At 36.1% G+C, this 72,089-nt stretch overlaps 1 long non-coding RNA gene and 1 pseudogene across 1 annotated transcript; both read left to right on the forward strand.

The window, feature by feature from the left end:
* The first annotated feature begins 34,899 nt into the window (after positions 1-34,899).
* On the forward strand, positions 34,900-43,664 carry LOC123845334 (uncharacterized). The gene is made up of 4 exons (XR_010412082.1): positions 34,900-34,969; positions 35,946-36,005; positions 41,199-41,251; positions 43,565-43,664. It is a non-coding gene; the product is annotated as an uncharacterized LOC123845334 (long non-coding RNA).
* A 14,572-nt stretch (positions 43,665-58,236) lies between these two features.
* Positions 58,237-58,379, forward strand: LOC123847291 (U2 spliceosomal RNA; annotated as a pseudogene).
* The last annotated feature ends 13,710 nt before the right edge of the window (positions 58,380-72,089 follow it).

Genomic DNA, 72,089 nt, shown 5'->3' on the forward strand with positions numbered 1-72,089 from the left:
CTGAGAAAAGTGTAGCAATTATCCTCTTGAGATCCTAATATGCATTTCTCTAATGGCTAATGATACTGAACACCTTTTTGTTTGTTTGCCATCTATATATCCTCTTTGGTGAAATGTGTTTTTTGCCTATTTTCTATCTGGGTTGTTTTGTTTCTTTTTAAATGCTGAGTCTTGATAGTTCTTTGTATGTTCTAGGCACAAGTCCATTATTGAAATGTGGTTTGCAAATATTTTCTGTTTGTAATTTGTCTTTTCATCCTCTTTACAGGTGGAAGCAAAAAGCACCGAATTTTGATGAAGTGCATTTTTTTTTTTAGGAATTGTGCTTTGGTGTCAAGTCTGAATACTATGTGCCTATTGTAAGTCCCAAAGATTTTTTCCTATGTTTTTTTTCTCCTTGAACTTTTATTGTTTTGTGTTTTATATTTAGCTCTATGATCCATTTTGAGTTGTTTTGTGTGAAGTGTGAGATTTACATTGAGGTGCATGTTTTAAGTTGTGGATGCCCAAATGCTCCAGCAGCATTTACTGAAAAGGCGAGTCCTCCTCAATTGGATGGCTTTTGTTCCTTTGTTAAAATGTAATTAAACATATTTGTTTGGGTGTACTTCTGGAATTTTTATTCAGTCCCATTGAGCTACGTGTCTCTCTCTCCTCAAGGACCACACGGTCTTCTTGATTACTATGGTTACAGAGTAAGCCTTAACATTGAGAACACGGATTCCTCCCACATTATTTTTCCTCCCCCAAAATTGTTTTGGCTATTCTAGAGACTTTTCCTTTTCATATAAATTTTGGGATCAACTTGCCTAATGTCTAAAAAAAAAAAAAAAAACCTGGCTGAAATAATGATAGGAACTATATTAGCCCAATAGATAAATATCAGGCAATTGATATCTTTACTATGTTGAGTCTTCTGATCTGTGATTGTGAAAACTGTTTCTTGAACCCCGCTATTTCCAAATTCACTTTTTCACAGAACACTAATACCTCCGTGAGACACTAAGGGGAAGGTGTCATGTTTGAGTATTATAGAATTAGGACAGTCAACAGTGGCCCTTGGTGATTTCTATTTACTCCAACTTAACTTATTTTTTTAAAGACTTATTTATTTTAGAGAGAAAGAAAGAGAGAGAGAGAGCACATGCAAGTGGGGGGAGAGGGAGAGAGAGAATCTTAAGCAGACTCCCCACTGACTGCAGAGCCCAACACAAGAGCTCAATCTCATGACCTCAGGATATTTAACTGACTGAGCCACCAGGTGCCCCCTCCAATTTAATGCTTGACAAGCTTATTCCAGTCTGGATAACTTCTTCTGTGTGCAAATTTTATCACATTTATTATAACCCATTATAGTTGCTGAAATACATATTCGTCCCACTTGAGAAGGCTAGGGACTGTAACTTTCATTGCTGTATCCAAAGTCCTTACTTGAGTGCATTCTACACAGTGAAAATTCAACAAATGTTCACTGAATAAGTGAAATCATTGTTTAATCCATGAAGGATTAAACCAATTATTGACCATGTTACTAAGTTTCTCTTTTAAATTTAGAATTTTTTGAACTAACATGATTTGACTGGGTAATTTTAGGTTTCACCAATGGTATCTACATTAGGTGTTTTTTTTTTCTTTCACTCAACATCTCTCTTCTGAGATGATGCACATAATAATATACTACAGTTTTATGGTGAATGAGTCATAAGTAAAATGTCCACATGTCCTTTGCAGCAGAGCTGTGAGTGCTCTAACCTCTAGCCAAGAAACATTTCAGCCATTATACAGATTAGGAAAAGTCTAGCAGTTGAGCTGACTTTAATTTGGACATTTATGGCACAAACCTACAGATAACTTGACTATAAGCTTACATCCTATAGCCTACATAACTACCACAGATAAAACATTACCATTTAATGTGCTTATTGTTTTTAATATTTCCCAGATGTCTATATTTATAATGTAAGATGCACTGTCCCAACTATCTTGTTAGCTCATGTTGGGGCAGGTATGATAACCAACACTTGGTGAATATTTGTGAAGTGCCAGCCAGTGTTTTAGGTTCTTTATATACATATCATCAAAGAATCCTAACATCAGCAATGCAAAATAGATATGGTTACACTCATTTCACAATGGGAGGAACTGAAGCTCCCAAGATTAATTAACTCAAGGCTAATAGATATAAAAAGCAGTATAAACACAGATATATCTGGTTCAAGAGCTAGTGCTCTTGGCTTTATTACCATTTTATAAAGAGAAAACTGAGATTCAGAGTATTAAACTAATTATCCAAAGAGACACACACAAGCAGAGATATCACAGGAATTTGAGTGGTTTTTCTATTTCAATCTACTGTCTCCTGAAGGACTTATATTATTTAGAAAAACATTCCAAGCAAAACTCATTAGGAGCACCAGCTAGTAGCATACTTCAGAGTAAAACAGACATTGTCATATAAACGATTATGTGAAAAGTTTACACATAATTCTTAGTGTACAATTCTGAAAACATCTATAAGGTCTCATAGGCAAAGTATGAATAAACACGTATATTCAAAAATTATAAGGTAAATGAAAAATACTGTTAATATGCCATTCAACTTCCTGTGTTATTTTTTTCATATCGATACAGGCTTGCCCTTTAAAATAAAAAAATACCTTTGGCTACATCTAAATATACATGTATATATTATGCAGTTAATTAAAGCTTTTTAAGTCACTAAGCATTGTTGGTTATGAGTTCATTTTTAGACTGCTAAATGTGAATTCACAGAGCAACCAACCCAATCAGTGATATTTCCCTTTTCCTTCTTGCCTATATTTTTTTAAGTGGTAAAGTCAGCGAAGTTAATTAAACTCATCCTTACCATCAAAGCATTTTCTTGGAAAAGTGATCAACTTTTTTTCTTTGCACAAACAATTTCTAAGTAGATATCCATGTAAGGACTTCTGGTGACATACTGAGTAGGAAAAAAAAATACCTCTTGGAGAAATTTTGATATTTTTTCCTCAATTATGCCAACAGCTTACTCTTAAGTGTACCAACTGCTTGAAAAAATATGGACTTCTTATAAGAATGTACAATAAGAATCCACTAAAAATCAACATCTACTCCGTCGCTTCTACTTCTGGCCAAAATGGGTTAACAGGCACCAGATTTACCTTCCCCCCGAAATAGTCAAAAAACTGACGACATATACACACACAAAATTTCAAGGCCACAAAAATCAGGCAACAAAGGACCATACTCCCTGAAAGGTGAGAAACAAATGAGGTGAGCCCCACAGTTGCCTCAGTTTACTCTGCTTTAAGGCCATTTGGCACAGGGAGGGAAAAATCCAAATAGAGCCTGGAAGACTCTAAATTGAGAAGACAGAGCCAAGAGTACGGAAAAACCAAAGCAGTTGGAAATCACAAGATAGAGGACCAGAGAAGCAAGAACTACCCATAGAAAAAGCCCCAGAGATCAGTGGATATGCCCCTCAAGTACTCAGCTGACTACTGATTAACACACACGCATGTAAGGAAACAAAGTCTGGGGGGGAAACCCGGCAGAAACAGTGCCCAGCACAAACACAGAGCCAGGAATGCTGCCTATAATACCAACTAGCCTGGAAAACCTCAGGATTCCCAGGGCTGGAGTCCTCAGAAGGGTCTTGCCTCAGCAGTGGGCATAATAAACCCTAACCCACACACAGCTCTTCCACAACTGCCTGACAAATCTTAAAAGCGAGACCCAAAAAGGTCAAACAGTTTCCAAATAAGAAGATTCCAAAACACATTTAGAATATTTATAGAAATACAAGATATCTGCCCCCAAAGGTATAATTCATAATGTCTGGAATCCAATAAAAAAAATCCCTGGGAATACAAAAAAAGCCAAAAAATATATATGATCCATTGAGGTTTTAAGTTCTTTATTTTCTTCTCAAGTATGCTATTTTAAAATCCGTGGGTATTTTTCTCATTAGGAAAAAAGGACAATAAGCATGAGAAATGCAAACTGCACTGTTTTTAGCATGTTGTAGGATTTTACTTAATGCTTATTTACTGTCCACTGTCCTAGGTCACTGATATAGTACAGTGCTCAAAACACAGTAATTGATATTAGAAAAAGTTTTCATTTGTAATCAAAATTTGGAAAAAATAGTCATTACATATACCATAGTTAAGAGAAAAACCAATCCTTCGAAACTGATCCAGAATTGATACAGATGTTAGATAACAAAGGACAACAAGAAGCCCCTGGAAAGACTATGGGGGGAACCTTGGGAGGAGGGGAAGGGCTAGCAAGAGAACAGAAAGGGTACAAGGTCTGTTAGTACCAATATCCCCTTCTCTACCACACACGATTGGACAAATATCACTCCCTGACCCCCAGAACACAGAAGGATGAGTAGTTGCAGACAGGATGGACAAGGAAGAAAAGAAAGGAGGATGGGAGACAGCATTGTCCAAAAACTGGGGCTTATACTAAAGTCTACATATTGCAAATTAATGTATAAAGGACTCTTTTTTCACTAAGCTTCTAGAAAACTCAAATCTGGAGAAACTGACCCAAGAGACAAGAATTACAAACACTGGCATCTGGGACAGCAGGATGGGGAGTAGCAATGACAAAGAAACGATCAGCCCCTCTGTGTACCAACCACAGTAAAGTTCACAGGCAAGAAATCCCCTTGATTCATAGAGCCTCTGGGTACTTTTTGTAATTCACTACTAAATTAATGGGGGGGGGGGGGGAGAGAAGACCTACACCAAAGTACATCATCATGAAATACCAGAAGAGTGGAGATAAAAGTTTTCATTAACTAGGAGCAAATCTTACTGAAATGTTCATGAACTTCTCAAAAGCAACACAGGAAGGTAACAGACAATAGAGAAATTCCACCCAAATTGTGAGAGGAAATAATTTTCCAAATAAAATTGTATATTTAATCACATGGAAAGGTAAAATAAAAACATTTTTAAAATGCATAAGCTCAAATTTTTCCCTCCTAAAAACTCTTTCTCAGGAAGTTTCTGGAAAATGTGCTCCACCAATATGAAGGAAGAAACAAATTTAGGAAAAGGAGACCTAAATAAAAGAAAGTGAAAAGCATTCCCATGATGATGGAATAATAATGAATAGAAGTCCCAGCTCAACAGAGAAAAAGAAATGAACAAGTCTAGAGAGTTCGAAGTCCAGAATGAAGGTTAATTCAGAGGGAGGAGAAGGAGTTTCCTGAGTAACTCCACAGAGAACCACCAAAGATTTGAGGTTGTTTCTGACCATCGGATAACCTGAACCATCCTAACTGATGCACTACCTGATGGGTTTGGCTACACTGAGAAAGACTGTTTAGTTCTGCTTGAGCGTTCGGGGAAGCACTATCAATAGGAAATTAGAAAACCGAGCAAACAAAAAAATCAAAAAGATCAAATTCTTAAGAAACAGAATTTGAATAAGAAAACTATAATCATAGTATACTGCATTACTAAGCTTTGAACAATATTTAAATAGTCATACAACATACATACTAGGTATTCCTTAAGCAAAAATCAGGAGTATATATGGTGGATAGGGCATGGAGGGATGTGTGGTAGTGATGTGGTGAGACTGTAACTCTTCCATAGAAGGAAGTCAATGGATATTGCCTAAGATGGAAAAACTAAGAAACATACTATAGGGAGTTAAAAACTGGAAAAATCAGTTAAAAGACTTAAAAGTACTTCTGTCTGAAAGCCAGATCATGGAAAAGCTGGTAAGATGGAGGCAGGGGCCAGATGGTTTTGTTGTTTTGTTGTTTTCCTGTTGTAAGCTTTCTGACTTCTTGAACTATGTACACATATTATTCTGATAGAAACCTTTTTTTTTTTTTTTCAAGTTGGGTCATTCACTCTCAAGGAATTATAGCTACTACAGCTATTTATAAAACATACAAATGTTTAGAACAGATTAAACATGTAAACATTACTATATATGCAATTAGTCATTCTTTTGGCATTTTTAGCTTTTTATATCACATAAGCTTAGAATAAGATCACATAAATGCCAATCTGTGCCAAGAAAATGTTGATTTAGGCTGCAGTGCTTCACCTTTTTTATTGGAATAGAAATACTGTTTTACATGATATTTAGGGAATGGGAAGCAGAAAATATTTCTCCTAAGTATTTCATTTTTGTAAGTTCCCAAATCTATATGCTTACAAATATCTAGATTTGGACCAGTTTAGTAAAAGTTTTAGTTTTATCTATATCTTAAAAAAAAACATTAAATTTAATAATGTGAATGTTTTTGAGTCTTGATTGCTTCCCTGAAAATGAAATACTGACTCATTTTTTTTCCCTCAACCCTTTCTCCCTAAGGCTACTCCAGAATTTGAGTCTAGTGAAGTTAATGTAATCCAGAATTTCTTGGCAGCCTGACTCATTCCACAGGCACTCCATAAGTACCCTAAGAAGAAGAAGGGGTGCACGGGGGGAAGTATTACTGAAGAAGAGATTAGCTTTTATTCATTTATAACAATTTTCTGAATAGAGAAAGAAGTCCTACTCAAATACAAATTATCTTCAACTGATCTAAAAAGTATTTGCTAAAAGTAATGTCTTATAAAAACACCCAATTTATCTTTCCTCCATTATATCTTATTATGTTTTGAAAAAAAGTCTTCCATTTTATTGGTCTCTTATTTAAATTATACTAAATGTGTACATGAACAGACCTATGATAGTTGAATTATGGGCATTACGAATGTCTAAATTTTCACACCTTAGAAAAATTGAGTCTCTCTCATAAGAAAATTCTGTGGGAGAACCGCTACTGCCAGTCCTTCAGGAAAGCTTCCCTTAAAAAGATGTATTATAGGGATGCCTGGGTGGCTCAGTCAGTTAAGTGTCTGACTTCGGCTCAGGTCCTGATCTCGGGGTCCTGGGATCAAGTCCCACATCGGGCTCTGCACTCAGCAGGGAGTCTGCTTCTCCCTCTCCCTCTGCCCCTCCCTACCCCTGCTCATGCTCAATCTCTTTATAATAAATAAAATTTTTTTAAAATAATGTATTATATATTTCAAAATCAACATGGATTTATTTAACATCTATTCATTATTTAACAACAATAGATTTTAGAAAAATAAACCAAAGACACCCCCCCATTCCCATCTCCCCTCCTCATCTTCCTAACTTCTTCAGGCACAACCTAATGGTCAAGAAGAATAAGGTTTGAGTTCCTGGCTCTGCCACTTTCTAGCTTTATAACCATCACTCAGTCGCTTAATCTCTCTACATCTAAGTTTCTTCATCTATAAAATAGAGATAATATTATACTTCCTCATGAGGCATGTAAAGCACTTAGAGAAGAATGCCTGGTAAAGAGTAATGTTGTATAAATGGTGTATTAAAGAGCTAAAGTCCATGAATAGATTCCAACCCATACTACTTAGAGCAGGAGGAAATACCCTAGAGGTAGCTGTACAAATCTAAAAACGTCCAGCTTCCTTGATTCTAGGCTCTGCATCCTTTTATCTATTTATTACCTTAAATTTCTATGTTATCTTAAACTTAAAAAAAGGTAGAGGGAAGAAAATATGGTGGGAAAAAAACAAAGGAAAAGCACATCACTCTATTTGACATGTTGTGCTCTCTGTTTAGATTCCATATGGTAAGAAATAAATTGTAACCTCTGGTAGTATGTAACTTAGGACATGGGTCAAAAATGCAATGTCTGGGGCACCTGGGTGACTCAATTGTTAAGCATCTGCCTTCGGCCCATCCCAGGGTCCTGGGATTGAGCCCGGCTTCGGCCTCCCTGCTCAGTGGGAGGCCTGCTTCTCCCTCTCCCACTCCCCCTGCTTATGTTCCGTCTCTCGCGGTCTCTCTCTTCAAATAAGTAAATAAATCTTTCAAAAAAATGGAATGTCTAATGTGAGGACCTTTGGTATTCAACAAAAAGAGTTACTTTCTTTCTTATGCAATAGAGAAAATGAATTTGCAAAGCGGAGCTAAGGTTTAGTGAGGTTTGGGGGGTTAGGTAGGACGATGGAGGGCAAGTTATATAAGCTGCCTTACCAAGGAAGGTCAAGTTGCCATTTCTTCAGTCCTGGCCACTATACCTTAGTGCCTCCAGGAAACACTCAAGATAGGACAGCTTGGACGGGGCTTGGTTCAAAGACTCACCACCTTGTGTTTTCTCACCACCACACCATTTACACAGCAATAGATGCATCAGGCCAGGGTACAGATGAACCATGTCAGCTGCGTTAGCTTATACAAACTAGATAGTATGATGGTTTGGAAAGAGTAAAATATAGAAGATTATGAGAATAGAGATCTACAGGAAAGAAAATCTTCCTAAAAATGCTGAGATAAAAGATAAGTGATAGCTAGTCAAAAACATGGGTGACTATGGAGTGGCAGGACTGGGGTGACATGGGATGTCTCTAAAGGTAATTACTCCTTCCAAATGAAGGCATTCTCAGGCAGCAGCCTGAGATGGAAAACCTGAGGCAGAAAAATTAAGACACTTCTCAATAGTCCAGATGAGCATGACAACCACATAAATTATAAGAGGAAGAACTAATATAGAAACATAAAGACATTTATATGAGCCTTCTATGAGTTGAATCAATGAAACTTGTAGTAAACAAAGCTTTAGGTAGAATTTAATGCTCCCAGTTTGGGTGGTTGGTTGTGTGTTGCTACCACTCCCCAAAATAGAAAATACAAGAGAAAAGGTAGTTTTAAGATGATAAAATTGATGGGGCACCTGGGTGGCTCAGCAGGTTAATCATCTGCCTTCAGTCAGGTCATGATCCTCAGCAGGGAGCCTGCTTCTCCCTCTCCTGTGCCACTTTCTCTCTCAAATAAATTTTTAAAAAGATGATAAAATTGATTTTGGACATTCTGGGTTGAGCAGTCTGTTGGTGCAAGACTGTGCAAAAGACATTCAGTGGAAAAAAGTATGTATAATTTTAGAGCTCTGAATAGAGGAGTAAGATAAATATAAAGATCTGGAAATCATCAATATATTGTTAAAGCTACTGAAGTTTAAACAAAGCAAACTAGAAAGAGATAAGAAGTGAAAAGAACAAACCACCAAGGGATAATTCTTCGTAAAATCCAATCTTAAGATTAGGTAAAAGAAGGGAAATCTATAAAGGAAAACTAAGAAAGAAAGGGCAGGATGTAAACCAAAGGAGAATGACATCATAGAAATCAAGAGAAGAAAGTTTCAAGAACGAGCAAGAGTAGAATCAGAAAATTTTTCATTGGATTTGGCATCAGGAACTTTAAGAAGTGTGTCAGTGGGGCAGTAAAACAAAAGAAAGTACAGAAGGTAGAAGAGTAAATAAGAGGCAGAAAAGAAAAACAGATGCTAAAAATGAATGGGAGAGAAGCACGGAAGCTGAATGTACAAGGGACTGAAGGTCTTCATGACATGTAAAATTCAATCAGGTTAATGTTCATAAGGAAGTGTGTGGGCCAGAAGGACAATCAGTGAGACAGTGAGATGTTGCAGTGTAAGTTACCAGAAGTGAAGTAATTCTGGTCATGCTAGGCTCCAGCCTGACAAGAGGATGCTGAAGAAAACTAGACATGCAAGTCATCAAACTAAAAAACTATAAAGCCAGGGTCTTGAACTAGTTGTTCACTAAGGTAAAGAACATAACAATATAGCAGAATCTATAGCAGTATCTGGGAGAAGAAGTAAAGGCAGAATCTGGGAGAAGAAGAAAGAATGGAAGTCTGCCCCCACACCCTCCATGACCACAGAGGAATCACCAAAAGGTTGACAGAACACAGTAACAAGGAAAAAACAAAGGTCATAATATAAATGCATACATCTCAAAGATAAGGAGATGCAATGGTCTATAATTTGTAAGAACAGAAACTCAGTCCCAGACACAGGGGAACAGAAGGAAAAGATTCTAATGTTACAGTTTAGTTCCTATTAAAATAAGCAATGGAGTGAACTCTCTTTGAAAAATACTTATAGTGTAGAGAAATTTATTTATGACTGTGTGGGAATTCCAGAAGGCTCAAAAGAAAAAAGCATTAGCAAAGGACAGTGCCTGGACAGTTAATTCAGCAGAGTATGAGGATGAGACAGAGTAGGGATGGACGAACATATTCTCAGAAAATTAGATAGCTAAACATTTTAGTGATAGAAATACTGTTGTCAAAAAAATCCTCTCAATTTTTTCTAATCAAATTTTATTTTAATGATAAATTGATAGGCTTTGCTAGACCAGGAACCTTGGGACTCAAAGTAAAATTAATTGGCTTCAAGATTCAAGATGGAACTCTGGGTACGTTTTATTCTAGTATAAGTAAAATGTGTGATTTATCACCCAATCTAGTATTCAGGAAACTTTGTTTAGGGTCCAACCAAAACAAACACTATGTTTTTTAAGGGGGGAGGAGAGAAGGGTGTTTTGCAAAAATGAACTCTGGCTAAAGAAGATGCTTCCATTAGACCTGGCCCCATGGAGAAGACTCACCACACCTGTGTTCTGTTCACTCTAAAGATCATTCCCAGGTAGAAGAGGCTGACCTCTCAGTATTTGCTGACTTTTTTATTCCCAAGTATGAGTAGAGTAAGATGTAAAATGAACTTGGGGTCAATTGGGGGAAATAGGGAGATATAAAAAAAAATGACAACTCAAGGGAGTCATTATGAAAATGAAGTAAATCCAAAGAAAGGAAGAAGAGGAATAAAGTTCAAGGGGAATGGGAAAAATCAGAAAGGTAAGAGAATTAGCAGCTCTGTGTCAAATACTTTACACAAATTATTTCTTCCAAAAATAGGTGGGACTAGCACACTAAGTAACAAGTAGTGAGTAAATAAACTGTGAAGAGAGGGAGGTCTTTACAGATTTCCTACACATAAATGTGATCTATATTTTGATTATTAAGACTAGGCACATTTACTTGAACAATGAATACCAATGAATTCCCTTTGTCGTTCTGCCTACCCCAATAAGCAAATTGTCCAAACGAATGGAACTGATTGGCCAATTTAGTGGAAATGACTGAACTATTTATTATGGCCAAGAGGAAGCTAACTAATTCAAAGTAATGCTCATTAAAAAGATCACAAATGAATTTGATAACTTATGAATAACAGAGCAACAAAGGAAATGAAATTATTTTAGAATAATTATTTTATTTTTTAATGAAAAAACGTCTTTCACTCATCCATCTATTAGATTTATCAATTCAACTCCTTGAATATAGTCTTAGGAATTCATAGGATGAGAATGGAATAGCTCATCTAACAGCTCAAGACTGAAAATTTTAGATACACTTCATACTTGCAGCTACTTTAGTGTGTATATCCTATGAACAATATTTTTATAAAAATAAGAAACACTGATGACACTCAATTTTTTTAGTTCTAGGTAATGGAACATTTTTTGCAGTATTTTAAATACATACATGCATTTTCACATATTTAGTATATTCAGAATGACATCATCTTTTGGAAAATATTTAAATGCACATAAATCCAAAGATAAACATTTATTTTAAATGCACATAAATCTCAACTCTATTAAGTTCTTAATAATATAATGAGTGTACTAATCAATCCCTTCACTTCTCTTCTTGCTACTAGACTTCCCATTTTGTAGGTTTGTTTAAAAACTTATGGGATTTGGGGGCATCTGGGTGGCTCAGTTGGTTAACCGTCTGCCTTTGGCTCAGGTCATGATCTCAGGGTTCTGGGATCGAACCCCAGTTCGGGCTCCCTGCTCAGCATGGAGCCTGCTTCTCTCTCTTCCTCTGCTACTCCCCCTGCTTGTGCTCTCTCTCTCTCTCTGTGTCAAATAAATAAATAAATAAAACCTTAAAAAAAACTTATGGGATTTTTAAACTGTCGATTTAAAGTTTTAAAACTATTAGCGATATTATTAAGAATCTATCATTTGGGGGCTTAAATTGCTTTGATAATAGTTGATTGATTTCTTTTGTTGCCAGAAGAATAACATTTCTTATATATATTAGTATTCTTTTCTATTACCATTAATGACAGTAACTGATTTGATACTGAGACACCTTCTTATCCCACTATTAGGAGAACCAATAGCCAGTCACTTTTTCTCTTATGAAACAAGTTTTCAGGAAGACAAGGGGAAATACGTAGCCAAGAGGAAAACAGCTTAGACAGCTGCTAAAATTAAAATTGAGAAAACAGTTTTTTAAAACCATAAATGGTACAATTTACAATTTCTTCCACTATATACTATCATTACAAACTATTTTTCATGGGTTCTTTGCTTGATCTTTTAAGTGTATTTAGTAAGTGCTCATATGAGAACAAAAGTCTTGTTATATAAGTAATGAAAGAATTCTTTATCTTGGAGCTTGACTCCCCAAAGCACAATTACCATAATAGTGTTAAAACATACTCAGAGCTTATGAAACATGAAACAGCAATAAACTTTTGCCATCAAGAATCAAGATTCTACTTTTCTCACAGCTCTGTAATGAAATGTAGGATATATTCTACATGCAGAAAAATGCAAATAAAGCTTTAACAGAACCAACACTTCATATATTTAAAAATTTTTTTCACAAATAAGTGTTTTCAAAAGCAATTTTTCTAAATCATAACAAAAAATCAAGTGACAACATATTGATGACTTCTAAAGCCTGACTAGGTATCCTAAAAATTCTAACATATTGCTAATAAATTAACAACAACAACAAAACAACAACAACAACAACAGCATTTATTTAGCAGTAATTATCACCTGTACTGAGCTAAGGACTTTTCCTGGATTATCTCACCTCCCAAAGACAATAAAATTATAATCCTCATCTTGTAGATGAAGACACTGATAACAGAGATTAAATAATTGCCCAAAGCTACACAGTCACTAAATGCTAGAGGACAGACCCAAGCCCAGCAGTAAGAGTTGGTTAAGAAATTATGCTCTCAACAGCTATACTATAGTGACATTAAAAGTACATGACCTTTCCCTTTTAATTATTTAGTTGCATACCATAATACCACAATTCATGAAGTATTATCATTTATTAACATTCTCTATCATTGTTCATATTGCTAAGTATCATGTTTTCATTTCAGAGTCCTAATCTAGGTTGATGCTTACAACATTCATCTCTGCAGGCTTTAACTGTAATAATTTATAGACACATTTATATAAGTATTCAATACAGAAAAATTATTTAAATTTTCATTTAAATTCTAAACTACTATTTTAATGAAAAGAAGTGCCACAAATAACCCATAGCACATGTAATACCAACTCTCTGATACTTGCTTTTAGAATTAAATGGACTATCCAGTGGTCTAGGTAAATGTAACATGATAAAAAACAAAATAAAATAAAGGTCCACTACAAAGCTAGGACAGCTCAAATTACCCTGTTTTGACATACTGACATGCTCCACTGCTCCTGACTATTTAATTCATTCCAGAAAAAAATGAATTCATCTTTTCAAAAGCAGTAGAGCTCTCTGGCTCAATGCCTGGCTGACTCTTGCCTTGATAAGATAGTGTGGAAAAATTACAATCATCATAATCATCATCATGATAATCAATACTTTAAACAGCTTTTCCTGTCAGCTGAGTCAGGGTGGGGGCAAATTCCCTTCTTATTATTAAACTAAACTGCCATTTTAAGTGAGAGTAGCTTTGAATATCAGCTTTTGCAGCTCAAATTCTGCAGGGATAGTATTTGAACATGGGTTAAATAGGCAGAAAAAAAACCCCAGAAAACAAATAAAACATTTAAAGTAAAATCTATTGCCCTATTGTCTCAGGCACAGTATGCTACAAATGTGATGATTTACTTGAAATAATAAAACCTGAATATTATTCATGTACATCATCAGCTTTTCCTAGAGGGTAAAGTCTAGGTGTGATTTGTTCTTTTTCCTTTTTTTTCTTATCAGCACACAGCAAAAATAGAGATTTTATTAGCAAACAAAAACATTGTAAGCATTTTGACATTTTTAAAAAGCAGTAACTTTTATTGCTGTTCCTAATACATGCACTGATATGTCAATTTTCTTGTTTTATTTTTCATTTAGCCAATGATACAAATATATAATAAAACAAGGAAAATACACAAATAAAGTAAATATATAATGAGACAAGGATGATCCATAAGAAAAGGGAAAAGGACTAATATAGAGCTCTCTAGTCAACCATGTTGCAATGATCTAGAATCTGTATAGTTATGGGTACCATTAATTTTTATCAAATAATAATACATGAAATAATTATTGGACATAGAAACTGAAATATATTTCTGTAGTGCAATATAGAAATATTCATTAAAAGCCATAAAATGTTCCTACTCGTTGACAAGGTAAGCTCACATCTAAAAATTTATTTTAAGAAAATCATCAGTAGCTCCTTAGAGATGCCTATAAGCATTTAAAGGAAAGACTGTATCAGCATGAAAGCAATCTAAATGCCTAACAACAATAACATCTACTTAAATAAATATAATACATTCATATTATGGTATACTATACAATCATAAGTAATCTTGTTTCAGAATCTACTTAAAGATACATTTCATTTAACAGATTTAAGTAGATGTACTTAACAATATGTTCAGTGAAACCAACAATTAATAAAACTATATCTTCTCTAGTATAACTTCATTCATGTAAACATAACCCTTAAGGTCAATATATAAAAAATAAATGTGTATATGTATATGAGTAAACAAAGATTTTATGTGTTCCTTAAAATGTCCCAACTGTATTAGAAGTGTTCTCAAAATAACTATTTAGCATAGTATTTGTACTCTAGAAGTAGTAAAGATCAAAGCTTGATTTTTAAAATAAAGGAATAAAATTATTTCAAAAATTTATTAGCAACTGAATTTTCAAATAAGTTTAAACATAACATGTTGCCTTATTTTTCTGTTATAAAATTAATACTTGCTATCCTTGGGGTGTCTACCCAACCAAGCACCAAACCTTCTAAGATCACCCCATCATCCTTAATCTTAGAAGTTGCCCCTTCCCTATAAAAGTATGCACTATATGTGTTTGTGACATTTATTATATTCATTAATACTTATTATATTTGACTACTCATGCATATCTTTGATATTCTTGGATGTCTAAAGGTGTTCTGAATAGATCTAATGGTCCTTTTCATTCACTGTGTTGGTCATTGAACTTACAATGTACTGTACTCATCCCATTTCATTAAAAGAGATTTTTACTTTAGGCATATAAATACTTAAATCAGTTTTTACTAAGCATTACCAAGATATGCTCCTATAAACCTTCTAAAAGCTATTTTTTAAATAAAATAACCCTGACTTTCCTTCTGCCTTCCTCATTTCAATCCCAGATAACACATTTTTATAGTCATTGTTGTTTTAAAAACAGTATGGCCCTCTAGACTTAGGGAAATCACCAAAATGTTAAAGTAGAAATTAAAAGGAATAAAGCTAAGTATATGTTACTTGTCCAGGTTTACCTCTCCCCACACTTGATTAGTTATGGCCTTTCACATAATCAATTTTAAATATGCCAAATCAGCAAAAACATAAAAGGACATCAAGAGGGGGGGGGGTTATATGAAAATTCTACAGTCTGCCATAAGTCATCAACAAATGCCAGATAATTTATTTATTAATGAGCAGGACAAATTAGAATTGTCAGATGACTGATTACAAGAAAGAGATATAGTGCCATAGTCATTGAGATGCAGGCTAGGGGGTTTTTTTTTATTTTTTATTGTTATGTTAATCACCATACATTACATCATTAGTTTTTGATGTAGTGTTCCATGATTCATTGTTTGTGCATAACACCCAGTGCTCCATGCAGAACGTGCCCTCTTTAATACCCATCCTCAGGCTAACCCATCCTCCCAACCCCCTCCCCTCTAGAACCCTCAGTTTGTTTCTCAGAGTCCATAGTCTCTCATGGTTTGTCTCCCCCTCCGATTTCCCCCCCTTCATTCTTCCCCTCCTGCTATCTTCTTCTTCTTTTTCTTTTTTTTTTTAACATATAATGTATTATTTGTTTCAGAGGTACAGATCTGTGATTCAACAGTCTTGCACAATTCAAAGCACTCACCATAGCACATACCCTCCCCAATGTCTATCACCCAGCCATCCCATCCCTCCCACCCCTCCCCACTCCAGCAATCCTCAGTTTGTTTCCGAGATTAAGAATTCCTCATATCAGTGAGATCATATGATACATGTCTTTCTCTGATTGACTTATTTCGCTCAGCATAACACCCTCCAGTTCCATCCACGTCGTTGCAAATGGCAAGATCTCATTCCTTTTGATGGCTGCATAATATTCCATTGTGTATATATACCACCTCTTCTTTATCCATTCATCTGTCGATGGACATCTTGGCTCTTTCCACAGTTTGGCTATTGTGGACATTGCTGCTATAAACATCGGGGTGCACGTACCCCTTCGGATCCCTACATTTGTATCTTTGGGGTAAATACCCAGTAGTGCAATTGCTGGATCATAGGGTAGCTCTATTTTCAACTTTTTGAGGAACCTCCATACTGGAGATGCAGGCTAGGTTTTAGAAGATGGCCCAAGCCCACCCTCCACCTCCTCTTGTGCAGCCTGGCCCTCCTGCTATTCCCTTAACCTGGCAGGACCTTCAGTATCTTCTTCCATGATCTTCTGATAATGTGGGATATGCTCTTCCAGGTAAAGAATGACTTTTCAGTTAGGGGGCTGGTGTGGGCAAGTGTTCCATTACTCATAACCCTTATGGTTGGTCTACTTGAAAATTTTAGGTAAAACAAAATTGCTGCTTCTAAATTAATATTTTAAGGTTACTTGCCAGTAAGGAAGATTTCACCTCAGCTACAGCTTATATATATATATATATATTCCCTTCCTATCATCTACTACCCAGCACTGAAAATACCAGAACTTCCTCAACACATATATAATTAAATGCTGATTTTGTTAAAAGATTTGCATTCTCGAGACTCATTAATCAACATGCCACAGGGGCAATTTAGAGTGACATACAATTTTCCAAAGGACCCAGTTACAAGCTGATGTAGTGTTTATTAACATTATGATTTCCATACGGGAATTTAAGAACACTCACATGTTGAGCCATTCTGCTTATCAAGGGACTTAGGATACCTGCCGAAATTATAATTTCCTTTGAGAGCTGCTCAGAAGTGAAGGAAAACAATCAAATGGTTTAAAAAGTACAGTTTAAGTTAAAATTATACTTGGAATTGGAACTATGAGTTCCCTATCTCATGATAGCCATCACCTTTTGCCCAATCTGCATCCCTCCTCACCTACCCACCAACATCCACATACACACACACACATGCACGCACGCACACACAGACTTCTTCCAAAAACAAATCTGATCTTGTTCATATATCTCAAAGTGGCAAAGTTATTTCAAGGAGGCTGAGTTCGTCTCCAGTCCCAGAGGTTGAATGAAACTGTTGTAAGCTACCCACTGTGGTCTTGTTACCCTTATCATGGTTTCATTTGAGCATGGCACAAAACCAATTCTATTCAATAGCACATGAGAGTAAATCTGTTGGGATGCCTCTGGCAAGAATTTTTTCACTTTAAATGAGGGCATAAGACAAGGACAGGATAACGCTTTTCTCCACTTCTGGACTTTGTCATTGTATGCCAAACCTGGAACTAGAATAGCCATTCAGGGACCAAGGGAGACCAGTGTCAGAGATAGATAAATAATACCTGTGAAGGGATGCCAAGGGGAAAATGGAAATATCCTGGGCTCTAAAGTAAACCCTGCAACTACTCTGGTTCCAGAATTCCTGTTTTGTTGAGTGTATTAATTATTGAGGTTATCTTAGAGTGCTTTTCTATAATTTGCAACTAAAAGAATCAATAGAGAATTTCTGCTATTTGTGAAAGGCATTTAAGTTCTTTGTAGTTGAGTTTCCACCTATAAAGTGCACATGGGATTGCTTTACCTTTCCACTCATGTTATGAAGAATACAAAAACAATAAATTTTAAAAGGTCAAAATATAATATAGTAGTTTTTATGTGTACATATTATGGTAAACAATACCATCACATAATTGTTTTCCTCTGTGGTAGTTTCATAATTTGTTCATACTTATATCATTTTTATATAGTATGCTATATAATAACTACTTGTTTAATTGTCCTTCTTCCCTTTCTGAGATAAGTGAAAGGCTGGGAATATCTGATTCTTTCTTTTCAGAGATATTAGCACATAACACATCTCATGGTCAGGCCTCAACTATTGTTTGTTGGATTGAATTACATTTGATCAATGGAAGTGAGCATACTAAATTGCACATTTCTTGGACATTTTGTAAGGCATAATTAGATACTACATACAAGAAGTATTGCCTCCTAGAATTTATAATCCAAATAAAGAATATCAAGCTGCATTGAATGAACATAGCAAGCAATTTTTTCATATTTCCTCATTTCAAAACATGGATATCCTTCATACTAATCCATTCTCAAGTTTGTTGATGATACTTCCAAAGTTTTCTATTGTATTTTCTTTGCCATCTTCATCTCCCTGTCTTTTAGCCTACTAAAGTAGCTTACTCTCCCCCACTTTTTTTCTTCCAAACCCTTCCACATAGTTCCAAAAGAATAATTCCACTGAAGCTACAATTTTGACCATGCCAGTTCCTTATTCAAAACCTTTCAACAATTCCCCAGTCTACAAAAAAAAAAAAAAACTCTTTCACTTGCCAATATAAGACTCCTACAGTCTTCCCCTAAAACTATTAATATCCATTATTAATCCTCATTGTCCTATATTGTTTCCAATTTAGTCTGCTTATTGGGCGTTTTCCTAGAATATGCCCTATGGAAGATCCATTAGCCATTACTACTTTATTTCCAATAAACGAATCTTAATATATAAAATTTACTTTCTCCCTAGAACTCTCCAAGAAGCTTTTCCAATACTCCCATAGTACCGTCCCTTGTACCATGTTCTAACTTATATAGTAGTTACCTTGTATGGCTTATCTCTCCAACACAACACAAGCTCAAGGATAGTTTGAGTGTGGGATCACATCATTCAAGCGCTTCTCATACATCATCACACCTCAATGGTAGCAGAGTAAGTTCAATTAGAACACAATTTGGGATGCACAGAGGAGCTTCCCCTTACTTCATCATGTGAGTTTACTAAAAGGAGACATTACTTGGAACATGTTGCAGGGGGAATAGAATCAGCAAGTCAGAACAATTTTATAATGAACATTTTAATTAGTCTTTTTTTAAGCAAACATTTAATTGTATAATTCCGTAAGTGATTAGAATTTGTCTCTCTCCTACCTTCCATGTGGTAGTAAAGCTTCAAGTATAAAGAGATACATGACAAGCTGCTTTCTAGTACTGAAGTGGAGTACTGAAATGGAATGAAGTTGAATCAAAAGTGGTCATTCCACTATTACAAACAGGTAATGATCTGACTTAGGAAACAGAATAATAATAGGAATATATATGTTTTAGAATAATGTGAGAATAATAATAGGAATATACATATTTTAGAATAATGTGCCTTCTACTCAAAGACTCGGAACATGTTTAGATAACTATGACTGATACATTTCACATAGGTTTTTATCCCTCAAGAAAATCATTCTAGTCATATTAACATTGCAAAATTAAACACGCAGTAAACTATTCTCAGCACTCTTCTTCAATAAGAAAAAATATTTTACAAGATTTAAGACAAAAAAACAACCCTCCTCTGTTCACTCCAGTTATGGAAGTATGGCTACCACTACCTTAGTGAGCATGAGATGAAGTTGATCTTTCACACCTGCATGAGCCCCTTGGACGATGACACCACTGGCCGTCAAGCAGATTGATGGCTTTCACTGAGCTGCTCCCAGTGCAAATTTCAGAATTCACTTTAACAGTCATTTGAACTGTCACCGTATGAATTATGGACTGAAGCACATTCTGCTTCACCATTTCCAAAGGAAAGCTCCTCGTAAATATCAAACTAGATGTGGGAAAGGCATTTCAAGTCAAATGATTTAAATTACCATACCTGGTTTTAGAATGAGCTTTAAAAAAAGCTGTTTTCCATGAGGAAAAATAATCTCAAATTTAAATGACCTCTATTTTTACTATAATAAGGTATATATGTATATAAATAGTGCACATATATATTCACAGCTGTAACCTTTTTTTCCTTTAAAAGTGGTGGTGCAGGGTGGGAGATGGGGCGGCTGGGTGATAGACATTGGGGACGGTATGTGCTATGGTGAGCGCTGTGAATTGTGTAAGACTGTTGAATCACAGATCTGTACCTCTGAAACAAATAATACATTATATGTTAAAAAAAAAAGAAGAAGAAGAAGAAGAAGATAGCAGGAGGGGAAGAATGAAGGGGGGGAAATCGGAGGGGGAGACAAACCATGAGAGACTATGGACTCTGAGAAACAAACTGAGGGTTCTAGAGGGGAGGGGGTTGGGAGGATGGGTTAGCCTGAGGATGGGTATTAAAGAGGGCACGTTCTGCATGGAGCACTGGGTGTTATGCACAAACAAGGAATCATGGAACACTACATCAAAAACTACTGATGTAATGTATGGTGATTAACATAACATAATAATTTTAAAAAATAGATTAAAAAAAGGACCTTCCTTATATTACAGAACTGAAACTCTGGAAGTCTTTGTGTAAACCGCTTCTGTTAAATAAATAAGAGGATCCAAAATGAATTGAAGACATGGCTTTTTCCCTAGAAGGTTACATGTTATACATAAAATAACATGAGAGTAATTGCAAAACAACATAAAAATAAGTAAACTATATTAAATAGCCTGATTTGGAAAATGTCTTTAGTAACTCTGGCTCTGTGTCTAGCTAGGGGTCCACTCATGAAAAAAGGGGATGACATGGACAGGAAGAGATGCAAGACAACCTAAATTCATGGGATGATAAAAGCAAAGAGCAGTACCTATCAGCATGTGAGGTGAGGGGTGATTTCTGTGAATAACTACAGTGATTAAATTTCAAAAAACTGTTTAGGAAGAATTAATCAAGGAATCAATTAATGAAGATCATTGAATACTGAACTCGGTGGCTTAAATTCCATATAAGTATTAGCAACATAGCGTAGGTTTTAAAACATGAATATATGTTAAAATCAAGTTCAAGAAGATTATGATGAAGTTGCAAGAATTAAATGAAGATTGAGTTGGCGATGGGAGATTATTAGAGGTGGGGTGCATAGAACAGACTTGGAACCATGAAGCATGCTGTTAAGTGTTCTATTCATTTAAATAAAAGGAGTGAAATCCTATCAAAAAAGAATACATGGAGATCAAGAACTTAGGAAGCAAGCTAAAAAATAGGACAAAACCACTGCAAAGTTTTGAAATGGAGAAATCAGGGAGACTACAGTGACATTAGTGGTGAGAGATATGTTGAAAAATATTGTAGTTTGGGGTTACTTTTATCAATTACTCAGCAACCAGAAGTCTGCTATATAATTATGTCTTTAACATAAATCTCTATGTATGTATATAGAAATATATAGAGCTACATAAATAAATTCAGGATACTTACAAAGTCTTAGTGGAATGTTAAATTCTATGATATTTACTTCAGCCATTTGTGCAAAAAGAAAATAAATGAATTAATCCAATGTGAGGAGGTGAGAATGACCACAATTCAGTCTTGTGTTTTGGTTAGAATATTTGTACACTCCCCATAAGCAACGCCCACTCTAGCCTCTACTGACAATGTTTATACCTCAGGTGTGCAATGAAGAATATAACTCTTTGCTTTTCTTAATTATTAATCAAAGCCATTTATATATTTTAAGTTTTGGGAGTTTTTTTAGTTAACTAAATTTAGTTTTGTAAATGCATTCATGTTTTTAAAACTATCATGAATAGGCCAAGTTTGGTTTTGATGCTCTCCCCATTTCCTTTATGTGAATCTTTTAAATGAAATTTAGTTGATGTACAATGTCATATTAGTTTCAGGTGTACAACACAGTGATTCATCAATTTTATATGTTATGCAATGCTCATGGTAAGTGTAGTTACCATCTATCACCATACAACATTATTATTTTTGACTATATTCCGTATGCTCTACTTTTCATCCCTGTGATATAATTTTATAACTGGAAGTTTATACCTCCTCATCCCCTTCACCTATTTCACCTGCCCACCCAACCCCCTGAAGCAAAAACCAGGTTGCCCTCTGTTATTATGAGTCTGTTTCTGTTTTTGTTTTTTCATTCGTTTTGTTTTTTAGATGCCACATATAACTGAAATCATATGGTATTTGTCTTTGTCTGACTTATTTCACTTAGCATAATACCCTCTAGGTCCATTCATGTTGTCACAAATGGCAAGATTTCATTCTTTTTTATGACTAAGTAATATTACAGTTTGTGAGTCTTTGTGAGTGTGTGTGTGTGTATGGGTGTGTGTGGGTGGGTGGGTGGGTGTGGTGTGTATGTAAATCTTTATCCATTTATCTACTGATGGACACTTAGGTTGCTTCTATATCTTGGCTACTGTAAATGATGCTGCAATAAACATAGGGGTGCATATATCTTTTCCAATTAGTGTTTCATTTTTCTTTGGGCAAATATCCAGTAGTGGAATTACTGGATTATAAAGTATTTCTAATTTTTTGAGGAACCTCCATACTGTTTAATACAGTGGCTACCCCAAATTACATTCCCACCAACAGTGCTCGAGGGTTCCCCTTTCTCCACATCCTCGCCAACATTTATTTCTTGTCATTTTGATACTATTCATTCTGACTGATGTGAGGTGATATCTCATTGTGGTTTTGATTTGCATTTCCCTGATGATGAGTGATGTTGACTATCTTTTCATGTGTCTGTTGGCCATCTGCATGTTTTCTTTGGGAAAAAAATGTCTATTCAGGTCCTCTGCCCATTTTTAATTGGATTATTTCAGTTTCTTTGCTATTGACTTATATGAGTTCTTTATATATTTTGGATATCAACTCCTTATTGGATATACCACTTGCAAATATCTTCTCTCGTTCAGTAGGCTGCCTACTTCATCTTGTTGATGGTTTCCTTCGCTGTGCAAAAGCTTTTCAGTTTGATGTAGTCTATTTTTGCTTTTTATTTTTCCCTTGCCTTAGGAGACATATTCAGAAAAATGTTGCTAAGGCCAATGTCTAAGTGATTACTGCCTTATTTTTTAGGGGTTTTATGGTTTCAGGTCTTACATTTAGGTCTTCCATCCATTTTTAGTTTATTATTGTGTATGGTGTAAGACAGTGGCCCACTTTCATTCTTTTGCATGTAGCTGTCTGGTTTTCCCAACATTTACTGAAGAGACTGTCTTTTCCCTGTTGTGTATCTTTGCCTCCTCCATAGTAGATTAACTGACCACATACATGTGGGTTTATTTCTGGGCCTTCTATCCTATTCCATTGATCTATGTGTCTATTTTTGTGACAGTATCATACTGTTTTGATTACTATAGCTTTGTAGTATGTCTTGAAATCTGGGATTGTGATACCTCCAGCTTTGGTTATGCAAGGTCTTTTGTGGTTTCATTTAAATTTTAGGATTATTGGTTCTATTTCTGTGAAAAACACTATTAGTATTTTGATAGGGAGTGCACTGAATCTATAGATTGCTTTGAGTAGAACAGACTATTAAAAAAAGTTTTTAAAGAAGATACATGAAAGGCTCATAATCCATCAGTAATCTCAAGTGTTCCCTTTTTTGTCCTACAAAATATAACTGAAATATATTTATAAGTATCCTGAAAATCTCCTTCAAGTGAATAATTCTTTCTAGTTATATCAGTACCTGGCAGGGAGGATGTTACAAAAGTCTTATGAAACTTGCTATTCTTTTATGATAGGAGAGTGAATGAGGATACTATACAGTAACCGAGGATCCACGGGAGCGATATCTTTTCAATCTGAACACCAAGGAAAGCTGTATTTCTCCTGAATTACTAGTTTATTTCTCATCTTATGCAACTGATCATGTCTTCTGTGCTCTGGCTAATTTTGTGGCCCGTCTCCAGGAACTATATAGGAACTCACAGAATTCACATTGTGTTCCAACTCTACACCTGATTTGGATTTTTCCCCTTATTATCTTTTCTCTCTGCTGTATTTTCTATTTATTTTAAGCTATTGCATGTATTTATATGAACCACTGCAAATTTTCTTTGGAATAGTTGAAACTAATAGGTAGGGCTAAGTGTTAAGCTCACAGTCAATAATTTCACATTACCCCATTTAAACCTCATAGCATCTTTACAAGAGAGTTTTCATTATCACCAGTAGAGTGGTTGAGAAAAATTAATTTCACCCAGATACAAATACCTTACAGAGTAGAAGTGTAAGTAGGAAACTCCAAAGTTCTACCAAAGAACATAAACAAACAAACAAAACACCTAGCCATATCTAAAGAAAGATAATTATAGATTAACTAAAGTAGCAAAGACTATGGGAAATGGATGACCATAGACAAAGCTTCCTAAGCGAATACTTTAAGAGTATTGGTAAGTTAATTATATGATCTTATATGATGCCTTTTTGATTCATTTACATTCTGGTTTTGTTTAAACAAACAAATAAAATCTGTTTTAGTTGTTTTACTAATTTCCTATTTTAATCCACTCTCTCCAGACTGTCAAAAGAACAATGCTTTATATTTAAAGAAAAAAAACCTTTTTTCTTACAGAAAATATTACCAACTTTGAAAATTCCATAGCTTTTCTTTTGAATTAATTATTGTAATATGGGCCCAGAGAGATATAGATGCTACATGATTTTTTTCTACCTTTAAAAGCATTTACATTTGTTTACATTTTGTCCTGTTATGTAGTAGCATTAAATCACATTTGTTTACATTATAAACATAGTTGATGGGCTTTATAATTAGATTCGGGTTCCATCTCTTGTGATTATGTAACTTGGAACAAGCTACGCATTTCTGTAGCTCAGATAATTCATTATAAAAAGGGGAAGATAACAATTCCTCAGAGCTGGTGTGAAAATTAAATGAAATAATACATGTAACACGCTTAGAACAATGCATGGCATACATTCAGATCTTGATAAATGTTCCCTGCCTTGTGGAGAGATACGCAAGAAAAAGAAACAAAATCCTGAAAGCTTCCATTTATAATTTGCCAAAATCATCACCACATATTATGGCGGTGACTAGAGTCATACTCCTCACTGGTACTTGGGAAGCTTACTGATCACCCTATCTGATTCCTAGGGGATCGAGTGGTATTTCAGTTTTTGACAGGCCCGAGACAGCAGGCTGTCCATTATTAAACACACATCTGGTCCTTGTTGTTAATAACTGGTTGTTTGCAATATGTGGACAATCTACAAGTTTTCCCACAGGGAGTCAAATGAGGTTGAAATGTGTTAATCCTCTTTTATCCCTATTCACACAGTGATTTACAAGATGGGCTAAGTATGCCCCTGTAATAACAATTCATCTTTATGATTCTGTACAAAGTCCAGTGCAAGTAAGCCAAGAACAAGCAGTCCTTTATTTCTTAGATTCACTGTTTTTTGGCTCTGTATGCAAAATCCATTTCTTACATATTTACATACTGTGAAAATTGGAAGTAATACAGCTCTGAGTTCAAGGAATGCATACACAGAAGGCATGATGTTCACTCTTTAAAGCCATGCCATAATTGCAGGAGTGCAGAGTACCAAAGCACAGTTCCAAAGAGAAGCCCAGTGAAAACTGGAAACAGGAAAGGGTCAAAGAGTGAGGGACTTGCTGCCAGCCACAGTCCCCTACAGACCAGCCAGGCTTGACAGTCAGGCTTTCTGTTTCTGTTTACCTTTACTGCTTCTATTTGTCAGAGAAAGATAAAGATAAATATGATCGATCCAAGAGAAAATTGTGGAAAGCAATCTCACTGTCCTCAGTCCCCCTCTTTTGAGGATCCTCTTTTCCCCCATACCCAGGAGCATTACCCCCCTATTCCTTTCAGGCAACTAGGGCTTTTACAGCCTCTGATTCATCCCCAGCTCCAAACCCATCTCTACTTCCCAGGCAAAGGAGACAAATAAATCTAATATCACTGGTGCACTGAATTAGTTTACATAAATGATTTATTTTTTTTCCCTTGAAATTACACTACATCTTAGATTCTCTTTAAGAGTCTGCTTGTTATAGTTATATCTAGTTACTGAGGAATCAAGGTCAGAAATTTCTAATCTACTCTTAGGCTTCCAGATGATCAGATGCAAAGAACCCAATGCCATTTTCACAGCACTTTCTTTGCCTTCACGGAGCCAGGGTTTTTATTTACCTGCTGCAAGCAAGCACATGGTCACTCTGCTGTAAGAGATATATGTAAATCAGATATTTCTGGCCCTGCTTATCCATATCTACTCTACCTGAGCAGTACATTCACTTACATCTCACTTTCTACAGCTCCACACAACCACTTCTGAATTTGTACTGAGGATGAGATGTTATCAGTGCTCTAGATGCACCTTGTCTTCTCACTCTCTGCTCCAAGTGACTTTCTCTTATATTGCAACTTTATTGCTATCTGATGATCCAGATCTTCTGAAAGGAATTATGTTTTTCATGATCCATTAAAGAAATAAAATAGGGGCACCTGGGTGGCTCAGTCGGTTAAGCATCTGCCTTCAGCTCAGGTCATGATCCCAGGGTCCTGGGATCGAGTCCCTCAATGGGCTCCCTGCTCAGCGGGGAGCCTGCTTCTCCCTCTCCCTCTGCCTGCCACTTCCCCTGCTTGTGCACTCTTTCTCTCTCTCTCTCTCAAAATAACTAAATAAAATATTTTTAAAAATAAGAATAAAAACCCGTATTGAGTCAAGGACTGTCAAAAACTAAAAGTAATGGTCTTTCTGGATCATTACTACTTTGATTAATTTTAATTAACAATTTAAAACTCATAAAAGCAATAGTTTAAAACATCTTGATCGAATGTATTAAATATTGCTCACATGGGGTGCCTGGATGGGTCAGTGGGAAGAGCATGCAACTCTTGATCTGGGGGTCATGAGTTTGAGCCCCATGTCAGGTATAGAGATTACTTAAATAAATAAATAAACTTTAAAAAATAAATAAATATTGCTCACAAGAGGTCAAACTAACTTAATTTCAAACTATAAATAGTATAAATATATAAAGCAACTGGTTAGATTTCACTGATAAAGTATTTCTTTTTGCTTCATTTTCTTTTTTTTTTTTTAATTTTATTTATTTATCTGACAGAGAGAGAGAGAGTGAGAGCAGGAACACAAACAGGGGTGGGGGAGAGGAAGAAGCAGGCTTCCCACAGAGCAGGGAGCTGGATGTGGGGCTCGATCCCAGGACCCTGGGATCATGACCTGAGCCGAAGGCAGACGCTTAACAACTGAGCCACCCAGGCGCCCCTTTTTGCTTCATTTTCTAAAAGTAACTTAGATAAGGATGGTGCATAAGACAACATTGGCAGTACATAAATATGCAGATAAAAACAGATGATCCACTAATGACAAAGCGATTTATGAACTGTAAAACATCTTAATAAACAAGAACATGATTTGGAAAAGCCAATAAAAATACCACATCCACTATTAATAATAAGAAAATAAAAGCATGGGGCGCCTGGGTGGCTCAGATGGTTAGGCGTCTGCCTTCGGCTCAGGTCATGATCCCAGGGTCCTGGGATCGAGTCCCGCATCGGGCTCTCTGCTCCTTGGGAGCCTGCTTCTCCCTCTGCCTCTCTCTCTCTAGAGTCTCTCATGAATAAATAAATAAAATCTTTAAAAAAAAAAAGAAAGAAAATAAAAGCATGGCCTAAGCTACAGGTACACATTATGACTAAATATATTGTTAGTTTAATTTTTATTTTGTACTAATAATGAAGATGAAAGCTCTAAGTATTTAGCCTTCATTTGTATTATTTCCTATACTACCTTTCAAATGTATTTTTGCAGAAGTTGAGTTACGTTACTAACAGAGAAAGGGGAAAGTGTGTTAATAATTTTGATAAAACAAGTTAGCCGAAATCATTTTCTTCGTCATCCATAAATAAGTACGTTTTTGCACCATATCCAAGACTAACTTGAAGCTGCCACATGGAGAAACTATTCAGTAGAAAGTTTAATCTCCTTGGGGCACCTGGGTGGGTCAGTCAGTTAAGCATCTGACTCTTGATTTCAGCTCAGGTCATGATCTCAGGGTCTTAAGATTGAGCCCCACATGAGGCTCCATGCCTGCGTAAGATTCTCCCTCTCCCTTTCCCTCTGTCCCAGTAACCCTCCCTCTCTTCAAAAAAAAAAAAAAAAGTTTAATCTCCTTAAAATGTATCACAACTTATGCAGAAAATGAAATTTCTACATTCCAACCTTCCTTATTCAAGACTGACTATATGTAAGGGGGCGCCTGGGTGGCTCAGTCAGTTGAGCGGCTGCCTTCAGCTCAGGTCGTGATCCCGGAGTCCTCAGATAGAGCCCCACGTTGGGCTCCCTGCTCAGCGGAGAGCCTGCTTCTCCCTCTCCCTCTGCCTGCCTCTCTGCCTACTTGTGCTCTCTCTCTCTCTCTCTGTCAAATAAATAAATAAAACCTTTAAAAAAAAAAAAAACTGACTATATGTAAAAGTAGTCCGAAAAGTTACAAATGTACTACTCACAGAAGAGGTATTACTAACACATAAGCATATACAGAAAGTGGATAAGGAAGTAAATAATAAATAAATAAATAAATTCTATGTAATCTGAAAAGCCACATTTCAATTCTAAGATCAGGTCAAAAGGAAGAAATCAACCACATTTTTACATAGAAATATTAATGTCTGAATTCTTATAACTATTGATAAAAAAAAATTATTAAAAATGTATATTTATCTGCATTTTATGTATTACACTGTATGTATCTAAAGTCATTTTTTTCACCATTACCTACTTCAGTACTAGGTAATTTTTTTATTTCCTTATTCATGGAGCTTTCCCTTAATATAATAAACAGTGCTAAGAAATACAGCATTATCTAGATTCTCTTAACAATAAATGCTTAGATCATTTTTATAGATATTGCATATGCAAAGTTGATTCCACTATATAATTAAACAGTAAAAATAATATTTGATTCTTTTTACTAACACAAAATATTTTAAACATATATTTAACAACCTGAACTTACAAGTTTAGAATAAGTACTTGACATCAAATGGCTACTTTTCAAAATAATATATAATTTTATTAAGGGAGATAAAATCGGTAGATTATATAAATATGCCATTTCAAACCCATTCTTCCAATTTAACTTTATTATATAAATTAATATATTTGCATTGTATGATATCTAAAATTACACATATTCCAAAAGCTATCCAAACATTTTCACCATTTTATAAATACCTCTTAAACTATTAATTCATTGAATTGTACTCTTTCTTCAAATCCTTTTATGTTTTTAATTACTACAGTGCATTACTTGACTTGCTTACATTACTTTTATTTTTTTTATTTTTTTTCTTTTACTTTTAAATGCCACCTATAAAATATGAAAGATAACACTTAAAATTACTGCAGTTGAAACAACTGACCGGATATTTGAAAACTGAATGGTGTTAACTAAATAACAGCCCTATTCCTGTATGACTGCAATTGAGAATTGTCCACTAACAGGAAGTTATCAACAGTCATGACAATTTATCCACATCAAGTGCATTGTGTTCCAAACTTTAAAACTACTAAGTCATGATGAGGATGAGAAAGGCTTGTTCTAACTGTTTTAAGGTATTTAAAACTTGAAATTTACCAACACTTAACTGCAAGAGAACATCCTAAATCTTTATTGTTTTATGAGTCATAGAAATATTAAAACAAAATAATAGATGTGAATGCTGCAACAATTCTACATATTACGGAACGGCTTCCATATAAACCAGTTAAAGTTAGTCTCTAGTCATATTAGTTTTAATCATGAAGTAACTTTGAAGATACTAAGTATCCTAAATATTAGATTCAAAATATATAGAATACTTTGAGCCATCCCTAATATAGAGAGTTCAGCTACTTTATTTTCAAGTAATACTGACTATCCTATCTGCAAAGGGTGTATGATCTTCTTGACAGTCTTAAAATTGAAATTCTGCAAAAACATCATCAACAATACTGTCAATATTCAGGAAGGGAGCTTATCTCTAATCTTATCTGTGAACACCTCCTGACCAAGCACTGCTTCACATTCCTCCTTATATTCTTCTTAAAACCTAACTTAATAAGGCCCTGAGATGCAGCATGTAGTCAAATATTAGCTGAATGGATAAATGACCATTAAGAAATATTTCATGAGCCACTTGAATTAGATTTTTGTGTTTTACTCAGGATGCCAAAGAAATAAATGTGAGTCATATGTGCAACAGACATCTCTAGGCATTAGCAGTGTTCTCATTTAGCAACTCTCAGTTATTTCATGGCCTCAGAGAACTAATGTTATTCATGTGCTAAATGTGCAGTTCTCTGCAATGCTATGTCTAACTCTGTTCCTTTATGTGCTACTCAGAAAAGGTTATCAGAATGCAAATCAGGGAGAGGGAATTATGTAAAGATGACATGGACACATACACATACACACAAAGTCTATACATACATGTGTCACATGTACATTACATATGCACTTAAGCACGTGTGTTTCCCTACTAAAAGGTGATACAGTATAAATTTAAGTGAACTATCCAAGGTTAGTTCACAGAAAATCTATGGTGTAGAGACCAAAATTCTCTCTTTCACCACACTCCTTCACACATCTATCATATGCTTTACTCATTTTCACATGCCAGTCAATTATGCCCTATTAAGATTTAATTTAAAATTATTTTTTATTTTATTTTATTTTATTAAAGATTCTATTTATTTGTCAGTGAAAGAGAGAGAGAGAGAGAGAGAGAGAGCACGAGTGGGGGAGGGGAAGAGGGAGAAGCAGGCTCTCCACTGAGCAAAGAGCCCAATGTGGGACTTGATCCCAGGATATTGGGATCATGACCTGAGCCGAAGGCAGATGCTTAACCAACTGAGCCACTGAGGCGTCCCTGAATTTAAAATTCTTAACATGAAGAGCAAGGTAGAAAGTGTCTACTTTCCCATCAGCTGATTCCTCCATCATTTCTAGGATGTGACTCTAAATGGAGAAGATACCCAATCTTGGTTCAGATTCCCCCAGAAGCATACCTTGAGATAAGGATTGGAGCATAAGTAGTTTATTTGGGAACTGATCCCAGAAAATACCAGTAGGGGGAGGGTGGGAGAAAGCCAATAAAGCTTGTAAAATCAAACCAATTACAACTGTGGGCAACATGTTTCAGAATTATCCCAACCAAGGAGTTAGAAAGCTAAGGTATTTATCTAACAATTCCTTATCTACTCATTTACTCGGTGGCACTTTTGGCTTGCTCTCCAAGACCTGGGGATCCCCTGAGACTGGGGCGGTGGGAAGGGGGGGGAGGTGACAAAACAAAAAACAAAAACTTCAGGCAGAGAATATTTATAGAAAATAGCCTAGAGAATACAGACAAAGCACTAAATGTATCTGTCGGTATAAACCATCTACCTATTCTTCTATGAAAGAATGCTTTCTCTTCAGCTCCATAGGAATTGAATCCATGATAACTGAATCGAATAAGAAGGCTACTCAGGCTCAGTTGCAAAGAGGAATTTGTGAGCACAATAAAGACAAAAGAGATGACTTTATTTACTGCATATTAATTTAGAATTCTGAAGAAAAAATTAAAAAAGAACTGAAAACTGCTAATCAGAAATGAAGAAGGGAACTATCATTTAAATGAGCACCTAAAGTGTGCTAGATGCTGCAAAATTATTCTTACAAATTCAAACAAATTAAATGGAAAGAACTTAGGAGCTTCTTGAGGAATCTGAGTCACAAAGAACAGAACCCAAGTGTCATCTGTGCACTTATAAGATATATTATCAGGATAAGCATTTAATTTCCCAGAAACTTAGTTCCCTAGTTCCTAAAATACACACACATACACACATAAACCCTTACACACACACACACACATACACACCATTAACGTAGTTAACATATTAGATTAGCCAGTGCTTAGTGCCAACTAAGTGTTAGTTTTGTACCTTACAGAAATAAGATTATTGAATTTCATAATGGTCAAATGACTTGCCCAAAAAGACTCAGCTAGTGAGAAAATAAGCAAAGGACTGAAGGCTGAATCACTATTAACCCAAGGATCTTGTCTTCAAAGAAGGACAACAAATGGAACTAAAACTAAATATTAAGTTCTCATGAAGCCACAAAATTGGTCAATGGATGAACAATTTTTTTAATGTTTAATACCTCATTTTAATAGTAAATATGGCCTAGATTTTAAGTTAGACTTGGGCTAGCATAAACTTTTATTATAATAGATATCTTAACTAAATGTGTAAAACTTTTTTTAATATAGCAGTGACTTACTTGGGTAGTATTCAACTAACCAAAATTCCTAATTACTGAAATATACTGCAGCATCCTTAGAAAAATGAAGGGAACCTCAAGAACAATTAACATCTTGGATACAATATTAAAAAACAAACAATATTATCACCACCAAGTCCAAAATATATCCTCTGTGAATTCAGTCCATCTCACATTTTCTAGAGTGAGGATTCCTATTCTACATAATGATCCTAAGGTGCTGAAGTAATAAATATAGATTCCATCCCTATAATCATGATGGTGCATTTGATAAGCCATTTAACCAGGCTAATACAGTTTATCTAAATGTCAACTAGCTTTGCAATTGTTTAAATATTCATTTCTTTATCTTCAGTCACCCAGAACACCTTCTTTTCCAAGCATACTGGTAAACTGGCATTTGTTCTTTTAATTCTTAACAAATATATGTGTTCTGCCTTAAAAAAGAGTTTGCATTGAAACATTATCCTCTGAGAAACAACCATACCCCTTTACATTACTAATACGAGACCAAAGAAGAAGTCCAAAATTGATGCCCAAGATAAAATACTCTGTGTGTAGACACAGGAGTTGGTATTGGAGCTGAAATGGTGAGGAAGAGAAGGAGAGTATGAGAGAAGGAAAGATGAGATTTTTGAATAGGACCAATATGGATCTTTTATGTAATTAAAATAGAACATTAATACCAAACTGAACTTAAAGGAAATATTTCAATTGAGTTAAGAGCCTAGTTAGTATACATAGATCATTTAAAAACAAAAATATATGGCATGTGATACATGAAAGGACTATTCCAGAAAATACTAAATTCAATGAAACATATAATGTGTCTTTTAGATAATCAGATAGCCGGAGGAATTTCAGAAGTTCGACTAGGCAAAGCAGTGATGCTATAGATAAAACACATGAGCAATATTTTGCTAGTGATAAGCATTCTAGTTTTGAAACTTAGTTTTAATCTTGTGACATATATACTAGTTAGGTTAAAAATATATTAACTGCAAAAAGGTTGGATCATGCTATACAAACACCATTACTAATCACAGTCACAGTTACCGGTTCAAAGTGAGTATTTTCAGTTGACAAGGTCATTTTCCCTAACTACCTGTTACACATTTAAACCAATTGTCTATCTATAACTCCAAATGTTTAAAGAGCATAATAAAATTCCCAGTAGCAGGTGAACACCTTAACAAGACAACAGTAACAAGAAGTAAATAGGTGCAAGAGATTTTAAGTTTCTTATGTGCTTTTTCAATCAACTTGGACACATTTTCAAATTTGAGGAACACCTAAAGGGAAAAAATGAAAATTATATGCCACCAACACTGCGTGCTATTTGGATGTATTGCACCTCTCGTAGCAGCCTTATACACACCCTAGGAAAGCGCAGATAGACAAAAGAGTTAAGTACCCAGTAAATGCAATAAATGCCTTGCAAGGATAAGAAAATGAAAAGGAAGAGCTCCTTGTCTATGGCAATTGCACTATACAGTCAAAATGGAGAGACATGTCAAAGAATCCCTCTCACTCCCTCCCCCAGTCTCGGGCTCCCTTTTTCTTCTCCCCTTTTCCCCCTTCAGCCTCCCCATCTCTGTCTCATTTTCAGCTGTGCTGCCAGAGCGAGACTGCACCGCACCACTCACCTGTCGTCGTTCTGCCATCCTTGGTCCCCTAGCAGCAAATCCCGAAACCTGTACCTGGGAGGCAGAGGGGGCACTTCGCTCTCCAAATCAACCATCCTTCCTCAAAGAGTGGAAAACATAAAACGACGAATGGAGGAGAGAAGGGAGAGAGAAAGAAAATTCTGCGGAGTGGAGGGAGAGGACTAACAAGATGCGGGGGGCCACAGAGGGACGGGGAAGGGAAGGGGCCTGGGAGGGGGAGGGGTCGGCTCCGTGCCGGAAGCTGAGGCTGAAAGGGGGCTGGCTCCTCTCTCCAGAGGGTGTGATGGGGATGATGCAAACCGAGCCCAGGAGCAAAAGTCTGGCTCTGACAAGAATCTACGCTGCCGAAGAACCGCCCCCTGGCTCGGCACCGCCTCTGGTCCCCAGGACTCGGGGGAGGCGGGAATGCAAAAGTTACTTCGCGGAAAAAAAAAAAAAAAAAAAAAAACGAACACGCGCGGTACCTAGAAAGAGGGGAAGGGGCGTGCGCGCCGCGCGCTGGGGAGGCACTTTCCTAAAAGGCAGGGCGAGGAGCCTCCTCCGAGGGCAATCCCGGCAGCGGGTCCCCGCGCGGGCGTGCACGCGGCACAGCCCGGAGCGGGCGCGAGGGGGGACCGTGGGTTTGGTCCCAGCTGCGGCCAACCCGGCTCTCCCCGCCAGAGCCTTCGCAGCTGCCGCCGGGGGCCGAGCCAATGAGACTCCCCCTCATTAGCATAACACCATGACGGCATGGAGGTGCCTTGGGGACAACCAATGGGGGCGAGCCTAATTAGCGGATTCCCGGCCTCCAGACCCTTCTCCCGGAGGCGGGGGCCACAGAGTGTCGGGAGCGTTCCCAGGTGCCCCACGCGCCTTGGCTGTGCTCGCCTTCAGCTCGGGTAAGCGGGGTGGAAAGTGCACGAACGTGGAGAGGGAATCCCCGTTCCCAGCCTCAGGAAAGCCCCTTTTTTTTTTTCTTTTTTTCTCACAGTCTGAAAGAAAGGAAGGTGTTTCCCGGATTCTGGATAAGAATGAAGGGGCCACTTTAGGCCGCTGAATAGAAACATTTTGATGATGGCTGGGAAAGCACATCGAAACGCATGGAGGACCATGTACTAGCAGTGTCAATTAAATTACTGTTGCTATTAGTAGCGCTGTGGGCTTCCAGGTTGCATGGCCTTAGCCGTCGGAATGCCCCTCTTAGTGGCCCACGCTTTCAGAGGAAGAAGTGAATCCAAGAGTCCAGAGTTGGTTTTACAGTATCAGCCGCTGTACAAGCCCTAGTTCTGTTTGTGCAGATTGTCTTCTGCCAAGCTCTGATTTCATCAGGGTATACGCAGACACTCAGTACTTAACCACCTGAGAGGCACTGGGCCTGAAGACACAGAGACTTTGCCACCCATCCCCCATGCCCTCAGGAATCTTGATACCTAATATGAGACACAGTAATCAAACCACAGATAAAGAGATTTGGAAGTCTCCGTGAGATAACACACTTAATTCATGGAGGGGGGTCAAGGAAGATGTTGAAAGTGAACCAAACCTTCTATATTCGTTCAACAACCTATGTAAGGTGAGGGAAGAAAGCAGTGAAGCGAGCAGGGAGAATAGTAAGAGTGGGGGCAAACTGATTTGAAAAAAAAAGTTGGGTTTATTCAGGAGACAGGGGTTGATTTAGTATGGTTAATTCTCAGTCAGCTCACGTGGTGGAGGGTTTAGACACAAAGTTGGAAATGCAAGAAGAAATCAGCAAAAAGATAATATCAGATAAAATAGGATGAGTATCTAAACTTGAAGAATCACAGTAGAAATAGTCATACCCTATCTCTCTATATTCCAAATCTGACCCACCTCAAATGACATATCCTTTATTAGATTTCCTGATTCTTCCAGCTAATGATGATGCCTTCCTTCCTTTGAACACGTCATACCCCTGTGAGTATTTTGCTTTTAGTATTTATTATATTCTGGTCTCCTCCCCTGCCTGTGGCTTATCTTTCTAGCGCAGTACCTTCAAAATAGCAAAATCTCAGCAAATCTGTGTTGAGACGCATTAAAAGCTTTTAAACCTAGAAAATTAATATTTTTTTCACATTTACTGTAGCTCCAGAATTATGTATTTGTTTATGTTTCTTTTGCATGAACTTTGGTAATCACTGTGCCAAATGAGAAAGTTATATCACTACATTGTTAGTTTGGGGGTGGGGGGAGAATATATCCGGTTTATATTTTGGAGCTTATCATCTGCCATTACGGTAACTCTATGAAGTTTATTTGTTTAATAATCCAGGTTAATATTTTTATTTTAATAGTCTGCCTTTAGACATTTGGCATAAAACTAAAATATTTAATATCAGTAACAGACTCAAAAAAAAAAAAAGGACACTAAAAAAGAAAAAAATTATCTATTGAGTGTTAGACTCCTGAGTAGCTGGAGGTTAGAGAGTAAAGCAATAACATTTTACTTTAAAAAAGGCCGTGCACCCTTATTTTATTGTCACAGACTTAATTATTTGGCTTCCAAGTGCCCAAATAACATTTTAGGAGGAAGCAAATGCATTAAAAAGAAAAAAAATTAAAGAAATAACTAAAATCCTGCTCAGCTAATAGTGTCAGAGCCCAGCTGTTATGGATACAAATGGTACAAAGTATCGTGATGTGCCAAGCCAAACCAGTTGGAGACCCCTGCAGTAATGATACACTGATGTTCTGTGTGCTTTCACATTGTCAAAGTGAAGAATCTTACACTTCTAAATTTAAGAAAATTCTAAAAATAATGCAATATAAAAAATACTATCCTGACATTCTTAAAACAATATTTGGGCACTGAAACTTAAATTTATAATTGAAAGATCCTTTTGCTCTCCTTTATATTTTCTTTTCATTTTTCTTTAAGCAGATTTTATTTTTTTGTTGTTAATTTTGACTTTTAGTTCTCCCACCTGTCTTTCTACACTTTTATTCTGTTTTTTTTTTTTTTTATGTCATGTCATGTCATTTCCTGCTGGTAAAATATATTTTCCTCTCTCACTCTTTTTATCTTGGTTTCCTTTTTTCACTGTGCTCTTTTAATATCCCATTTCATAGACTCTTTTTCTCTCTGTGTGTATGAAAGCTTTCATTCTACCATAACATGGCACTCGATTTTTAGAAACAATTTTAAATGTGGTTCTATACATCACAATTTTGCACCTTACTCAATGGTTTTCTTAAGCCCCTTAATTAACATCTAGTGTAGATCAGAGCAATAGACTGGCTGGTCCCACACTAACAAAAGAGTACTCACCAAAAATCTTCTGATTTATTATGCTGATGGAGTAGAAAGTATCAAGAATGAGGATTAGGAAGAAGACTGATTCTCTAGATTTAATTTTTTTTTCTGAAGAATACTTTTGAAAATATCTTCTAGTTTCTTCTTTTTTTTAATAAGAAAAAAATTCTTAAAGTTTTGATTTCTGTACTTTGATGATTATGCTAATATTTAAATATAAAAAGAAAGAATTCATTCCCATGAGTGAAGAATGATTTTATTAACAAAAAAATTTATTGATAATTATCTTGTGAATAATGAACATAGTTGGAATCATAGAATATGATGAGGTTTTTGTTTATTTGTTTTTACCTAAAACTAAAAAGCATGGGCATGTAACATATATCATTTTTTGACAAAATTCTCAAAACTATCAATGATTATGTCTACTTACCCTGTAAAAGCTATTTGAAAATGAATTTTAAAAAGAAAAAAGCAACTTTCTATAGTTAGGCTACCCACTTCATAGATGCTTCATCTGTGGAGGCAGAAAAAGCGTATTCCACGTCTATTCTGATAGCATCATTTAGCTACATAACATGTCAGTGTGAAGAAAACATGTTTTCAATTATTTTTTAACAAATATTATTAAGTAGTTACTATGATTTGAACTCCTCATGGTCTAAAGGGTGAGAGGAGGAGGAGTACATGTGGGAGGACAGACCATCCAATAGCCATACTAGAATGTGAAAGGTCACATTCGTAATTAACACTCCCTGCTCTGTTGCTAAGGAGCACATAGAGACATCTAATTCTGGTCTATACTGAAGGATGAAAAAAATGAGTGAGTGAGTAAGGTGGAGGCAGAAGCAGCAGCAAATATACAGGTACAAATAGTTAACATAAGAAAGCAATGGCAGGGGCACTGGCTGTCTATGTCAGAAGAGCATGTGACTCTTGATCTCTGGGGATTGTGAGTTCAAGCCCCAGGTTGGGTGTAGAGATTACTTTAAATAAATAAATAAATAAATAAATAAATAAATAAATAAATAAATAAATAAATAAATAAAAGTAATGGCAGATTCTAGCAAGTGCAAAAGTATCATGTAGTTGGATCTCAGGGTGGGTGCCTACATGAGGAGGGAGCAGAAAGGGGGGAGAAAAATCAGCAGGAAGATTGGCAGCCATTTACTAAGAACCACATCTGGAGGGGCCTTGGGTACCATTGCCAACAAAGTGTGGGTTTGAACCGAACACAGTGATGAATCTTTTGAGGATTTTAAATCGGAAAGTGACAACGATCACATGATCGCTGTGTATATAACTGACTGGTGAGGAGGACAAGAATGGAAGAAGGGAGACCATTTATGAGCTATACAGTATTTCAGGTGAGCTTGCCAGTTGTCTGAAATGAGGCAGCGGTTACGTTGCAGATGGAAAGTAGAGGACAGATCTATAGGAAATTCAGAAGACAGTATTGACAGGACTTGATAATTGAGAGACTGTGAAAGTTAATGGAGAGCGAAGAATCGATGATACTCTTTAGGCTCCGAGGATGAGTAAATAGGTGACGAGTAGTACGGTTGGACAAGATGCAAATACAGAAATAGGTTTGAGTGAGCAAATTATTACACTTGGAGCCATCAGCAGAAGGTCAAATGGAGGAATTAAGAAAGTTTGGATATGTGAGTTTTAATACCAGGAGCAAATTTTTGTCCAGAGACAGCAAATTAGGGAGCATCAATATAGAGGTGGCTGTTGCAACAGAGGAAGGATAAATTCACCTGACCCTTAGTACTGTGAGTGGAGTCGTGTGGAGATGGAGCCCACAAAGGAGTCCAGGGAGAAGGAATGGATTAGTGAGCTGGGCACAAATCCAGAGGGAATTGAGTTTCTCCCGCCAGAGTATAGGGACATGTGTTTCTCTATATTCTTGATTAGTTTTATTCTGTGACCCTTGATTCAAGCTCAAATAGATCCTGTCTACAGGGGCAAAAAGGTAACAAAGCCTGTCCTATATTCTAAGCATGTCCAGCTACGTAAGCAGAATCATTTCTATTTCAGTAACATTGAAAAGAAGAAGCAGTAGAGAGAAAATGAAAAGGCAGAATACCATACTTGATTCACAAATTCCACCTGAAAAAAGACACAGTCACTCTCTGTTATATTCCAATCTGGGAAAATTGCATCGTAGCATAGGGGAAGGCCATTTGGAGACTTCATAAGAAACTATGCCGATACTTAACATTATTTACCCAATACTTCTGGGGTTGTTTGTCATTCTAAAAATAAAACTTGGCTGAGAGGTGAAATGTGAATGCAAACCTTATAATGGAAACCTGTCAGGAGACAGGTGACATTCTATTGTATTAATAGTAATATCCTCTGTGATCTTCCTCCTTGCTTTCCTCCCTCTTCTCATAGCTCCCTCTAAATGTACATCTTACTCAGCATCATTCTTAACAGTAATACATATTTCCATGTATCTGCTTCTAAACCCTCTTCACTTGACCGAGTTTTTTGGAGGGAGGATATAGAGGCAGAGGGAGAACTATTTAGTGCCAAATGTGCTTCAGTAACTTTGAAGCATGTTCTTCTACAGTAATCCAGGAATAACACCCACATTATTCTTCATTATTCACTTTTGGTGAGGAAAAACCTCCAGCAGGTTGGGAAAACTCCAGTTTTTATCTTGGATCCTTATGTTGGTAGGGTCCCAAATCCTGCTTATTGATAGAGGAGGCACCTTGTTCATGATCATCCCTCAGCCCTGACCCTTGTCATCTCCTAGCCTGCTAAAGCAAGGAATGACAGCTACCACTTTGCCTTTTTCACAGTTGTTGTCAATCAGTGGATGACTATCTAGTAAGGGAATGAGAAGCCACATGTATGAATGGATGAGGTCATAGCTTTGTCAAGCATCAGAGCTTGAAATATTTGAAAATGAATAGCTACAGTCTGAGTAGCTACTATGTGGCATATATCGGGTCAGGACTTTGCAACAATTCTGAAAATTAAATGACATTGTCCAAATTTAAAGGAAGGGAAAACAGGTTAAGATTTTATCGCCCAGCTACAAGGTGCCAGGCCAAGATTCAAAACCTTGATTTTGTGACTTCCAAATGCATACTCTTCCCAATATAGCTGAGAGAGAAGGTTTATGGTCAATACCAGTAGATATTCATGTTTACCAATTGGTAATCTAAATAATGAAATAGAATTATAAAATTGCCCTATTAATTCCCTACTGATCCACTTTGTTCCAGCCTCAATTACCTTCTTTTCCACCTGAGGGACTTCCCATCAATTGTTTGTCCTGATATTTTTCTTCCCCTCTTCCCACAGCTGCCTTATAATTTCTTTATCACTTCATCATAGAAAACTTCCCTACTCACCCAACACACTAGTCACTCTCTGTTATATCAAACTACTCTATGACCAATTTCAAATATCTCTTTAAAATATTAACAGTATCTAACTTTATTGTGTTTATTTCTTTGCTTTATTTTTTCCTTGCCCCTCCATTCCCAACACGATGTAAGCTCTGTAAGGGTAAGGATCTTGTTGGTCTTCCTAGCATGAGTAGTTTCTGGTGTAATAGTATGGACCTGAAAACAAAGTTTGCTGTATGATAAAAAACAAGAAAGGAAAGTAAGGGAGGGTAAAAAAAAAAGGGGGGGGGATAGGTTTGTTCAAGTAATTACCTAGATTTTTCCATTCCAATCTGGGAAAATTGCATTGTGCATTTAGACATTGTTTTTAAATGATTGTATATGTATGCATGTGCACGTGTCACACAAAACTAAGTAAGGCATGAAGATTTAAAAAGCATTTGTCAGAGCCTTATACTGAGATGTAATAGATTCTTTCTCATGCAGGGTTTGATTTGAGAAATACAGTAATGTTTTCATGAAGGAAAAAAGCATATAAGGTATGGTCATAGTAATTGAAATGGTTTTTCTTGCATTGAAATATTGTCATTGACTTTATTGATCCTCTGATTTAGAAATTTAATTTGTAAGGAGGAAAATGAGGTGATTTCGGTATTATTTCTATAATATATCAACAACTTATAAAATAAAATTACTATCTGTTCATTCCAGTATTTAAAATGACCCCAGACTCTTTAGTTTAAAATGTATAATAATTTGACAGCATTTTATATTAACAGACTAGATAGATATTCTTCTCATTTTGAAGATGATTAAACAGAGGCAAAAAAAAAAAAAAAAAAACTAAAGTAAGTCACTCAGCAGCCATTTCAGTATAAATGATATGGAAGTCCAATTTTCCTGATTATTATGCAATGTCCCTAGGCCACAAGCTAACAGTAGTTTTCATTGCAAATAACATGATGGTGCAAACACAGTACATAACAACAAGTCAACAAAGATTAGAAAACTTTCACAGTTTTTTAATTCACAACAGCATTAGATACATTGAGGTTACTGGTATATATGAATACATAAGATCCTTGACATTCACATATTTTATTTATCTACATATGTTGTAAACATTAATTATATTACCTTTATATACCAAATTTGGATTTTTATTTATTTTCATATAGCTCCACTTCAAAATATTAAATGGTGACTCTGTGTTCATTACCATCTTGATTTGTACAGTTTGAGTGTACAAATTATTTTTTAAAATGAGCATTTACTATACAATTTTCTGTTGTACAAAAATAAGAATGAAATTTTAAAAATTGCAAATACTGATACTAATGACAAGATGTTGGATATTCATACTTAGAGATTGAAAAAAGAGTGGAAATCAAGAGGTGTGGCCATAAGCTGCAGCTGTTTAGCTCACTTGAGCTTTCTATTTTCAGTCCTCAGGAAAAGAACAAAATTATATAAAATGAGATATATCACTGAAGCTAAAGATATATCATTAAAGAGGTTGACATATAAAGGTGATATATTATTCATGATTTCACCTTTTTTTTTTAGTTCTCTGAGATTGGACTACTTCATTTGACATGTTGCATGTATCGTTGGAAAGTAGTGAGCTAATATGTATCTCATTTTCAGTGAAAATGCTATCTTTTCACCCTTAGATCACTCTAACCTGAAGGGTACAAAAATTGTATCCTACCTTTTACACACACACACACACACACACACAAATTCTTAGTAAATCCTTTGCTGCAATTAGGCTCTAAATTCCAGCAGTGGGTAGAGCTTGACCTAAAACCTACCCTTACTCCTTGCCTCCCCTTACACCTGGCCCCATTGCTTCCCAATCCATCCGTCCAACTACCTGGAAAGCAATATTCTTTGTGATCAAATATACAAGTTCTGATTCTAGACTGCTTGGATTTAGAACCTGACACTGGCATTTATTTGCTGCTTGACCTTGAGCAATTTATTCACTGTGCTTCAGTTTCCCCTTCCACATAATGGAATAATTAGAGTACTTATTTTTGGAGGATCAAGTCCATTAATACACCTAAATATTTTAGAATGGTGTTCACCACATAATTTGTCATTTTTATTACATGTGTTTTTCAAAATATAGGTATCCACACATTTAGAAGTCTTTTTCTTAATATAAACTCATCTTTGCTGTTTAGCAACTAATGAATTTAATTATGCTTTTCAAATTTCACACAACTGGTTGAACAGCTTTGATTACCTTTTAAGAGATAAACTAAAGTATGTATCCTCAGAGCAATTGAAACAACATATAATGTACTAAAGTTACAAAGAAAAAAATCTGGCTGTTCAGTGATTCTTCTGAACTCCTATGGAAATAATAAATATGGATAATCAGAAAAGTACCTTAAATATTCTCTAGTCAGAAGCCAGATCATGTAGGCATTTAAAATTAAAACAAGCATCTTGAATTATATTCACATGCAAAGCAGAAAAAAAATATGCACCATATTGAGTTCAGATGCAACAAGCTGAACATGTGCTACAGAGCTAAATGAGTAATGCAATTTTTACACTGGGTCCACGCAAACTTTACAGTTGCAGAAAATAAGGATATGGCAAAAAGCAATCTGGAAATGTCATAGCCAAATCAATAATTAAGAGGAAAGTTCATCACCTCCTACTCAAATATCAATACAAAATATATTGAAATACTGATTAGCATGGAGAAATACAATATATGATATAATGTATATGATATATACATTAGGACTAACATTTTTAACAAGGCATTCACTCAGATTTAGGAAACATAAATAAGAAACAACTCTAATTTGTGCTCTGGTCTTTTTGCCTACAAGCCTATGAGCTTCACTTGGACTTGAGCCCTGGGAAAATCACCAAGTTGCACACTGTGGTACAGAGAAGCTGAATGCATCAGTTTTATTGACCAGACAGCCAAAAGTGAGTTTTTCAACTAATTTCCTATATCATTAATAGATTATTTTCCTAGTAGTTAACTACTAAATTGTATAAGGCCATGATTTCTCTATGACTTATCTGTTTTACCCAAGAAACACTTCAAAAATAATTTATCCATAGTTTAATATACTAGAACATGGGTCAAATGGGATCAAGATTGTGAAAATAATAAATTCAAAAAGCTTTGTTTTTTATTTTTCCCGCCAATTGTTCCTTCTTTCCCATTATTCTTCAATGTTTAAAACTCTTGCTGAGGATCAGCTCCCTGATAAACCCAATCACAGAAGAAGGACTGATGCCAAGTTCCTAGGTGAACTCAGTCACTTAGAAAGAGCAAACTAGAAGGTAGGTCATTTATTTATGCTGGAGTCATGTGAGAGCTAATAAGTAGGAATAAATCAAATAGGAGAGAAAATACAAATGCCCAAATCATCACTAAATAGTAATAAAGAGATCCATGTTAGAGATACTGCAGAAGCTGGATTGGACTCTGAAGGAAGAACCAAGTCAACAAGTCAAGTCAAAAGTGAAATGTGGATATCCTATACAAGGGGAAGATTCTAGAAACAACAATAGGCATTATAGGAAGACCATTAAGGTGAATATATGTCCAGATTAGTAAATTTTTAATTCTCAGAAAAGGAGATTTTGACACTATTAGTGAAGGCTAAGGCTCAAAATGTCCTGCTATATTACTTACCATGTTTTTGTTTATTAGTAACAGAATAACTGATCTACAGTGCCTTTTAAAAACTAAAGAAATCTATTATCTCACATATGGAGAAAATCAGAGGAAGAGCTGCTTTAGCCAAGACATGATATAGTGTGATATGATGTCACAAAAGACTCAGTTCCTCTACATTTAATTGCCCTGCCTTCCATGTTTCTCCCTGTGATTTAAGATGATTGCAGAAGCTCTGGGGCCTAGTTCATTCACTTCCACCAGCAATGAGAGCATCTTTAAACCTAGGATTTCCTACAAAACTTGGAGCTACAATGGTAAATACCCTGGATCTTTGGTTTTTAATCTGCAACTAAAGAATAAAGATCACTGAAATAGACCAGTCTTATGGTTTCTTCTTTCCCCTAATCCCTTTCAAAACAAAACAGAATAGACTTCAGTGACTCTGCACATGCTTTGATCATCGTGGGATTCTACCACCCATTCTCACATACCTGCATGGACATGATCCAAGTTGGGTCGAGCAGTATGGACAACAGGAAAGAGGACTCTTTCATGTATGGATATTGGGAGCAAGAAATTCTCTTTCTGCTGGGGTTTCTAACTAGGAACAACATGTGTTCTTCATATGAATGACTTGAAAATAACCAGCATTTTGCAGCAACACAAGACAAAGGAAACACCACTCTTAGAATACCCAGTCATAGGAATCAATAAATTCTCTTTTTACTTAAGATGGTTTCAACTGAATTTCTATCACTTGTACCTGAAAAAATTCCTAACTAATAAATATATTTATATCACATACGGCAACCTCTTCAATGATGCTGTGAATAATTACTAGTTGTTTTTGGCCCAATATCAGAATGATTTCCTAATAAAACTAAGTGATATAACAACTTTACATTTTGTTTTTCAGCAAATTCCACTGCTGTTTGGATGTTAATTTTCAAATTCTTGGCATGCACCAGTATTCCATGTTCAGGTCCCAAATTTTGCATTCTGCAGTAATTATACACTCACCACAAAGCATCATACCACCTAATCTCATAGAAAAATGTAAAACATTTTATAATAATAACAGGCTTTAAAAGATAAGCAATTAGAAATATTTTTACTGACCAGTTTTATCCAACTTCAGTAAACTAAGCATTCTTCCCTTCCGTAGTTTTATCCGTTTTCTTCTAAATGGCAAATGAAACAACAATCAAATATAAAAAATGAAGGCTGCTATATCTTCAGTGAGACATGGGGACAGTCACAGCCCAAATCACAGTCTCCAAATAGAAATTAAAAAAAAAAAATTATTGGGACCAAAATGGCAGAAGGTGTCAGGAGCAAGTACAAAGTTCTAGAGATACTTTAAATAGTGCAGAGTTCCCTCAAAGTAGATGACACAGCTCTGAAAGGATCATGGAAACCTTACTTGAAAGGTGTGAGTGGAATACAGGTCCTCTAAAGCAAGGCTGATGAGGGAGGGAAGGCTGAATAAGAAGCTACATAGATATGTCATCTTTTCAGAAAGTGGACAAGAAGAGAGTCATTTGGTGATAGCTAATCAAAGCCAGGCAAAAATAAATAGCTGCTAAATATATCATAGACACCTGGAGCATAGGGCTTTCCTGTGAAAACTCTGAAGACTTTCTGCTCAAGACATGAGAAAGGTAAATAATGAGAGGAGACTTCCCTTGAGGAGATGACAAAACAGAGATGATGAAAGTGTGTCCTAAACTTCTGGCACTTCAGCTTTCACCTCTCATCCATAATTAATTTCAGCACATATCTGAACCAGGTACACATGCCCCATTTAAAATTAGTAAAAAATCAGAAATAAATGACATGCACAAATAAAAAATTAAATGAGTAGGAAAAGAGAAATGCAAGAAGAGAAAAGCTTATAAAGAAAATAAGACTAGAAGAAAGTTACCATGAATCAGCAGCTAGTTTCTAATTAATCAAGTCTTCTTGAGTTCAAATGAATTCTTAAAAAATGAAGAAAAAAATTAGTAAGACTAGAAATGTGAAATAAGATCACAGACTCAGAAAAAAATGTGACATAAAACAATTACAGGGGCATCTGGGTGGCTCAGTTGGTTGGACCACTGCCTTCGGCTCAGGTCATGATCCCAGGGTCCTGGGATCCAGCCCTGCATCGGGCTCCCTGCTCCGTGGGGAGCCTGCTTCTCCCTCTCCCTCTGCCTGCCTCTCTGCCTACTTGTGCTCTCTCTCTCTTTGTCAAATAAATAAATAAAATCTTAAAAAAAAAAAAATTATAGAAATCAACATTAGAAACAGTGTATACATATATACATACACATTTGTATTCTATATTTTGGGACATAATAACAAATGTGAGAGAATCAAATACAAGTTGAATAAAGAAAGACTAAATAAAACAGAGATCAAATCATAGATATTGAAGAGAAAGGAAATACAATATATGCATAATTGTTGTTACTAAATATGAGAACAGAACATATACTCAGTAATACCAGTTATGAGAACAGAACACAGTAATACATGCACATAGAACACATATTTAAAAATCCAAAGGTTTAGGTGGCTTAGTCATTAAGCATCCGCTTTGGCTCTGGTCATGATCCCAGGGTCCTGGGATCCAGCCCAGGGAGGAGCCTGCTTCTCCCTCTCCCTCTGCCTGCCCCTCCCCCTGCTTGTGTTCTCTCTCTCTCTCTCTCTCAAATAAATAAATAAAACCTTAAAAAAAATTAAAAGCATCTTATTGGCATCCAGGGGATAAATCATGCAAAAAAGAAAAATATGAATGACATTAGGCATTTGCACAGGATCCTATGTTAAAAATGAGTGAAATATTTATGAAGTACATATGAAAAAGACGCGTGACTCAAGACTTTTTATTCAGTTAAGTTGACATTTTAGTATAAAAGAAATAAATTCATGAATATGCAGGAAACCATGAAATAGAGTCCAAAAGCCTGTCTTAAAATTTTGATTATGAAATGCAAGGGAAAAAAGAGATGAATCAAAATTAAGATCTGAATAACTGAGAAGCCACAGTTGGAAAGCACTGGTGGTAAAAAAAGAAATCCACTCAGATATAAAACTAAGATTTGAAGAAAATGGAAAAATTAGTTATGAAATTCAGTGTAAATCTTAGAACCATAGAATAAACGTTAAACCTAACAAAATCAAGAAGTAACGAAAGGAGGATGTTGGAAGCACACTTGAGTTTTTTATATGAAATACATCCATGGAACCTGCTTTGGACAATAAAATGAGAGTTGAAGTGATTTGTGTGATCTCTAGGAAGAAGCTTTCAGAAATTATATACAATTAGCTAGATAGCTTTCCCTCTTTCCTAGTGACTAGCAGCATTCCAGATGGCCTAGATCTTGAGGTAAGAACAAGATAATACTGTAGTCAGTCAGTGAGTTGCCCATTAAAAACAAACAGTATGAGTGAGAAATAATATAGGCAAACATAATATAGTTATATAAGTATATTACAAAACAAAATTTGTTTAAATTTTTTTGCACTTTTTGCACATTCTAAATACAAATGATACTTTGTATGCCTGTATTTTGCATATCTATATTTTTATATATAAAAATAATTACAAATACCGTCATAAGCCATTAAAATTCAAGGTTTATTTTTTACCACCACTTTATCTAACTATTGGGGCACTTGGAACTTTCTGAAACTTTCCATGGCATAGTATTGGCTTCTGGAACTTAGCAGAATTAAATGAAAATATTCTCTCTCTTACAAAAAAAAAAAAAAAAATAGGCCATCAGTATTCTCACATATCAAGAAAATATCAGTTGAGGGTCACCTGGGTGGCTCAGTTGGTTAAGCATCTGCCTTTGGCTCAGGTCATAATCCCAGGGCCCTGGGATCAAGTCCCACATTGGGCTCCTTGCTCAGTGGGGAGCCTGCTTCTCCCTCTACCTGCTGCTCCCCCTGCTTGTGCTCTCTCCCTCTCTTTCTGAAAATAAATAAATAAATAAAATACTTTAAAAAAAAAGAAAATATCAGTTGACAATCAAAGATTATCAAACACACACAGAATCTTGCTCTCAGGAGTAAAAGTGAGCAAAAACAACAGTAAAAACATTGATAATTATATGGACTTTAGATATTGAAATTATCAGTCACATAATATAAAATAAATATGAAAGTCTGAATAACCTAGAATGCAGCACATTTAAAAGAGAAATAGAGTATATATAGAGAAGGCATCATACGTCTCTAACCTGAGTCCCACAAAGAGAACATAAAAAAAGAAAAATAACATTTGAAGAGATCAAGACTGCGAACTTTTCAGAACAAATGGAAAATAGATAGGAAGCAGGGAATGCAGAAGGCATGTAAATAAGTAAATAAAAATCCACAACTAGACATATATGAATAAAACATAAAAACACCAAAGACAAAAAGAAAATCTTAAAGCAGACAGAAATAAAGGACAAATCACCAATAAAACTGCTAGACTGTAGGAAGCCTTTTAAGCAAAGATGGGAATTAAGATAAAGAAATACTCTCTTTATGACAAAATAAAAATCAGCCTCTAACTGAGTACTCAGGAATACTATCTTTGAAGAAAAATTATGAAAAAAGATTATTTTCATGTAAAAATCTAAGAATTTACTAAAAATAGACCAATTCAAATGATAATCTCATCCAGAAATACCCATACAAACATACCCAGAAATAATGTTTAGCCAAATATGTGGGCATCCTGTAACCCAGTCAAGATGACACATAAAATTAACCATATATGCCTCTATTAAATAACAACAAAGGAATGGATTAAGCTGCAATTAAGTTGGTAAATCTATAGGTAAATTTAAATAAACTTTGCTTAAAAATTAATAATTTTTAATTAGTGGTGTTTAAAAAAAGGACAGAATGAAAATGTTGCACAATAATAGCATGTAAATTGGGAAAGGCATAAACAGATTTCTTTTTTAATATTCCAAATTTATTTACATTTTTTAATTTAATTTAATTTTATCATGTTATGTTAGTCACCATACAGTACATCATTAGTTTTTGATGTAGTGTTCCATGATTCATTGTTTGCATATAACACCCAGTGCTCCCTGCAATATGTGCCCTCCTTAATACCCATCACCAGGCTAACCCATCCCCCCACCCACCTCCTCTCTAAAACCCTCAGTTTCTCGGAGTTCATAGTCTCTCATGGTTCGTCTCCCCCTCCAATTTCCCCCCCTTTGTTTTTCCCTTCCTTCTCCTAATGTCCTCCATGCTATGCCTTATGTTCCACAAATAAGTGAAACCATTTGATAATTGACTTTCTCTGCTTGACTTATTTCACTTAGCATAATCTCCTCTAGTCCCATCCATGTTGATGCAAAATTGGGTATTCATCCTTTCTTTTTTTTTTTTTTTAAGATTTTATTTATTTGACAGAGAGAGACACAGCGAGAGAGGGAACACAAGTAGGGGGAGTGGAAGCGGGAGAAGCAGACTCCCCACCAAGCGGGGAGCCCAATGCAGAACTTGATCCCAGGACCCTGGGATCATGACCTGAGCTGAAGGCAGATGTTTAAAGACTGAGACACCCAGGCACCCCGGTATTCATCCTTTCTGATGGCTGAGTAATATTCCATTGTATATATGGACCACATCTTCTTTATCCATTCATCTGTTAAAGTGCATCTCGGCTCTTCCCACAGTTTGGCTATTGTGGACATTTCTGCTATGAACATTGGGGTACATATGGCCCTTCTTTTCACTACATAAACAGATTAATTAAGTATTAAATTTTGTGAGGATGACTAAGATATGGATTAATTTTATATTTATAAATCTAAATTTGTATGCTAAAATTTAAAAATAACCATTTAAGGAATAAAATTAGAAGTAGGAAAAATGAATAAGAAAGTGAAACTGAAGAAAAAAACAAAGTCAAGAAAGGAGAAAATAGGAAAGTGTAGAAATAGGTAATAATCATGAGATGGTAGGGAAAATAATGAAAACAGTTGATAATCAACAATCACACTAACTGGGCTAAACTTCACAGTGAAAAGACACTTGTTAAATTGAACTGAAACAAAACTCCATTACACTGCAAAACAGCAGAGTTAAAGAGCATCAGTGCATAATGGCAAAGTGTTCATTTAACAATCTCTTGTAAGTTTTAAATTGTGTCTACCTAACAACAGGAGAAGGAGGGAGAAAGGAAAGGAAGAGGCAGAGAGAGAGAGAAGAAAGTGAAATAACAGACTTACAAGGAGTGATTGACAAATGTATCCTCATTCTGTGTTATGTCATCTTAGCTCTCAGTAGTTCATGAAATAAACATTTTTAAAATAGCAAGCAATTTGAAGGGTTTGATCAGGCACCATTACCAAATTAGAACTAATATGTATAGAATATTACACCATAACAGTTGAAGAATGCATATTTTTCATGCACAAAAGTGATAATGTGCCATGTCATAAAAGCAGTTTTTAAAACTTACAAATTGGGACACCTGGGTGGCTCAGTTGGTTAAATGTCTGCCTTTCGCTCAGGTCATGATCCCAGGGTCCTATATCAGGCTCCTTGCTCAGCCAGGAGCCTGCTTCTCCCTCTGCCTGCCGACCTCCTGCTTGTGCTCTCTCTCTTTCTGACAAATAAATAAAATCTTAAGAAAAAATAAAATAAAAATTTACAAATAGTTGCTATCATAGGGACTTCAATGTCTTATGACAGTGCCTTAAGGAGGATGACAGTAAGCAAAGATGACTAAAATAAAACTGCATTTGGAAATACAAAAACAAACACAACCCATGGATCATAGAATAAATCACCACTGAAAATTAGGCAATACATAGAAATGTTGAAAAATGGAAATACTAGGTATCATAACTCAAGAGTATTGGGTTGAAGCAAAACAGAGGCAAACAGACAGTCTAAAATTCTTACATTAAAAAAAAATAGTGTAAAAGTTAATGAGCTAAAAAATCATTAGATATCTATCTTACAGAATTAAAAGTACAGCAATAATAAATCCAACAAAAGTAGGAGGGAAATAATTAAGATAACAGAAGATAATGAAGTTGGAAAAACAGGGATGAATAAGGTTAAAAGTTAGTTTCTTTGAAATGAATAATAAAATGAATAAACCTCTGATAAGATTAATCAGAACTAAAAGAGAATAGAATTAGGGCGCCTGGGTGGCTCAGTTGGTTAAGTGACTGCCTTCAGCTCAGGTCATGATCCTGGAGTCCCGGGATCGAGTCCCGCATTGGGCTCCCTGCTCAGCAGGGAGGTCTGCTTCTCCTTCTGACCCTCTTCCCTCTCATGCTATCTCTCATTCTCTCTCTCAAATAAATAAATAAAAATCTATTTAAAAAAAAGAATAGAATTAAACATTAAGAATAAAGAAGTGTGTCTAAATAACGTACGACTTCTGAATTTGAGGCGAACCTAATATAGTCCATGATGCCATTTCTTTGAATTATGGTCCAAATTGTTCCCAACATGGTAACTTGGGTGGTACTTGGACTTTGACTTCATTCAAGGTCAACCTGTGTTATTCGGTTGTGCTAGAATGGCTCATGATGTGATATAAACAGTTTTCTCAGGAGAGTAATTTTTAAAAAGTCATCATTGTTACAGAATCTGAACATCCCCTGAGAGTTAATATTGTTCTAAGATTTGTCCAACCTATTGAAGATTTGTCATTAGCATGACTTGATTTTCTCTTCCGAGTCACTCTTATGTCAGCATGGGAACAGTAATGGCCACTTTCTTATCTAAGCCTCTGTGGCTTGAAGTGGCTTCCATTGCCTGGTCAGGGCTGTAAATGTTGTAAATAACTAAAGATAGTGTTTCTGCTTGCACTAGTTCTCCGGTGAGGACATCTAGTACTGTTTCTTTTAGTCTAAAACATGGTGTTAGCTGTCCAAGCAAGCATCCCTTAGCACATGGCCATTCCCAGTCACTATTCTTCTGAGTTTTTTTAAGTCAGGGACAGGGGTCACCAGTGATTACATCCAAATAAAATGCCCATACATTTGAGCAGTTGAAACGTTCATATCAACGATATAGAAAATTCTCAGCTTCAAGGAGTACTAACTTCTACCCTTACAAGAAGAAAAAGTGGGAAAAATCGAAAATCAATGACTTCTTAAACCCAACAAAGAACTGCCTTTGCAGGCAAACCACCACCCCGACATCTGGTGAGGGGTAAATCTAAACAGGCATGGCCCAGATCTGTTTATCCAGACCAGAAGTCACCAGAGCCATAACTGGTTAGATTTAAATGATAATTGTGACAAGTTGCTGGAGACTAAGTATGGTCTAGAGTGAGAATGAGGAACTCCTGGGACTGCAGTCCTGTAGGGAACCCCTGCATTTTTGTGGGCTTTACTTTGAGGAACACCAGATTCTTACAATGAAGAGCCAAGAAAGATTTCCCTCCTAGATCTACAGAAGGAGAGGGAGAGCAATCCTTCTGAAATAAGCCCAGAGCCTTTTCCATAACAAAGGCCCACTCTCCAGAGCAAAGACTACCAGAACCTTGTCCCAGAGTCCTGGGGAAAACGACCTTCCTCTCACTCCAGGCCCATCTACCCTTCCTGTCTCATCTTAATAGGGAAGATTTGAAAAAAACAAAAACAAAACAAAACAAAACAAAAAGCCCTCCTGTGCAGGTCACAAGCCCAAGATCCAGGCCCACTGTAAGAATGAAATTTAATTGGTGGACTATAAAATGCCCCCTCTCTCCTCCATACCTTACCACCATACCAACAGGGCTCCTGCTGTTTACAGGTGAAAAAGCTGCAAGACACAGACTTTTTCTGAGGAAGAGTATGTAGGGAAGCTGAAAGTCCAGAAAGGAGACAAAAGTAAGGACACTAGAGAAATTTGAATTCTCTGGCACCCATAGCTTCAGCAAACATGAAACAAAGCCCAGTTCCTAATCAGATCACATATATCCTCACAGTAGATACCTATTTACCTCAGTTCCTATCATCTGACAGATCCTGTGTTATATTACCAGATATATGAAAAGACAACAAAAACCACAGTCTGAAGAGCCAGAGCAAACATCAGCTATGACACAGTGGTTGGAATTATCAGACAGAAGATTTAAAATAACTATGATTAATATGTTAAATGTTTGCCAACTGTACCTGCAAACATTTTTTTTTAATATTAAGAGCTTCAATAGGAAAAAATAGGCAATATGCAAAAACAGATGGGAACAAGGAGATAAAGATTCTGAGAAAGAATCTAAAGGAAATGTTAGAAATCAGAAACACAGTAACTGAAATGAAAAACTGCCTTTAGTGGTCTCATCACTAGACTGAACATGGCTAAGGAAAGAACCAGTGAGTAGTGAATAGGTCAACAGAAAATTTCCAAACTAAAATTCAAAGAGAAAATAATAATAACAATAAAACAGAACAGAACCTCTAGGAAAATTTCAAAAGGAGTCAAATATGTGTAATTAGAATATTAGAAGGAGAAGAAACATAGAAAGGAACAGAAGAAATACTTGAAATAATAATGGCCAAGAATTTTCAAAAATTAATGATAGACTCCAAACCACAAATCCAGGAAGCTTAGATAACACCAAGCAGAATAAATTCCAAAAAAAGTGCTCCTAAGCATATCACATTCAAACTTCAGAAAACCAAAAACACAACAAACACAAAATCTTAAAGAATATATAGAGAAAATCCCCTTATCTATTAGAGAAACAAGGATAAGAATTATGGCCAAGTTTTCATCAGAAACTACAAAAGCAAGAAGAGAGTAAAATGAAATAAAATATTGAAAGAATAATCTATTGACCTAGAATTCTATATCCAGCAAAATCGACTTTCAAGAGTGAAAGAGAAATAAAAATTTTCTCAGACAAACAAAAACTGAGGGCTTTCATGTATGATAGACCTGCCTTACAAGAAATGTTAAAAGATTTTCCTTAGGCGAAAGAAAAATAATATAGATCAGAAGCTAGAATCTACATAAATAAAAACTTCAGAGTAAGAAATGAAGGTGAAATAAAATCTATTTTTCTTATTTTTAGTTAATCAACTATATAGGCTGTCAAAAAAAAAAAAAAAAAAAAAAACAGCAAGTACAGTTGAGACACAAAATCCAAAACAATAACCATGTCAAATTTGGTATCTGCAAATTCAAGAATGTTTGGAGTCTTCCCCTGGGAAGCAAGTAGGGGATCAGGTCCTATAACTGGTTCTTATCCTCACTTATGCCCTCTTTAATTTTTTGAGTGTCAATCTAGGTTTTGGCATCAACCTCTTTGCTTGGCTGCTATAGATTCACTTGTCTCTTATTTTATCAATTTCTTGGCCTTCAGCCATAGAGCATTTACCTTTCCACAGTTTTTCTCCAGATCCCAAATGACCTGGACTAATCTCTGGCTGCCAGCCATCTTAAAGTTGGGGTTTTCTTTCTGTACAAATCCAGCTCTTTTTCAAATGACCTGTTTGCTTTGGGGATTTTAGAGGCTAACAAACTCTTCTGCTCTTTTCCTTTCTCCCTGGGGCCTGCATCAGACATTTCTGAGGTCTTGCTAGGTGCTGAGTTAGTGAACCCCATGACTATCCTGCCTCCTCCTAAGCTCTGAATAGAATTCTCAGCAATTTCTCTGAAAGACCAGGGTTGGTGAACACCCTGCCCAATCTTGATTACTGGCTACCTTGTAACTGGTCTTCCTGGTGACCTGTCATTGCCTCGAGGTGGGAAAACTTCAGTTTAGTCCAATTAAACTCCTGCTTCCAAAAGCACATGGCCCCAGGACAAGTGGAGCATGCCCCATGTTAAGAGGCAACTATCAGGCAAGGGAGCCACAGATAAATACCATTAGTGCCTTACAGTATGTATATTGCATGGGATTTATTGGAGGTTGAGAGTAGAGTTGCAAGCAGAGAAGTAGTGGGTCACAAGCAGTCTCCTGAATTTCAATTGCTCCACAACGTAAGTCAAGTATAGACTCCAAAAGAGAGGACTGCTCAGGTGAGATTCCTTAAGAAAGAACAAGTCCTACTCCCACTGCATGTTCCATATTTGTAGGTTAACCTACGAGGAGCTAAAGAACATCTTCTTTCTCTAAATAAAAGAAATGTGTCAAAGAATCTCAGAACCTAGGAGAAACACTAATGGTGTGTACCTGGAGGACCACAGTCCACATACCAAAAGCCCGTATTTTATCTCCTCAATCTTATGAAAAGAAGAAACAAAATCAAAACTTTAACTTCATGTCTCCTTACCTCAAGTTTTACCTATTTATGTCCTATTTATAGCAAAAGTCATGGACAATATTCAATGTCATCGCTTCATTTTTTAACCCCACTCCAGGAAGATTTTACTCTTTCCATACCACTAAAAATTATTTGGTCAAGGTAATCGATGATTCTAATGTTGCTAAATCCAATGGTTATTTTTTTAAAGGATAAATCCATCTTTTCGGTTGCTTAGGCCCCCCAAAAAAAACTATAGAGCATTTTTGAGTCCTATTTTCCAATTACCCACTATATCTATTTTATCAGGAATTTGAGCTATGCTTACCTTAAAATTGTATAAGGATCCTACCACTTCTCATGACTTCTAGTGCTAGTATTCTGATCTAATCTACCATTAGCACTCAGTTTAATGCTTTCTCTACTTCTTTCCTTGATCTGCCATAGCCTGTTCTCAACACAACAGCCAGAGAAATCCTTAAAAATATAAGTAAGATAATGCCATTCTTTTCCATTGCTTAACATGATACAATAAATCCCCATTTACTCAGAGTAAAAGTCAATGTTATTATTAAGGCCTTAGAGGCCCCAGAGGATATTGTTCCCTCTCTGAATGTATGTCTTACTACTGTCTTCCTCCACATTCCTGCTTCAGGGTACACCTTGTTTTTTTCTGCCCAGACATATACATGAATTTTTCTCCCCTCCTTCAAGCCATGCTCAAATGTAATTTTTTCAGTGAGGCTTACTCTGACAGATCTATTTAAAACTTGAACTTATACCCTCACGGATAGTATCAAGAACTGGTGAGGATGTACGGCAACTAGTACTTTCATAATTGTACAGCCATTTTGGAAAACAATTTAGCAGATTCTTATAAATTTAAGCAAACACTTATGATAGGAACCAGCAAATCCACCCCTAGGTATTTACCCAAGAAAAGGAGATTTTTATGTCCATACAAAGGCCTGTATACAAATGATTATACAGCTTTATTAATATTCTCCAGAAACAAGAAATAACCTAAATGTTTGTCAACTTGGAAGTGAAAAGCACATTGTGATACATCCGTACACCTGAATGCTACTCAACAATAAAAATAAATGAACTACTGGCCTATGCAACATTGTTACTAAAACTCAAGCTCTGCTGCTCACCTCTGAAAAGTCAATACATAAAAGACAATTGTTGGTTGGGAAGGAAAGATTTCTTTACTCCCCAGGCCAGAAACCAGGGGATTCAGCTGAAAGATGTCCAAAGATCACCTCTGAAGTTCCAGGTTAAGGAGCAGGGTTTTAAAAGGGGAAATTCAGGGTAAGAGATTACATACATATTGATGAAAAGGGCAGGGAAACTTAGGACTAACCATGAAGGAAGATAGAGCCTGTGCATTGAGCAAACATAGATGTAACATACATCTCATGTTCCTTTTCGGATGGAGACTTAACACCAGGAGGACACATAATTTGGTCCCTGACATCAGGAGGTTATCATAGGACAAAGAGAAGATGCTATAGGCCTGCTCTGAGAGCTGGTATAAACTAGATGGAGTCTTGGACTCATTATCTTGGATAAGGAATGCAAGGCCTTGCTTGTTTATAGGCTGGAATCATATCAGGTGACCTTGAATCCAGGCTTCTGCAGAGATAGCTAATGGATTTGTTAGTGGGTCCTGAAAAAAAACACAATAGCTGATTGGGGAAAACAGTTTTCTGAAAAACAAGCTTTAAACTTTCTGCTAGTTTTAACCACCTCAACGCTATAGGGCATGGTTTCAATACCATGAATGAATCACAAAATCACTCTTCTAAATGAAAAATATTTGAAACAAATGACTACATATATTATAATTCTATTTATAGGAAATTTAGGCAAAAGGAAAGGTATAAGGACAGTAATAAAATTAATATTTGAGAAAAAATGGAAATGAAAAGATACTGAACACAAAAGGATACCAAGGAGTACTTTTGGTGATGGAAATATTCTATCTTGATTGTAGTGGTAGCTTTATGACAGCGTTTGCCAAAATTCATTGAACTGTATACTAAAATAAAATGAATTTTACTGCCTACAAATTATACTGAAATAAACATTTTTCTTAAAAGACAAAGTTGTTTTTTGGCAAAGATTAGTGTAATTAACAACATTCTGACAATATTGCTCAAATAAAAAGAGAACACACATATGCAATGTTGAGAATGAGAAAAGGGACATAACTCCAGTTACAGCTATAACTGACATGATGACAGTAATATATAAACACTTCTTACAGAAAATTTACAAAAATAAACAAAATTGATAAAACTGAATCAAGAATCAAGAGGAAGCCACAGTAACCCAATAACTATTAAGATACTTGAATCTGCAGTTAAAACCCAACCAATATAGAAAAACAAGGTCCAGATGATTTTAAGGCAATTTATACTCCACTTTCAAAGAATAGATCATTCCAATTTTATACAAAGTTTCCCAGAGAATGCAAAAAAAGGGACAATTCCAATATTCCCTTTGAAAAGCCATGTAACTTATTATTTAAATTAGGTTTGGATACCATAAGAAATAGATATTATAGGCGGATATCAATTGTGAAAACAAATGCAAAAAAAAGAAAGAAAGAAAGCAAACCAGTTCAGCAATATAAATCAAAGTTAACATAACATGAGTAATCGCTTCTCGGCCTTTTGGCTAAGATCAAGTGTAGTATCTGTTCTTATCAGTTTAACATAACATGAGTAATTTGAATTTATTCCAGCAATATGTTTGTGTTGATATTATAGAATTTTTTAAATTTATGAATATATACCAGATTAAAGGGAGGAAACTGTGTAATAAACTCAATAAATGAAGAAAAAAGTGATAAAATGTAACACCCATTAATGGCAGAAAGTCATAAAAAAGAAATATATGAAAGCCTCCTCAATGTAGGAGAGTAGCAACATTCTTAATGAAAACATACTGATATCATTCTCCTTTCCATCAGAAAAAAAGAAAAAAGAATATCTCTATTCAGCTTTTATCAATGTTGTCCTAAAAATCTGTGCCAATGCAGCAGATTTAGAAAATGTAACTTTAGAAAGTACATAAATTAGCAATGCATAAATATAAGAAAAGTGGCTGAAGACCTATATAGATAAAATGATTAAATTTTATTTGGAAGAATTTAAAGGAAGCCAAAAGGGGTTATACCATATTTGTGGAAATGAAAAAAATGTAAATTGATCTATACGTTACGTGTAGTTTCACTAAATTTCCTGACAACTGACTCAAGCAGATTCAAATTATAGGAGGAGCAAAGATTCTAGAATATTCTGGAATAAAGTGGGGAAATTGTATTATCTAATATCAAGATCTACCAGAAAGTTGTGATAACTAAATAAGTATGATATTGCCAGTGAGAAGACAAAAATTAATCACTGGACCATTGAACACTACATCAAAAACTAATAATGTATTATATGTTGGCTAACTTAACATAATAAAAAAATAATAATAAATAAAAATAAAATTCAGAGTCCTGCATGTGACCACTTATATATGCAAATATGATATAATGAAGGTGACATTGTCCATCAATGTGAGAAGGAATATCTTGTACATAAACGATGCTAGAAAATTGGTTATCCATCATATTGGATTTTATTTCACACTATCTACAAAAACTCAGTTCTAGATAGACATAAACATGAAAGGAGTATTTTGAAACTTTTACAAGAAAAGAATCATTGTGCCTTCAGTGTAAGGAATTACTTCTTGTAATAATTGTAATATTTTTGTAATTACCTCTTGTAATTCATGTAATTACTTTCTTGTAAACAAAAAAGTTTCAACTACATTAAAATTAAAATTTCTATTGAGAAAAGGACTCCAAAACATGAAATACTAAAAAACACACAGGTAGAAGAAATTAGTAACATGTTATCATCTTATAAAGAATTCCTACAAATCAATAATAGAAGAGACATACAACTTATTTTTTTAATGGGAAAACTAATGATTAGGCATTACAGAGAAGAAGTACCCAAACAGGCCAATGAATATACCAATAAATATAATGGAGATTTATGTATGTAAATATATATGAGCTATGGAGGAAAATGAAGCAGCATAAGGGGATAGATGTGAAAGGGGATGAATTGGGGATATATTTTGGAGACAGGATAAACATGTCTTATGATGCATCAGCTGTGGTATAAAAAAAGAAAATGAGAAATTGAAGATGACCCCTGGATTTTGGCCTTGAGCAACTGATTAACATCCATTAAGATGGGAAGACTAAGGCTTCTGGGGGGATAGAGTAATGAAATAAGAATTTTGTTTCATATATGTTAGGTTCTAGATGCCTATTAGTGTTAACCAGATATTGATGCCTCAATTTGGAGTCTCTTCATATAATTATGGTAATAAATCAAAAGAAAAAGCCTACCTGATATTGCCATATATCATAAAAAGATATTTGGCATAATTTGCAGTCATTTGTCTTATTTAAGAAACTGAATTAAATAGGAATGGATGAAAATTTGATCTTTAATGATGAAACATTGTAAGTATTCTGTTGTTGTCAGGATACAACACTATAGCCACAATTCTATTAAGGTTGTGACAAACAAAATTATTTAAGATAAATAATGTGTATAAAATGTGGATACAGTAATAAGTTTATTACACACATGAAGCTCTAGAGAGATGTGATTCATTGAAAAAGCCCATTGAGGCATTAAGAAATAGAACCTGAAAAAAAGTAATTTTGCAGAGCTAGGATTCCTTAGATAAGTGAATTTTTCCCTGTTATAGTCCCTTCTTCTTCCAGCCTCCATTATAACAATCCAGAAGAGAGGTAATTCAGGGCATTAGCCAAGATAGTAAGAGGTTTACTGGAGAATAGGGGAGATGGGTAACAAAAATTAATGAGTTAAAAATTCACAATTTGATTAGGTGAAGCACAGAGGCTATTTCTAGGGCAGTAAAAGTTTTGTATAGTACTAGAGTGGTGGATACATGACATTACGCATTTGTCAAAACTCATAAAACTTTACAGCACAAAAAGTAAAAATTCATATATTCAAAATTTTAAAACTCAGGAGGTTGAAGGATCTCAGGATGGAATGCAAAATGTAACAAAAGAATTAACTGTATTATAAGTGCATGATATAATTTCACTGAAGGGGGAGGGGAAAAGGGTACTGACCTAAATAATTTTAGAAATTATTGGAACTGTAAGACTAAAGGCAAAGGAACTGTATATAAGGAGTACTGAGTTGGTGAAGTTATTTCTCATGTAGGTGTGGATTGATAAATCTGAAAATACTATACATGTATACTGGAATTAAACAAAAGTAAATCAATGTCAAATGGTAGGAGCCAAGCTTCTTAGTGTTAGAAAGGGAGGTTACAGATAAGCAAGGAGGAAGATTAGAATGAACTATCCAGTATTGGGTTAGAGTCAGAGCCATTGGTCTGAACATGTAGATACAGATAGCTATGGAAATATGTGTATACACAAAGACTAGTGTATATGCATATATTTCTTAGCTCTGCTGGTGGAGAGAGCCTAGAAGGAAAAACCCCAGTAACAACAAGCCCGTCAGCATCTGGATCTTGGTTTCTAATATTGTTCTCTAATAAAAGGACCCAGAGCACCTGGAGAAATGGCTGATTCTAGGTCTGGGACAAGAAATGTACAAGATGATCCTGAGTCATCTAGTAGGGTTAGAAAATAAGGAAGTGATAAAAAAAAATCAAAATTATAGGGATGTGCCAAAAGTACACAGGAGTCACCCGAAAGAACTCAAAATGGCCAAAGGACCAATTTAAGAAATAAAATAAATAATGTAGTATTCATGAACATAAGACATTAGTAAAACCATTTCAAAATGGAGCAGACCAGCCATTTCGAGGGAATACCTTGCATGTCCAATTTTCTGAACCTTTGAACTGGGCTAAATTACCAGCATTCCAGGAAGTCAGCAGGAAAGCAAATACCCTGTTTGAGAAGATTGATAAAATTGAACTTTTGCCTAGTGATCACTTCACCTGACCAATCAAGGAAGTACAAATATAGCCCTGCTTCTCAGCACCAATAAACTCTTTTCAAAACAACTTACCTAATCTTCCCCTTTTTTCCCATAAAATTCCTTAGTCCACCTTCTGTAATCAGTACACTATTTGAGTTTCTCCCTAAATCTGTGTACCCCAAGTTGCAATTCTTTGATCCCAAATAAAAGCTTTGCTTCTTGAACTGGTTTCTTGTTTTTAGGTTGGCATATAGGATTATCACTTAAAGAATAAACTAAACATCCAGAAATCCATACCGTTGCTCATAAATGATTGAATAAATAAATGGGAGTAAAGAAACATATTTCCATACTGAAGAATTCTAAATAATTTATGTAAATACTTCCCATAAGGAGGTAGAGCATAATTATAATTCCCACAAACACCACTTCATATAGATAATTCAGGTTAACATCATCAGTGATGTCATGTTGATAATATGTAACTTCGATATGATGTAATGGGAATGATACTTCCTTTCTGTGACCCTCCTCCAAAAACACACAACTTCAATAAAATGGTGAAAAAAAACTTCAGACAAACTCCAACTGAGGGACATTCTACAAAATCACTGATCAAAATTGTCAAGGGAACAAGGAAAATATAAGAAACTATCATAGTCTAGACGAGCCTAAGAAGACATAATGACTAAATGTAATGTGATACTCTGGATGGGATTTTCGTAAAGAAAAGGGACATTAGATAAAAACTAAGGACATCTGAGTAAAGCATGGAGTTTAGTTAATTACAATGTATCAGTATTGGTTCATTAGCTGTGACAAATGTACCACAATAATGTAAAATGTTAACCACAGGGGAAACTGAATAGAAGTATCCAGGGATTCTATGTACTATATTTGTAACATTTCTTTAAATTGAAAATTATTCTTAAAAAAGTCTATTAAATGTTAGCACAAGGAGAAATAGCAATATGAATATTCTTATATCTATTTTAAAAATGTACTTCATAATTAAAACCTTTCCACCAAGAATAGAAAAGTGGAATAAAAATTCATGAAAACTAGCCTTTTGAACACTTACTCATTTTTTCAAAATTCAGGTAGAGTATCTTCTATATTTTGAATGCTTTCTTATTGCATAATTTATATTCCTGTTCTAGTCAGTGTTACACTTACTGGTATATTTACCTGTGTCCCTCTGTTTTACCAGAGGTTCCCAAGTAGGAGCTATGATTATTTTCTCTTCATGGTCAGAGTCCAGGAAACGTAAGTCCATGTAGTTACCAGAATATTCTTATTAAATGCATGGATATTTAGATGATGGAAGAGAAAGAATTAAAGACAAAGATACAGGAACGCCAGATGGTAACAACAACCAGAAAATTAGACAATTAAGAAGACATAACTGGACTAGGGGCGGAAGAGTAGGAGACCTAAATTTCTTCTGGTCTCAGGAATTCAGCTGGATAGGGATCAAACCATTCTGAACACCTACAAACTCAACAGGAGATGGAAGAAAAAATAGCAACAACTCTCTGAACAGAAAAGCAACCACTTTCTGGAAGGTAAGACCTGCGGAGAAGTGAATACGAGGCGATATTCAGGAGGATAGATGGCGGGGAAGGGGGCCTCCGTCGGCCACTTCTGGCAAGTGATAGAGCCGTGGAGCACAAAATTGGAACTTTTAGAAGTCGGCTCCGCTGAGGGATGTCGCGCCACTGGCTAAGCAGGGGGTGGAACCCTCGCGGGATAGTGTGGTCTCAGGACCCTCGAGGTCACAGAAGGACCGGGGGTGCCTGAGTGTGGCACAGCTCCCAGGTATCCGAGCAGGAAAGCTGGCTGCAGAACGGAGCTGAGAAGCGGGCTCTCAGCTAGGGTTGCCATAAACCGTGATCCGCGGCACAGTCGGGCCACTGCTCCTCCAGCAGGGACCCAACAAGCGGCAGATCCAGGGAGACTCCCCTTCCTCCCTTGGGAGGAGTGGCACAGGAGAGCACCACAAGGATCTGCTGGGTTTGGAGACTCCACACAGGGTCGCATGCCAGAGATAGAAACGCTTGGTCACAAGCCGGATGAGCACAGAGTGCGGCCGGAGACCGGGGAGACGGGAGTGACTTACTGCTTTTCTCTGGGGGCTCACTGAGGAGCGGGGCCCGAGTTCTCGGCTCCTCCAGGGCAGAGAATGGGAGGCCGCCATTTTCACCCTCATCCTCCAAAGCTGTACGGAAACTTGCAGGGAACAAAAGCTCCCGAGAGCAAACCCGAGCAGATTACTTAGCCGGGACTGGGCAAGGGCGGGGCAATTCCACCTCTGGCAAAGACATTTGGGAACCAGGGGAACAGGCCCCTCCCCCAGAAGAACAGCGATAACAGCCAGCCAAGACCAAGATTACCAATCAATGAGAATGGCAGAACTCCAGCGCTAGGTGAATAGTGCACATAGAATCCATGGCTTTTTTACCATGATTCCTTAGTCTTTCAAAGTTAATTTTTTTTTAACTTTTTTTTTTTGAATTTTTCTTTTTCCCTTTTTCAACCAATATCTTATCAATCCCCTTTTTTTTTTAAAGATTTTATTTATTTATTTGAGAGAGAGAGAATGAGAGACAGAGAGCATGAGAGGGAGGAGGGTCAGAGGGAGAAGCAGACTCCCTGCCGAGCAGGGAGCCTGACGCGGGACTCAATCCTGGGACTCCAGGATCATGACCTGAGCCGAAGGCAGTCGCTTAAACAACTGAGCCACCCAGGCGCCCCTTAGCAATCCCCTTTTTAAAAAACATTTTTATTTTTCATTTTCAGTCATATTCTATCCCTTCATAGTAGTTACCCTTATTTTTGGCATATATATATACATATATATATGTATATATATAAGTTGTTCTCTCTTTAAAATTTAGAGATAGTTTCTTCTAACAGATCAAAATATACCCTAAATCTCTAGTGTATGCTTTTGTTCTACTCTCCTGCCTGATCACATTCTCTCCCTTTTTTTTTCTTTTTTTTTCTCTTCTTTCTTTTTTCAAACAACTTTTTATCAATTTCTTTTATAAAATTTTTTATACTTTTCATCTTTACAGTCATATTCTATCCCTTCATCATATCAACCCTTATTTTTGTACATATATAAGTTTTTCTTTCTTTAAAATTTTGGAAAGCACTTTCTTCTAACAGACCAAAATACACCCAAAATCTAGTGTGTGGCACTGATCTATGCACCAGCCTGATCCTATTTGATCATATTCTGTTTTTTTTTATTTGTTCTGTTTTTGTTTGTTTTTATCTTTTTCTTTTTCTTTTTTTTTTCTTTTTTCTCTTTTCTTTCTTTCTCTTTCTATTCCCCCAGCTTTAGTTCTTTTCTGATTTATTTAGAGTATATTTTCTGGGGACATTGTTACCCTGTTAGCATTTTGTTCTCTCATTAATCTATTCTCCTCTGGACAAAATGACAAGGCGGAAAAATCACCTCAACAAAAAGAACAGGAGGTAGTACCGACTGCCAGGGACCTACTCAATACGGACATTAGTACGATGTTGGATCTAGAGTTCAGAATCATCACTTTAAAGATACTAGCTGGGCTTGAAAAAACTATGGGTTATTAGAGAAACCCTTCCTGGAGAAAGAAAAGAACTAAAATCTAACCAAGTCAAAATCAAAAAGGCTATTGCAGGTGCAATCAAAAATGGGGGCGCTAACTGCTAGGATAAATGAGGCAGAAGAGAGAATCAGTGATATAGAAGACCAAATGATGGAAAATCAAGAAGCTGAGAAAAAGAGAGATAAACAACTACTGAATCACAAGGGCAGATTTCTAGAGATAAGTGATACCATAAGATAAAACATCATTAGAATAATTGGGATCCCAGAAGAGGAAGAAAGAGAGAGAGGGGCAGAAGGTATATTGGAGCAAATTATAGAAGAGAACTTCCCTAATTTGGGGAAGGAAACAGGCATCAAAATCCAGGAAGCACAGAGAACCCCTCTCAAAATCAACAAAATAGGTCAACACCCCAACATCTAATAGTAAAACTTATGAGTCTCAGAGACAAAGAGAAAATCCTGAAAGCAGCTCAGGACAAGAGATCTGTAACCTACAATGGTAGAAACATTAGATTGGCAACAGACCTATCCACAGAGACCTGGCAGGCCAGAAAGGACTGGCAGGATATATTCAGAGCACTAAAAGAGAAAAATACGCAGCCAAGAATACTATATCCAGCTAGGCTGTCATTGAAAATAGAAGGAGAGATAAAAAGCTTCCAGGACAAACAAAAACTAAAGGAATTTGCAAACACGAAACCAACCCTAAAGAAATCTTGAAAGGGGTCCTCTAAGCAAAGAGAGAGCCTAAAAGCAACATAAACCAGAAAGGAACACAGACAATATACAGTAACAGTCACTTTACAGGCAGTACAGTGGCACTAAATTAGTATCTTTCAATAGTTACCCTGAATGTAAATGGGCTAAATGCCCCAATCAAAAGACACAGGATGTCAGATTGGATTAAAAAACAAGACCCATCAATATGCTGTCTGCCAGAGACTCATTTTAGACCCAAAGACACCCCCAAATTGAAAGTGAGGAGGTGGAAAACCATTTACCATGCTAATGGACACCAAAAGAAAGCTGGGGTGGCAATCCTTACATCAGACAAAATAGATTTTAAACCAAAGACTGTAATAAGAGATGAGGAAGGACACTATATCCTACTTAAAGGGTCTATCCAACAAGAAGATCTAAAAATTGTAAATATCGATGCCCCTAACATGGGAGCAGCCAATTATATAAGCCAATTAATAACAAAAGCAAGGAAATACATTGACAACAATACAATAATAGTGGAGGACTTTAACACCCCCCTCACTGAAATGGACAGATCATCGAAGCAAAAGATCAACAAGGAAATGAAGACTTTAAATGACACACTGGACCAAATGGACTTCACAGACATATTCAGAACATTCCATCCCAAAGCAATGGAATACACATTCTTCTCTAGTGCCCATGGACAATATTCCAGAATCGATCACATCATAGGTCATAAATCAGGTCTCAACCGGTACCAAAAGACTGGGATCATTCCTTGTCTATTTTCAGACCACAATGCTTTGAAACTAGAACTCAATCACAAGAGGAAAGTCAGAAAGAACTCAAATACATGGAGGCTAAAGAGCATCCTACTAAAGAATGAATGGGTCAACCAGGAAATTAAAGAAGAATTTAAAAAATTCATGGAAACCAATGAAAACGAAAACACAACTGTTCAAAATCTTTGGGATGCAGCAAAGGCAGTCCTAAGAGGAAAGTATATAACAATACAAGCCTTTCTCAAGAAACAACAAAGGTCTCAAGTACACAACCTAACCCAACACCTAAAGGAGCTGGAGAAAGAACAGTAAATAAAGCCTAAACCCAGCAGGAGAAGAGAAATAATAAAGATCAGAGCAGAAATCAATGAAATAGAAACCAAAAGAACAGTAGAACAGATCGACAAAACTAGGAACTGGTTCTTTGAAAGAATTAACACGATTGATATGCCCCTGGCCAGACTTATCAAAAAGAAAAGAGAAATGACCCAAATCAACAAAATCATGAATGAAAGAGGAGAGATCACAACCAACACCAAAGAAATACAATTATAAGAACATATTATGAGCAACTCTATGCCAGCAAATTAGATAACCTGGAATAAATGGATGCATTCCTAGAGATGTATCAACTACCAAAACTGAGCCAGGTAGAAATAGAAAACCTGAACAGACCTATAACCACTAAGGAAATTGAAGCAATCATCAAAAATCTCCCAACAAACAAAAGCCCAGGGCCAGATGGCTTCCCAGGGGAATTCTTCCAAACATATAAAGAAGAATTAATACCTATTCTTCTGAAACTGTTCCAAAAAATAGAAATCGAAGGAAAACTTCCAAACTCGTTTTATGAGGCCACCATTACCTTGATCCCAAAACTGACAAAGACCTCATCAAACAGGAGAATTACAGACTAATATCCTTGATGAACATGGATGCAAAAATTCTCACCAAAATACTAGCCAATAGGATCCAACAGTACATTAAAAGGATTATTCACCACGACCAAGTGGGATTTATCCCTGGGCTGCAAGGTTGGTTCAACATCCACAAATCAACCAACGTGATACAATACATTAACAAAAGAAAGAACAAGAATCATATGATCCTCTCAATAGATGCAGAAAAAGCATTTGACAAAGTACAGCATCCTTTCTTGATCAAAACTCTTCAGAGTATAGGCAGAGAGGGTACATACCTCAATATCATAAAAGCCATCTATGAAAAACCTACAATGAATATCATTCTCAATGGAGAAAAACTGAGAGCTTTCCCCCTAAGGTCAGGAACATGGCAGGGATGTCCACTATCACCACTGCTATTCAACATAGTATTAGAAGTCCTAGCCACAGCAATCAGAAAACAAAAAGAAATAAAAGGCATCCAAATCGGCAGGGAAGAAGTCAAACTCTCATTCTTTGCAGATGATATGATACTTCATGTGGAAAACCCTAAAGACTCCACCCCAAAACTGGTAGAACTCATATAGGAATTCAGTAATGTGGCAGGATATAAAATCAATGCACAGAAATCAGTGGCATTCCTATACACCAACAACAAGACAAAAGAAAGAGAAATTAAGGAGTCGATCCCATTTACAATTGCACCCAAAACCGTAAGATACCTAGGAATAAATCTAACCAAAGAGACAAAGGATCTGTACTCAGAAAACTATAAAATACTCATGAAAGAAATGGAGGAAGACACAAAGAAATGGAAAAACGTTCCATGCTCATGGATTGGAAGAACAAATATTGTGAAGATGTCAATGCCACCTAGAGCAATCTACACATTCAATGCAATCCCTATCAAAATACCATCAGCTTTTTTCCAAGAAATGGAACAAATAATCCTAAAATTTGTATGGAACCAGAAAAGACCCGAATAGCCAGAGGAATGTTGAAAAAGAAAAGCAAAGCTGGCAGCATCACAATTCCGGACTTCCAGCTCTATTACAAAGCTGTCATCATCAAGACAGTATGGTCCTGGCACAAAAAACAGACACATAGATCAATGGAACAGAATAGAGAGACCAGAAATGGACCCTCAACTCTGTGGTCAACTCATCTTTGACAAAGCAGGAAAGAATGTCCAATGGAAAAAAGACAGTCTCTTCAACAAATGGTGTTGGGAAAATTGGACAGCCACATGCAGAAGAATGACACTGGACCATTTCCTTACACCACACACAAAAACAGACTCCAAATGGTAAAAGACCTAAATGTGAGACAGGAGTCCATCAAAATCCTAAAGGAGAACACGGGCAGCAACCTCTTCGACCTCAGCCGCAGCAACTTCTTCCTAGAAACATCGCCAAAGGCAAGGGAAGCAAGGGCAAAAATGAACTATTGGGACTTCATCAAGATAAAAAGCTTTTGCACAGCAAAAGAAACAGTCAACAAAACCAAAAGACAACTGATGGAATGGGAGAAGATATTTGCAAGTGACATATCAGATAAAGGGCTAGTATCCAAAATACAAAGAACTTATCAAACTCAACACCCAAAGAACAAATAGTCCAATCAAGAAATGGGACGAAGACATGAACAGACATTTTTCCAAAGAAGACATTGAAATGGCCAACAGACACATGAAAAAGTGCTCAACATCGCTCGGCATCAGGGAAATCCAAATCAAAACCTCAATGAGATACCACCTCACACCAGTCAGAATGGCTAAAATTAACAAGTCAGGAAATGACAGATGTTGGCAGGGATGTGGAGATAGGGGAACCCTCCTACACTGTTGGTGGGAATGCATGCTGGTGCAACCACTCTGGAAAACAGTATGGAGGTTCCTCAAAAAGTTGAAAATAGAGCTACCCTATGACCCACCAATTGCACGACTGAGTATTTACCCCAAAGATACAAATGTAGTGATCTGATGGGGTAGGTGCACCCCAATATTTATAGCAGCAATGTCCACAATAGCCAAACTATGGAAAGTGCCAGGATGTCCATCAACAGTTGAATGGATAAAGAAGATGTGGTATATATATACAATGGGATATTATGCAGCTATCAAAAGGAATGAGATCTTGCCATTTGCAATGATGTGGATGGAATCGGAGGGTGTTATGCTGAGCGAAATAAGTCAATCAGAGAAAGACTTGTGTCATATGACCTCACTGATATGAGGAAGTCTTAATCTCAGGAAACAAACTGAGGGTTGCTGGAGTGTGGGGTGGGGTGGGAGGGATGGGGTGGCTGGGTGATAGACATTGGGGAGGGTACGTGCTATGGTGAGCACTGTGAATTGTGCAAGACTGTTGAATCAGAGATCTGTACCTCTGAAACAAATAATACAATATATGTTAAGAAAAAAAAAAGATAGCAGGAGGGGAAGAATGAAGGGGAGGAAATCGGGGGGAGGAGATGAACCATGAGAGACGATGAACTCTGAAAAACAAACCGAGGGTTCTAGAGGGGAGGGGGGGAGGATGGGTTAGCCTGGTGATGGGTATTAAAGAGGGCACATTCTGCATGGAGCACTGGGTGTTATGCACAAACAATGAATCATGGAACACTACATCATAAACTAATGATGTAATGTATGGTGATTAACATAACAATAAAAAAATTTAAAGAAAGAAAAAAAGAGGACATAACTGAATAAAGTTAGAGAAGATTAAGAACAAGAAAAATTCAGTATTATGAAAGACAAGGAGGGGAAGTTTCAAAGAAAAAAGATCAATAATGTCAAAGGCATCAAAGAGGGTATGGGGAATTTTTTATAAGATCGAGTATTGTTGGTTGAATTATGTCCCCCAAAATAGTATGTTCAAGTCCTACCTTCCATAACTGGAAATGTGACTTTATTTGGAAATAGGACCTTTGCAGATATAGTCTAGGTATGATTAGGTCATACTAGATTAAGGTCCATAATCAGTGATTGGTGTTCTTATAAGAGAAAGGGGGAGATTTAGACACAGAAACATGAGACAGCACACGAGGAGGAAGGCCACATGACAATGGAGGCAGAGACTGGAGTGATGCCACCCCACAGCAAGGAACTACAAGGATGACAACCACCACCAGAAGCTAGCAAGAGCCTAAAAAGATACTCCCTAGTATCTCTGGGGATGGTGTGGCCCTGCCAACACATTCACTTCAGACTTCTGACCTCCAGAACTGTGAGGAAACAAATTTCTGTTTTAAACCACCCAGTTTGTGGTAATTTAATGCAGTAGCCCTAAGAAACCAATATATTGAAAAGGACTAAATATATGATTGGGCAGCTCACTGGTAGCATTCCAAGAGAACTGTTTTAGATGGGAGGCATAAACCAAAATTACAAATAGCTGGGAAGTGCATGAATGGTGAAGAAATTAATTTCATAATCAAAAACCATCATTTCAAAATTTTCAAAGTCATCAAAACAAAAATAAATTATGCTTTTTCACTTATAATAATCAATATTTAAAATTTTTTATATTAAGCAATTTTGCAAGGATAGCAAAATCCCTAACAGCATGTTTTTATGTTCTTTTGGGGGGTTTGGAATTAAGATGACGTTCTTGGACAACAATTTTGAAATGGTTTTAACATAAAAATTCATAGCACTCTAACTTCACAAGTTTATTCTCATTTTAGAAATTTCCTTCCTAAATTTATTTTAGCCAATACTACATAATCGAATTTCACAGTTAAGTTCATAATGAAGTAAGAGGTACCTCTTTCTTTTTCTCTCTGTCTCTCTTTTCTTTCCCTGCTGATTCAGCTTTTCTTTGGAGCCAGCTCTATGTGCAAAGAATCAGGATACCATTTCATTTCTTGTTACTAAGGTCAATATGTAGTTCAATCTTAAAATAACATAAGAAATAAAAGAATACTTCTATTTGGCTCCTCTAAGGCTGAATCCTGAACTGTGTTTTCAATCGGTTAGTTACTGCTAGTAGAGAGATTATATCAAAAACTAGCAGCGACCATTTTTTTCATTAAAGATAGACTTCAACTGACTTTGAACATTGCTTTTAGGAACAAAAGTAAGTTATTGATTACTTAGTCTTTTTTCCCCAAGTTTTTACTTAAATTCAAGTTAGATAACATATAGTGTAGTATTGGTTTCAGGAATAAAATTTAATGATTCATCACTTACTTATAACACCCAGTGCTCATCACAGCAAGTGCCCTCCTTAATGCCCATCACCCAATTAACCCATCTCCCCTCCCACCTCCCTTCCAGCAAATCTTATCATAAGACTACCTGGGTATAGCCAATTTCCCCCACTATTAAGGCCTTTTTAAAATTAAATGCTATAACCATTTCAAGATGTCAGTATCAGAATAGGCACTCTTAACCCTCATGGCACATGAAATAGAACATTGCAGTAAGCCTCAGTTTACACCACAATGAAGATAACAGGACTAAAGATAACAAATGAGACAAGTACAGTTGACTATTTTATTCAGTAGTTCAATAT

This window comes from Mirounga angustirostris, unplaced genomic scaffold (genome assembly GCF_029215605.1).
Source record: "Mirounga angustirostris isolate CCGP_5_RB_7025 unplaced genomic scaffold, mMirAng1.0.hap1 SCAF_6, whole genome shotgun sequence".
Lineage (NCBI taxonomy): Eukaryota > Metazoa > Chordata > Mammalia > Carnivora > Phocidae > Mirounga > Mirounga angustirostris.